At 35.3% G+C, this 72,089-nt stretch overlaps 1 protein-coding gene across 2 annotated transcripts; it reads left to right on the forward strand.

The window, feature by feature from the left end:
* The first annotated feature begins 7,107 nt into the window (after positions 1-7,107).
* Positions 7,108-40,578, forward strand: Map9 (microtubule associated protein 9). Of its 2 annotated transcripts, none has more exons than XM_046459127.2 (14): positions 7,108-7,256; positions 8,085-8,234; positions 9,086-9,170; positions 10,351-10,671; positions 15,128-15,351; positions 22,190-22,283; positions 24,219-24,451; positions 26,589-26,659; positions 28,213-28,369; positions 29,180-29,269; positions 30,749-30,910; positions 31,038-31,183; positions 31,811-31,943; positions 36,927-40,578. In XM_046459127.2, the coding sequence occupies exons 2-14, from the start codon at positions 8,160-8,162 to the stop codon at positions 37,047-37,049; spliced, it is 1,914 nt and encodes a 637-aa protein (XP_046315083.1). In that variant the 5' UTR covers positions 7,108-7,256; positions 8,085-8,159; the 3' UTR covers positions 37,050-40,578. The 2 variants fall into 2 exon arrangements, with proteins under 2 accessions (XP_046315083.1, XP_058439874.1); XM_058583891.1 differs by having other exon boundaries at positions 15,131-15,351.
* Positions 40,579-72,089: the final 31,511 nt, after the last annotated feature.

Consider the following 72,089-nt stretch of genomic DNA (forward strand, 5'->3'; position numbering starts at 1 on the left):
GAAGCATAGATAATGCCAGAACAAGTATCTACAGATACATGGACATATTTAAGTTTACCAAAGTCAGGAACATGAGTAACATCCATTTGCCATATAGTTAAAGGCCGTAAACCACGAGGATTTACGCCTATAGAGGGAGGATGATGTAAAATCACACAATTAGGACAATCCAACACAATCTGTCGAGCATCAGCACGGGAGATGGTAAAGCGTTTCTGAAGTGCTCGTGCATTAATATGAAACTTACTATGAAAGTTTCGAGCTTGATCTAAGGAGGAAATAGGGAACACCCAAGAAGGACGAGTAGCAAGATCTGCCTGGGCATTGCCCGCAGAAAGAGCACCCGGTAAACCTGTGTGGGCTCGAATATGCAAGGGGTAAAAACAGGCGGAACGATTCCAAATCAATGTTTGAAGATGGAGAAAAAGGGAAGACATTACTCCTGATGTGTGTATGGGACCCACTGCTTCCAACACCTTTAAAGCTTGAACTACATAAACAGAATCTGAGATTAAATTAAAAGGAAATGGACATTGTTCAAAAACTTTTATGACAATTTGCAGCTCCACCCATTGTGGATTACCAGGAGCAAACTGATGTTGGATAGGAGGTTGATCATTTATCACATAAGCTCCAATACCAGTCTTAGATCCATCTGTAAAGATATTTGCAGCTCCTGGAATAGGCGTGGAAGAAGTGATTTTAGGGAAAATGACAGGATGTTCCTTAATAAATGTAATAAGAGGATGTGATGGATAGTGATTATCTATCTCTCCTGGAAAAGAGCATCGTAATATAGCCCAATTATCCAAGTTAGCACATAAGACCAGAATTTGTTGACATGTATAAGGAACAATCACAGACGTTGGAGAGAAACCAAAAAATTGTACACTTTGTTGTATCCCTAACATAGCTAAGGAAGCAACTGCATCAGGATAATACTCAAGGGATTTTCCAGGGGACATACGTGGATGTATCCACAGTAAAGGACCATCTTGCCATAAAACTCCAGTAGGTTGTCGCACAGTGGCGAGCACACATATTTGGAGAGGTTTATCCTCTTGAAACCTACAAAGGCTAGCATGTTGTATAGCCTCTTCCACTTTAAGCAACACTGACCTGGCTTCCTCAGTAAGATGTCGAGGGGAAGTAAGATCTGAATCACCTTTAAGAATTTCATACAAAGGTTTTAATTCAACATTGGGAATATGTAGGTAGCTTCTAATCCAATTTATATCACCCAATAATTTTTGAAAATCATTTAGCGTTTGTAATTTATCAGTCCTCAGAGTTATCTTTTGGGGTGTGATAGTTTTACAAGAGATAGTAGCACCAAGATAATTAATGGAGTCCCCTATCTGTACCTTATCAGGTGAAATAAGCAAGCCTTTTAACTGTAGCAAATGTACTAAGTCAGTATAAGCAGCCTCCAACATACCTTGGGTCTTTGCTGCTAACAAAATATCATCCATATAATGTACACACCTTAATGATGGATATTTTTGTCTGAGTGGAGCAATAGTCGCACCGACAAACATTTGACACATAGTAGGACTATTTGCCATGCCCTGCGGCAGAACCACCCACCCAAACCTCTGATCAGGCTCCTCGTGATTACACGAAGGCAAGGTGAAAGCAAAACGTTCTGAATCTAGAGGATGTAATGGGATGGAAAAGAAACAATCCTTAATATCTATACATATCACTGGCCAATTTTTAGGGATAGTAGAAAGCAAAGGCAACCCTCTCTGAATAGATCCCATGAGTTGCATTTGAGCATTAATAGCCCGTAGATCGTGCAGCAACCGCCATTTTCCAGTCTTTTTTTAAATGACAAATATGGGTGTATTCCAAGGAGAAGTGGATGGCCTTATATGTCCTAACTTTAACTGTTCTTGAATTAAAACATGTGCTGCAGTCAGTTTCTCAGAGGAGAGTGGCCACTGAGGCACCCATACTGGCTCCCCTGATTTCCAGGTAATGGGAACCTGATCCTCAGCGGCCCCTAAGAAAAACCCAACCCATGTCTGTTAAGGTTTGGTATTGATTGTATGGGACGTCTACGGCCCTGTAAATTTTTACCTAATCCAAGACCTGGTCTATATCCCATGTCTTGCATTATCTTTTGGGCAACTGCTGAGTATTCATTACTAAGTTGAAACCCCATGTCCTTCATAAGATCATGTCCCCATAGGGAGATTGGAAGATCAAGTACATATGGTTGAAAAATGCCAGAATGTCCTTCAGAATCTTTCCATGATAGATGTCTACAGCTGACTTGTGGAGCTTGAGCATATCCTAAACCCCTCAGCGATTGATTCGAGAGTTGCACCGGCCACCCCTTTGACCAGTCCTTCATTGCTATTATGCTACGATCTGCTCCAGTATCCAGTAATCCTAAAATTGATTTGCCTTCTATAGTTAATTTCAATGTGGGACGGTCATCCATTTCTAAGGACAAAAATACACAATTTCCCCCCGTAGTTCCAATCTTATCGTTTAATCTCAAATGGGAGCCAGCAGGAAAACGGGTATGTAGACTGGGTAAAATTAACAATTGAGCAATCCGGTCTCCTGGGGAGATGGACACAATACCTTTTGGAGCTTCTACCATAACCTTTACTGTTCCTATTGTATCCGGATTAATAATTCCAGGGAAGACGTAAAGGCCTTGTAAAGTGGAAGAAGCACGCCCCACTAACAACCCTACAGTACCAGGTGGCAAAGGTCCTTTAAAGTCAGTTTCCACCAATTGGACTCCCATTTTAGGTGTTAATACGAGTCTGGAGGCGGAACAGAGGTCCAGTCCCGAGGCACCTGTAGTGGTTCTCCGCGGTCTTTGGGATGTCGTAGAGATGGCCATGTTTCGCTCTCCATGGTCCCATTCTCCATTGCCCCATATATTTGCGGGCCCTGAGGTCGAGGGCCCTTCCGGCCGTTTTTTGGCACCTGTCTATCTGATATTGGCTGTCCATGGATGTCCTTGACTGATCTGCATTCATTAGCCCAATGTTTACCCTTTTTGCAACGAGGACATAGTCCTGGCTGTCGAACAATTGAGGATGACCCTTTTTTGTCCTGTAACTGACATGTTCGGGGACAATCACGCTTAAAATGTCCCTCCTGGCCACATCTAAAGCACTTTCCTGTATGAGGGGGTGGCTTTCGGGTTAGCTGGAGAACGGCAGCAGCCAACCCTGCATTAGTAAGTGGCCCACCTATTTCCCTACAGACTTTCATCCATGCCTCTATTCCTTTATTCTTATATGGGGTTATAGCTGCTTTGCATTCCTTAGTACATTGTTCAAAAACAAGTTGTTTGATCAAAGGCATAGCTCTATCAGGGTCCCCGAATATTTTCCCCGCTGCATCTACCATCCGAGCCACAAAGTCAGAAAAAGGCTCTGTGGGGCCTTGGATGATCTTAAATTACCAGATACTTCCCCTCTGTTAGGCAAGGACTTCCAGGCTCAGATGCAGATGTTGTTGATTTGCTCATATACTTCCGGTGGGTACCCTGTTTGTTGATTGGCAAATCTGCCCTGTCCCAAAAGCATGTCCTTATCCCAGGCAGGGCGTCCTGCCGCATGGTTTTGGGCCGCCTGCTCTACTGCCCCCTCTAACATAAATGCTCTCCAATCCAGATACTTTCCTGGAGAAACACAGGCGCGCACTAGGCTCGCCCAATCAGACAGAGTCATACAAAAGCGAGAAAGGCCCTCCACCTGGGTAAGTGTAAATGCAGCATCCACACCATAGGTTCGGACTGATTCAGCCAATGTCTTGACAATTTTAAAGTCAAGGGGTTTATGATATCGCCCCCGATTGGCATATTGAAACACAGGGAATGCTAGACCCATGTCCGAATGAAACTTTCTCCAAGTTTGCGCACGAAACGTCCTATTGAGTCCTGGGTTAGGATAGGGTGGAGGGTCAGGAGGAACCTCCAAAGCATCCACCCCCTCTTCCTCATATCCCACATCTGTCTTTGGGTTCTTATGTTCTGTGTAGACAGCCTTTCGGGGATCACCTCGCCCTTTACTTTCACCTTTTCCCCTTTTCTCTCTAGCTTGCCATGATAGCAATTCCAATACTTCCTCATTGTCTGGACTACTGTCTTCCTCAAAGGCTTTCAATTCAGTCAAATCTGGATAAAGTCTAGTCTTTGGCTGGCTTGAACGTTTATTATCTCTATCACTTCCCCCACTCTTAATACTTTCAGCTCCCTCGGACCTCTCCTCATGCAATTGTTCAAGAACCTCCTGTCCTTTGGTTAGGGCATCCTGACATCTACTGTCAGATAAACAACCCCTTACTAACTTCCATAAGGGAATCACCCCACCTTCGAGGGTCCCTTGTTCGTGTGCAAAATCTAAATCCTTGCCTAGCTTTTCCCAACTGGGGGTCGTGAGACTGCCCGAGTAAGCAAACCACGGGGCCGCTAGATCTACTTGTTTTAAGAACATCTGCAAAGTACTCTGTTTAACTTTTAAACCTTTAGATCGTAAGTCCATCCAGGGCTAACAGAATAGGGCTAGAAGCAGAGGCGCCCATTGCGTTAATGCAGAAAGCGAAAGCAAAGAAATAAAGCGAAAGTCCAAAAAATCCCCGCTCTCTCTTTTTACAGAGGAGCGACCCGCTAATTTTCTGCGGATTCCCACTTACCTGGGAACTTACCGGTGCACCACCCTGACCGCTGAAAGTTCTGGATCCTGGGATTGAGAGGTATTCGGTTCCCCGTCCGGGCCACCAATTGTCACGACCCCCTCGCCAGCAAGGAAGACACGACACAGGATTCTTCTTTCAGGGGTTTATTCAGGCCTTAACTCTAGTTTTCTCTCAAACGCTCTCTTTCTCCACGCACCCACACACAGCCTAATAAAGCTTACTCAAGTCCAATCCAAAGCTGCCACGCAGGGTTTTCTCATAGGGTGTTGAGGGACAGCGCGCCAACTTTTCCTAATAAGGAGTTGTTTACCAAGATCTACAATAGAGACCGGCGCCATCTTCTAATGGCGGCAATGGTCTACAAACACGGCTCACCACAATAAAATACTGAGAGTTTTTTGTTTTGTAGTACTTTAATTATTTTCAAGTGAGCATCTGGGAACTTCTTTTGTAATGCTTTAAAAGTATTTTTAATTTAAAGTGCTATTCATTTATTCATGAATTCATTCATTTAACAATTATATATATTCAACTACATATAATATATATTAGTATATTATTACATATATTCCCAACTATGCTTTATATAAAATGATACTATTGATTCAAATATTATATAATGTTACCATTAACTTATACTGAAGATGATTGAAAATATTCACATAGCACTTAAGGTTATGCAGCTTTAAAATAAGAGAATAGTGGAAAGATATTGTGATTTGAATCCTGTGGAGTAATTAACCATTTCAGATTAACTGTTTTTCTTTACTGTAGCTTTCTATGGCATAACTTTACATCAACTATTAATTATTATCTTCTATTAATTACTAAGTTGAAAATAAAAATCCAGTTTGTTCCATAGAAAAATAGAATGTTTTCCCAAGGACTCTTTGTATTAATATTTTTTGAGTTTTATTCCTTAAACCATGTCGAAGTGAAAACTGTATTGGTGAAATGAATAAGAAAGAAATGAAAAAGCATATACTTGTACATAATTATAATTATTTCAATACAAGCAAATTAGTATATCACTTTTAAGGAAAGTGTAGATGCTGTCCTCTCAGTGTGGGCATAGGTACTATACGGGAATCACATTTGTTGGTTAATAATTTACATAGGTCAGAAAATTAGCAGTAACTAGTGAAAATGAAAAATCCTTCTTTTATGCAGATATTTACTCAGAAATATTTAAAAACATCAAACTTAAGCAAATGTTGATCAAACTGAGTTTCCCAAACAGTAACAAGTGGACCGACATAAACTGCACATTTCTTCAAAGGTAGATCACAAATATTATTAAAAGCATTATTTTTTTACTAAAGTTTTTACTTCTTTTTATGTGCATTTTTCAATGATTTTAAAGTCTATATGTTAATGTGATTTATTTATAAATCATTTTGAATAAGTAAAATGTTAATATATTGCAGAGATAAGGAAAAATGCCAAGTTTAACTACTAGTTGATGAATTCATTAGGCAATTTAAACAAAACTGAACTCTTTTAAAAATAAAAATATAGCATAAATAAAAATAAATTAAAAATAGCATGAAATTTATGCTATTTTAGAAATTTTAAATATGTATTTTGGGGTTTTATTTTGTTGTCTTTAGTTTAAAGTATAACCAATGCTAATTAGATAATGTTGACTTTCCCCTTAGTGACACCCTCTCCTCCAGCTTATAAGATCACTTTGTCAACTGATTAGATTTTAACCAGATTATACACTAAGTATACAAAGGGGAAGCTTTACATTAAAGCAGGAACTGAAATGGGCTCTCAGGTGTGTGCACAAGGGTTGACTTCTATCCAGGCCTTTTGTGGCTTAGTTGCATAAAGATCATATCTAATATCGACTGAATGCAATTCCAAGCACTCTTCCAAGTATTCCATCTGTATTATTCTCTCTAATACAGCAACCCTTCAAGATGGCTATTATTATTATCTCTTTTTCTTTTCTTCTTTCCTTTCTTTCTTTCTTTTTTAAGGAGAAACTGAAGCATACAGTCGCTTATATGCACAACATCCACTTGCGTAGGGAAAAGTCACCAGTATTAAAATTTGCAGGTGACTGTGGTGTGCAAACGTCACTACTCTGCTAGTCTGTCACATCCAGTCACACTCTACTCCTACACGTATTCACAGAACTTCATGTCCTAATTCTGGCAAAACTCTGTGTGTACGTTGCCTCAGGCACATCTGAGATTTAGACCCTCGCTCAGCGGCAAGAGCAAGGAAGGATCTCTGGAGCCGGGCGAATCCTGTCTCCTAGGCAACACAGTTGCGCGCAGAACCCTCTCCCAAGACCTAGACAGGCGATGTCACTTCCTTAGTCCAGCCGGTTGCCCCCAGTGACGTGTTAGGCGGAAGGGCGGTGTTGGGTACCCAAGAGACCCGGCGTTGTAGAAGTCACTTCCTCCCGGGGACGCCGTCGCCTAGCAACTGCCTCCCGCCTACGTCTTTGGCCCCGCCTCCTTGCTTAGTCCGGGTTTCTGAGCGCTGCCAGGCCCAGACTGAGGCTAGAACCTCCTGCTCCAGGCGAGTGCCTCCGTCCTCCTGGTCTCTGGGAGACCGCCACGCGATTGGCGGGGGTGGGTACAGAACGCGGGACATTGGGGTAGCGACGGATGGCGGCGGTGACAGCCTCGGGGTGTGCACAGGCCGGGCTCTTGCTGGGGGCCCTGGCTCGTGAGCGGCGGGCGGGGACCTGGAGGGCACCTGGCCCAGCCGGGAGTTTGTGTGGTACTGGGACGTGCGCTGATGCGGGTGATCCTGCGGCCCTGGTCTAGGCCTTCAGCTTGGAGCTTGAGCAACAGCGATGTTAATACAGCATCGCGGAAACCTCTTTTTGTTTTTCCTAGCCTTGTTAACACTTTCGTGAGGGACAAAAGTGGCTTGAAAAAAATATCGCTGGCTATTTGTGGTTAAGCATTATGATTATTTTCTTTGCATAGAGCTATAATGCAAGCAATTTGTGTATAGGCTAGTGTTTTTATAACGTATACAATCCTCTTGGTGGACTTAATAGAGCATGACTAGTTGAGAAATGCTTTGCTTTTTTGAATGGAAAAGAGGAAAAATAGGATGTTATGTATTAATTGGCAACTTTTATTTTTATTAACCAATAGCAGTCATTTATTTGTTCATCCTTAAAATGCAAAACTGTTTAAGATAACTTCCATTGGCATTTTTCTTTTCTTTCTTTTTTATTTTTTAGAAAGAGATTTGTGGTGAGAATTTATTTCTTTACAAGAACTCCACATTTGTAGGTGAAGATGTAGTCAATGTTCATGTGATACTTTTTAAATTTGACTTGGCTATTTTTTTCTTTCTTCTTGTTTAGTTTATTTTTTGTGTTAAATGTAGTAATAGAAAATTTTAAGCATGCAATAGTCTGATTTGGTTTTCATCTCTTTCAGCCACCATCAAAGGTTGAATGAATTGCTCCAATTATTTATTAGCTATTTGATAAAGGTAACAAGAAAAGATAAAGTATGTCTGACGAAGTTTTCAGCACAACTTTGGCATACACCAAGAGTCCAAAAGTTACCAAAAGAACTACTTTCCAGGTAAAATATTTCAAGACATTTTGTATTGATTTTTGTATTATGAATGTGGGACCTTGGTGGTTATAGGAATGGTCCTTTATAAAGCAGGAGTAAGTCTTCTGTTCTTTTTGAAGTTTTGCAGATCATCTATCATGTTTGAGCACCAGTATTACAAATCCTCCTTTGTGACTTTAAGGCCATCAAAATAACCTTAATTGTAGGTTCTTACTAAGTTAAAAGTTAAAATGCAACTTTAAATTGTTATTTTCACATAAAACCTTTTTTTTTTTTTTTTCTATTGTAGTACGAAGTTTTTTCTCCTGGGTCATTACAGTTTTTAACTTAACCTTTAAATTTTCAGTATGGGTTATATATGTTTCTGCAATATGCTTACAAAAAGTACAGTTTGGGGCTGGGGATATAGGTCAGTGGTAGAGTGTGTGCTTAGCATGCACATACTTTCTAAAAACAAAAACAAATAAACAAGAAAAACTCAACAAACCTCCCAAAACAAAACCAAAAAAAAAAGTACCACTTTCTTCCAAAATGGCAGTTTGTAACAAATCCTATATAAATCGAGTCCCCTCTTACCTATTACTATTTAGCTCAAATTATAATCTGCAATTAATTTGTTTGATATTGTGGTCTCCTCCAGTTTAACAGCAGGCACCATGAGGGTGTGCCCTTGGTGATGGTGATTTGCATTGAGTCTCCTCACTCAATTGGGTGCATGGTACAATGTAGGCTTGGAGTTAGTGTACGCTAAATAAATGCAACTTGTTTGAAAGAATTATTATTTGTTTACAAATTAATTCTAGATATTATATTCCATCCTATTTGAATTGGAATTGATTTTAATTATCTCATTTCAGGATGAGCTAATAAGAGCGATTACAGCTCGCTCGGCCAGACAGAGGAGTTCTGAATACTCAGATGACTTTGAGAGCGATGAGATTGGTATGTGAGAGGATGGAAAAGTAAAATATTATTCTGTTTCTTGCTTCATTACTTTTGACCTACTCCCCTCCTCCTAAAAAAAAAAAAAAAAAAAAAAAAAAAAAAAGACTTATGTTAAAATAATGCCATTGACTTCATTAGTTTTAGATTTCCAACTTTTAATGGGTTAGAGATCCAGTCTTAATTTTCAAGAAGTTTTTTGATTGTCCTTGATTGTTTGTGAATGTGTTTTTGAATATGTAAATTAACTGACACCAATAAAATGATGACTAGGGGTAAACTACATGGAAGAGGACAAGTTCTTCCTTAAAGTTAACACTGGGAGGCACAATAGCTAGTTGGTAACTGGGGTCCAGAAAGCTAAATTTTAGTGTACCTCAGAAGCACTTTTATAATGCTAGTTATAAGGTCTTATCAGGTCTTTGGACTATAATAAGGTGTCCTTTTAAAAACGACAGACAATATATTCACATTGTATATATCAATACCATTTTGATTTAATTTGCTGTATTTTAATTAGGTAAAAATATTAGTACTTTAGGCTCCATTCAAATATTAACTCTGTACCCCATATAGAATTCTGAACTTGAAATTCAGTGTTCTACTCTTTGATATATATTCAGTCAATAACTCAATGTTCTCTGTAAAAATAGTAAATCACTGCACTATTTTTAAGTTAGCATTCTTTATTATCTTTGTTTTAGTAAAATCTAATATTTTTGGTACGGATGCAATTGCATTTACAACATTTATGTGGAAAACAATCTAGTTAAACTCTTTTGCTTACAAATATTCTTGATTTTTTATGATGAAATGATTCACAAATGAAGATTTTACTCTCCAAAATGGAATCTGAATGTCCCAAGGCTGATTGTTATTTTTTGGAATCTTTGGATGGCATTTCCCAGAGTAAGTGCAGTACTTGGCACCCTGTGGGCACTCAATAAATACTTTAAATAAATTAATGAAATTGAAAATGTTATTACATAAATTCAAATTCAGGACAGACTAGATTAGCTGTTTTTAAGAGCTGCAAAATAAATTTGCACTTAAACATGGTTATAAATTTACTTCAAACCCTTTCTAGACTTTAAGGTAATCTTTCTTTTAAAAAAAATTAATATGACCTTAAGAGATTTAGAATATACTATTGAAAACATTTTTTCTTGTCTGTTTTCAGTTTCATTGGGTGATTTTTCTGATACCTCCATAGATGAAAATTCCATTAAGAAAAAAATGAATGATTTTCATGTATCAGATGATGAAGAAAATAATTCTCCAAAACTATCTTTTTTGAAAACCAAGAAATCAAACAGTGACATAACCAAAGATGGGCCAGAATTTTCTGTCAAAAACAACGAAGATGTGGCACCTGATGGTTATGAAGACATGGTGGTAAATTCCTCATCAGAATCTCAGCATAAAGATCAAGAAGTTGAAAAAGAGAGAATTAAACTAAAACCTAAACCCAGAATTTTTTCGCTCAAAAGCACATCTTCGGGTACGTTGTTAGATACTACAATTGTATTTCTTGAAAATTTATTTTAAGACAATAATTTCAAAATATCTTTATATGGTAGGTAGTATATAGTTAAAAAAATAAGTCATATTTAATTTACAGTTTTGTACAAATAAGACAACTGAACCACAGAGAAAACTCATAATTCTGATATCCAGTTGTATATTCTGTCTTCAATTTCTTCTGGTGCCTAATAAAAAGCCAAAGCACCTATAGTTATATATAGCTGCAGCTCCCAAAACACATATGCCCATAAGCTTAAATTTTGTTCTTAGGGATGGAAACACAATGGGATGCTTCCTTATTCACTCTATACTCTAAATATTAAAACTGTCATTTCCAGAGCTGAGTCGTCATAACTCAGTGATAGAGTACTTACCTAACATGTACATAGCCCTTGTTTCAATCTCCATCACCACAAAACAATCATTTCTAAACCAATATTTTGCCAGAACAGTTTTTTGGCATTGATATATTTTAAGTGTCACTGCTATTTGTTTATCAAAGTTTCCAGACACTCCTTAAGAAAATAGAATCTCCATTTGATCTTTCGATAGCATTGGAAAATTTACTAAAATTCAGTTTTCTGAAAGGAAATTCTTGGTGTGATCTGGGAATACAAGAGTTCTCCCAAGTATTCTACTGAACTCCAAGCACAGTGGATCAAAGGTGGAACAAAGCTGGAACCCGCCCCTTGAAGTCCTTTGGAAGATGCACAAAAATTTATGGATGCAAGGTTAAGAGTTTGATATCTTTCAGTCTTGTTCCTTTCATTTTATAAAGAAAATTTTAGTTGATGCTAGCCTTAGTAAAAATCTCATCAGTAAATACAGTACTGGTGAACATTTCATACTTTTCATGTTAGATATTACTGATAATATCAGACAAACTTTATTTCAGGCATGCATTAGGGAACTACTTCCTTTTGCCCAGCACACAGAATCCCACTAACTTTGAAAAGAAGGAAAGATGCAAAAAACAAAAACAAAACAAAAAAAACCCTTGAATAATGTCTAAGACACTGAAAAACAAGCCATCATAAATTAGTTATATCTGACTTCAGCAAATAGGTTAAGTCTCACTGTCCTCATAGGGAGGAGGAGAAAACCTGCTCTTCCTGTCCTACAAAATTGTTTTGAGAATCTAATGAATGACTCTCATAGACTGTAATACACTACAAAAGTGTAAACACAAAGCATAATGAAACCATTAACTTACTGACATATTTTCCCAGGGTAATGAGTGAAACTGACAATGGAGAAAGGGAACATACTTGACCTTGGTTATTTAAAAAATATGAGCATTTAGCATCAAAAACAAAATGTTCTGAAACACGTGGAAGAATAAAATTAGAAATGAATGGTAGATAACTAGCAAAATAAAAATTTACCTATCATGTTAAAAAGGTGCAGTGAGTTAAGATGAACAAAGACATATGTATTTTAGCCTCAAGGTGGCAGCATGACTGCAAATGCTCTACTTAGGCATCTGCAATATTATGTTCAGTATATGTAACACAAAAATAGTAGCTTAAGTAGAGAACTTAGATATTTGATTATAAATGTTAAAAAGCATTTGGAAATCTATAGACTTTTTTCTATCTTAGAAATTTCTAGTACTTCTGGAAGAGGAATTTTAGTATAAGATATATTAAAAAGTCATTATTTTCAGGTTTTTTATGTTCAAGAATAAATTTGAAAATTTATTTAGTGTTAAGAAAAGTGTGCTGTATAGAATTCTTTAAGGACCTAAATGAATATATGAATGATTCATTCATGAAAGAAGGACTGTGCTTTATGAGCTTAGCCTTATTCTTCTATAACTTCTTAGACTTGAAATGCTTACAACAGTATTGGAATAAATTAAACATTCTATTATTATTTAGCATCTATCTATAAGCAAATTATTTTACTTATTCATGCATATACAGTGAATATATTATGTCTCATCATACTAAAAGCATTGTGATGGTAAATAAGAATGCAACATTGAAAAGGCTTAGTACCAATCATCTAAGACTACAATTTAGTAGGAAGCATAGAACAAAAAAAATAATAATAATAATAAGTTAGTAATGGTGGTGGTAGGGCAAATCATGGATCCCTACTTTTCACTGACTATGGTGGAGATATGTGTTAATCCACCAATATCACACAGATGGATTCAGGGAGAAACTGTTCCAAAGAACACAGGAGTGATTCACAAACCAAAAGAAAAGAAAAAAAAGGCTAAGAAATGTTTACCACCATTGTTAATGTCACTGAGCACTTGTGATATGTCTGGCACTGTGTTACATACTATATATTCTCTTGCCAAGAACCTATAAGCACTTAGAAAATTTTAACTGATTTGAACAGTGGGAAATCTTCAATGTAGATAGAGGTCAAATAATTTATATGAGGATATATAATAAGTGTCAGAGCCACAACTCAAATAGGAGGTATTTAAACTTGTCAAACTTATAGAAACAGAGTAGATTGGTGGTTGGTTGCCAGGGTCTTGGAGGAGCAGGGAATGGGGAATTGCTATTCAACAGTTTCAGTTATACCAGATGAGTAAGTTCTAGAGATCTGTGTTCAACATTGTGCCTAAAGCTATAGCTAGTACTGTATTACATGCTTAAAAATGTTTAAGAGGGTAGATCTTATGATAACTGTTCTTACCACAATAAAATAAAATGTTGACCTAGTACCTTCTTTTAGGCATTGTCCAATATTCTACTTAATCTGAGGTTCAAAAGATAACAAGTGTTTTTAGGAGGAGAAACACGAAGTGGATGTTTTAGGCAGATGAATCAGCTTAGGAAAAGATTTGGTGACAGGAAAGTTGTGTAACCTGTGTGTTAGTTCACTATCCCAGGAACACAAAATAGAAAATGGGTGTGCCAGCAGACAGGGCAGCAAGGCACTCAGGGACACACCAGGAAAGCCTTTCATTTTATTCAAAGGTTATTGAGTTTTTATTCTATAGGATTAGATAATGGGGAGCCCTTGTAGAATTTTGTGAAGGGAGTGATGGGGTCTGACATTTTATAGATATCCCTGAGGCACTGTCTAGAAAGAGGAGATGAGGAGCTAACTTAGGGATGAAGAGCATAAAATAAAGGAGAGAGATATTTATCAAGTAGAATCAATGGCTGTAGTGATTCTTTGGTTGCAGGCAAAATGGAGAGAGGAATCTAGGAAGATTCTTTGACTTGAGGTTGAACATTTGACCAGAGTTTTAGATATAACTAAAATTGGCAAGGAAGCATTTATAGTGGTACCAGTTTGACAAGATTGTGGAATCCTCTAACAACATTCATAAGCCCTTTGGTAGGTAAAGAAGATGTATGTATTAATTAGCCTAGTTGTAAAGTTTTAGAAGAATACATTGGTAGACTAGTGAAGAAGTATGTGTAATAGGTAAAATTTAGGCAAAAAGTATATAAATGAAGAAAAATCAGTGTTTTGAGGGCTAGAAGCATACCAGCATACTGGTTCTTATTTTAAACTTCAACTTGGGAAAAGCAACTGAGAAATTTCATTCATTTATTTTTTTCATTTGTTTGTCTTTGTGGTGCTGGGGATAGAACCTGTGGCCTCCTGCATGCTCAGTTGTGTGCTCTATCACCAAGCTAAATCCCTTTGGACTCAAAGAATGGTAACTCACTAGTCATGTTTTTTCATTCATTCCTCCAGTGAGAGGGTAAGACTTCTATCCCTTGTGTGCCAGTGTCATCATTTTCATGCTTGTAACAGCACTTACCTTTGTCTTGTCCTTGTGTTTGTCTAAGAAGACCAACAATCCCAGCTACTCAGGAGGCAAAGGCAGAAGGATCCCAAGTTCAAGGTCAGGCTCAATAGCTTAGTAAGACCCAGCCTTAAAATCAAAATAAAAAATAAAGAACTGGAGATTTACTCAGTGGTAGAGTGTCCTTAGGTTCAATGCCCAGTTAAAACAAACAAACAAACAAAAAACCTTTGCTATAAATGATCTCCCTTCCCAACCTGTTAAGTCCTTGGACAGGGCCATTGTCATTTTTATGTTATGAGGATCAATAGTGTGTACATAGCTTGGCTTCAGGTACTTTAAGATTTGATGCATGAACCTCCTCATTTTATTGAGGCAAGGTTTTATGTTTTTTCAAATGTTTTGAATATTATGAGAGTTCATAAAGTTGAAGAGTTAACTTCTCATAAAACTAAAGTATACTGATTACTTTCAATATACTTTAAAGTATACTGATGGCAACATTGTTAAAAATTGGGGGCCATGAATTATTCCTTATCTGGATCTTATTGGAGCTTATGGAGAAGGGTGTGGTCTTCATCTGGACTTTCTAGGACATGGCACTGGAGGGAAGTTTGGTATCTCTGGGGCAGTGGTCAAAGCCAAAGTGTTTTTTGTTGTGTGTTTTTTTTTTCCCCCAATCATCTTAAAACATTTTATTTTTTAGCAGAAAATAGCAGCAGCCTTGAAACAGATGACCATTTTAAGCCTTTACCTCTGCCAAGGAGCTTGTTAAGAAAGAGTAGGCACGTGGAGGAGAAAGAAAGACTAGGAGAAGATAAAGAAACTGCTCTCAGTGAAGACTTCAATTCTGCACCTTCCCTTCCAAGTCTGGATGGCAGACAATTAGAAGCTGAGGAAAAAACATTCTCTGAAAACCTTGATCTTGAGGTTGGCACTACTGCTGAGCTGTTGAATTATTTCTTGAATTCAGGCATTTGCCTCTGATTACTAGAAAAATAGAAAGAGAATGAATTGTGTGCATGCATTTATGTGTATGTATGGGTCTTACATGTTTGCTTCTACAATTGATATGAAAATAATTTTAAGCTTTTTTTTAAATAGACTATATTTCACTGAGTCCAAAACTCCATCAATTATAAGACATACCATTATTTTAAATACCACTAAGAAGGAGCGAGATGCTTCCAATTAAGCCATAATTTGTTTTTTTAAGATTCTACCCATTTCAGAGAAAGTAATGTGTTAAAATAATTTTGATCTAATGAGTCTACATAATAGTGTATATAATACTGTATATCTCTAATAATAATACTGATATATATATATATATATATATGTATATGGATATATATATATGTATATATATATATATATGGATATATATATATATATATATATATATATATACATATACATATACATATTGAATTATACAATTTATGGCTAAGGACAATATTAGTGTCATTTTATGCATTTGGTTTTATTCATACAACAAAGTACTGAATGTTCATGACACTGCTTTATATTCTTTGGGATATGCCAAAGTGAAGTTCAGATATGACTCTTTGAGTTTCCAGGAGGAAGTCTGCTATGCAGCATTATTAAGGGAGAACATTTGTCCCTTCCTTTTATATTTCACTATAATAAGTGAACTTCTTCCTTACATTTTGAAGGAGAAAGTATGGGAAAAACATTCGTCCTCCATAATCTGTGTGTGGACAGATCAGGGAAAAAGAACTAGACATTACCTGATCAATCTTACCTCTTTTTCTTATCACTTACCTGCCATCTAAGTGTGTAAGGATGCACTCTCTGGGAGTGGTGCAAGAGGAATCAAGTCAGGATACTGATTCAAATTTTGCTCAGCATTTCTGTGCTGTTTCTTAATTTGTTCTAAAAAATCAAGAGAAGAAATCCAAATAAGTATTTTGTATTTAATTATCTGATCAATTGAAAATTGTATTCATTTCTTATGACCATATAACAAATGGCCACAAGCTGAAAGATTTAAAACAACATAAATTTACTCCCTTAGTTCTGAAAGCCAAAAGTCCTAAATCAAGACCCAAATCAGCAAGACCCTGTCCCTTCAAATGGCTTTAGGAAATCCTAAAATTTTCCAGAAATCCTTGGCATTTCCTAATTTACAGCTTTATCACTCTGATCATTGCCTGCATCACCACATGACCTCCCTGTTTCCTTTGTGCCTCTGTTTCTCCCTATTTTCCTAAAAAAGATACCATCAGACATTGGGGATCTAATTCAATGGCTCATCCTAACTACATGCAAGTACCTTATTTCCTCTTAAGGACTTCTGGATGACCTGTATTTTGGGGGCACATCATTTAAACAGATACATACCTAACTTTAAGTGATATTTTTAAACATTTTTATGTCTCTTTTTGATTAATAAAAAGATTGCTAAAATTATTAAAGTTACATTATACTGTGAGAAAAAAAAATTAGCAGAAAATATCCAACTATAATCCCATCACATAATAGCAATGAAGTTTACTATTCTTACCCCCTTTAAAGCTATTCTCCCACATTTTTGTCACTAATGTGTCATCTTAGTCTGCATCATGTTTTGTGTTGTGCTTTTTCTATGTCTCTTAGCATTAGGTTATGAAGCGTTTCCATGTTGCTGGGGATTTTAAGACCACATGCACCTTAATGTCTGTAACATAGCCATAATTTACAACTGTTATCTTATTGCTAGATACTTCTATATTTAACACTTTAAATGTTTCGTATTTTGCAATATGAAAGTCTTCCTGACTGTGCTGTAAGCCCACTATCTCAGGGATTTCCCATCTAATTTTTCTTTTTTTCCCCTATGTATAACAACTTCTGGCTCCTCATGATCTATTCCATCTACATTGAGTCATGCTCTAACTTCTTTATCTTTGTATAAACACTCAATTGAAACTGCACCCTTCCTTCTGCCTTACAGTCAGTAACAAAATACCTGAGATAATCAACTTAAAAGGAGGGAAGATTCAAGAGTTTGGGGAATTTAGTCCTTGGTTTCTTGGTGGGGTTGCTTTGGGCTTGTGGCAATGAAGCGCATCGTGGTGGAAGTGCATTGTAGAGATCTGTTCACCTCATGGCATCTGGGAAATAGAGAGAAAGTGGAAGGGCCAGGGTCCCAGTATCCCCTTTAAGCATACACCATGAATGATCCAGCTTTCTCCTGCGAGACTACCTCCAAACGCTTCCACCACCTCCCCATAGTACATGGGCTGTGAACCAGAATCTTAACATATGGGCCTTTGCGGAACGTTGAAGATCCCAGCTATAGCATAATCCCGCAGATGTCACAATCAGATATTCCAAGGGTGAGCTGTACAGGCTTCCTCACTACATCCTTACTTCCTACCTTTTCTCTGTGTGTTTGCGTGGGAATGATTGAGGATCATTTTTTAAAATGACCTAGCATCCTAGAATCAACTCTGTTGATCAATGCACAGTATTTTATTATGGGATTTAATTTGTTAACATTTTATTAAGGTTTTTACATAAATATTTATGAAGTCTGTTGATCTATATATTTTTTTCTTATAAGGTTATTATCAGACTTGTGTGTCAGATGAGTTAGGCAATAAATATTCACCCTTTATTTTCTAAATTTGGTAAGAATCCTTGAGGAAAAAGATTCACCAGTTAAATGATCTGGGCATAGAAATTTCTTTGCATTAAATTTTATTTTTTATAGATATATTGGTATTGAGATTTTTCATCAGTTTGATAATTTTTTAAAAAATAAATTTGTCTATTTCACCTGACATGTCAAATCTATAAACATGCTTTTTCTTGATAGTAGTCCCCTATCATTTTTAGGATCAGGGGTCATCATATCATTTCATCTTTTATTTCTGACATATTTAATTTATGATTTTTATCTTTCTTTTTCAATGTTGGTAGGCATTGTTTAGCTTTATGAAACTTTTCAAAGAACCAATTTTGGCTTTGTTAATTTTCTCTATAGTTTGTTTTCAGTTGGGCTAATTGTCAATTTTTATTTCTTCTCTTTATTTTCTTCAATTTGTTTAATTTGTTTAAGCACAGGCTGATTTGTTTAAGTTTGAAAGTTTTCTCCTTGATTTTTAAGTCTTGAGTCCTCTGTTGAAAACCACTGAAAGCTATACATTTTTTTTTCTATACTGCTGAACATCTTACTTTTTCAATGTCCTTTCTTTCCATCATGATTTTCTTTAACCTATTGGTTATTTTGTGATGAATCATCATTTTTCCCAAATATTTGGGTCTTCTCTAGATTTACTGTGGTCCAAAGAATATATCTTATATGATTTCAGATTGTTAAGAGTTGGTAATGGCCCAGCCTAAGTGTATCCTGTGTTAAGTTCCATTTGTATTAGCAAAGTACACTTGTTTTTCAGGTATAGGATATAATGTTTTAGAATTTCAGTTTGGTTAAGGTGGTTGGTAGTATCACTCAGATCTTCTCTATCCTTACTGATTACTTTAAGTGAATGTCTTATAATAACAGTTTGAGTCACATTTTTTTTTAAATCAAATCTGAGAATCTATGCATTTTAATTCTGATGTTGTGTCAATTTATGAGTGTTTTCTCCATTTACCATAAACACTGATGCAGTTGGATTTAAGACCAGTTTATTACTGTTTTTTTTTCTCTTTGCTTTGTTATATTATTCGTCTGTTACTCCCTTCTGCCATTTATTTGTGTTTTTATTTTCCATTTATTTATTTATATATTTATTTATTATACTGGGAATTGAACCCACCATGATATATTCCTGGCCCTTTTGTATTTTCGACAGGGCCTCACTAAATTGCTGGGGCTGGTCTTGAACTTCAGTTCCTGAGTCACTGGGATCACAGGAGCATATGGTCAGCTCTGTTGAACTTTAAACTGTCCCTGTTTGCACTATGGAGTTGATTCTGTATTTCACATTCCATACAGAAGCCTCGCAACAGTTCAGTTCCTTGTAGTGCCTCGTCCATTGTGCTGCTTTTGGCATGGATACTACGTCTACATGACACAATTCCCACAATGTCATGTTATAATTTTCACTAATGAGGCTTTTAAACTTTGTGTCTTAGATTTTCAAAGAATTAAAAGAAGAAAAGAATGAATATTTATAATTTTCTTTTATATAGTGATTCTGAGGCTCTTCTTCCTTCCTATATATCCAGATTATCACTTCATGTTATTTCCATTTAATGTTTTGTTTTTTTTTTTTTCTTGAAGGGCAGATTGGTCAGTGATAGGTTTTCTCAGCCTGTGCCTACCTTGAAAGTGCTTATTTTATCTTTATTTTTGAAGGATGAATTAGTTGAACATTTTGACTGATAGTTCCTTTCTTTGACCCCTACCTCTTTAGCAGTTTCTATTGTTCCTGGCCCTTCCTGTATCTGTTGAGAAATCAGCAGTCACTCATTTTATTATACTCCTATACAAAATATAGGAGTTTCTACCTGTTTTCAGTATTATTTTCTACCTGTTTTCAGTATTATTTTCTTTCAAGATTTATCTTTTTTTTTTTTTTTAATTACAACAGTTTGATTATAAATAAGCACGTAAGTCTGGTTTCTTTATATTTTCTGTGTGGAGTTAGTTGAGCTTTTAGGACCTACAAGCTAATACCTGCCATGATGGGAAGTTGTTTTTTGTTTTGTTTTTCCTTCTTTTTAAAATTTTGCTACATTATTTTCCTTTTCTTTCCTTTTGGGGCTACAATTGTATATGCATACGTTGAAATTTTTTGATGAATCTCCCTGATCTCAGAAGTTGTATGTGTCTTTAATCTTTTTTCTGTTTCTTTAATCTTTTTTTCCACTTGTTTACATTTCTCCAGGTTCACTGATCTATTCTTCCATCTCTGATCTGCTATTAAGTCTCTCCAGTTAATTTTTATTTCAGTTATTACAGAGTTTAACTCTAGAGTTTTCATTGGTATTTTTGTATTTTCTACATCTCTGTGATCCCCATCTGTTCAGTGTCATGCATACATTTTCCTTAAAGTGCTTGAACAATCTTATAATAACTACTTTAAAGTCTTTGATAATTTCAACAACCAGGTTATCTCAAGATTGGTTTCTTTTTACTACTGTTTTTTTCTTTGTCTTTTTTTCTTTTCTTTTTTTGCCTTCATGAGTCTATGTTGTTGTCTTTGTTTCTTCATCTGCTTAGTGACTTTTAATAAAATACAGGATATTATGAATGATGTGTTGTAGAGATTCTAGAGTGCGTTGTGTGCCTGTGAGCATATATTCTGGTAAGTAGATTTTGTGTCTAGATACAAGTTTTCACTTCTTGCTCCCTTGCAGTAGATATCAGTAGGAATTCCTGCTCAGTTCTTCCAGTTTCTAGCCTCTGTGGTTTCGTAAGATCTTCTGAGGTCTTCTTTATGCCATGTACAGATGAGCCAAAGGTTTTAGAAGAATTCTGCATATTCCAAGGCTACTTCTTCCTCAAATGTATTGACTCTTCTGGGCTCTCAAGCCAGTCTACTAAGTCTGTAGCCTTCTACCACTTGAACTCTACAGCTTGAGATATACCATAAATCCTAAAGCTACAAATGTGCAAATCTCTTCAAGTGTAACTTTGTCTTTCAAGGTAGACTCCAGTGACTCAGCCCTTCTGACATTTTCCCAAATGTTTCCTTCTCATTGCTTTTGATATATAATTTCCTATGTGTTCATAAAATATTGAAGGAAAGAATATTGCTATTTATGCAACAAAAATAAAATTCTTACATTATAATATCATCACCTTTAGGCTAGTTTATTCTGTAGAGAATTGGGGTTTTTTGGACACAATACAATGATTTCTTTTCAGATTTTGAGTAAAGTTCATGTGCTTGAAATTTATGTACATTTTTCACCTGTAATATTTGGAAGTAGCTGTCTACTTGGTTTTATAGGTTGCTTTCATTTGGACTACTAGTAATAATTGTTTGAAACTAAAATTTATCAGGCACGATGGCACACATCTGTAATCCTAGCAGCCTGGGAGACTGAGACAGGAGGATCATGAGTTCAAAGCCAGCCTCAGCAACTTAGCAAGGGCCTAAACAACAACAGCAAAAAGGCTCAGTGGTTGAGGCCCATGGGTTCAATCTCAAGTAACCCCCCCCAAAAACAAAAATGAAGAAGAAGAAACTAAAGATTTTTCTTCTGTCTTGATACTGTCCTTGAAAAAGAAAATTGGAGAAAGAGACATCAGGATCAAATCTTTACCTTAAAAATACATAATAGATTTGATTTTAGAAGAGCAGGAGTTTTAAAAATTGCTAAAAATAAATTTAGACATAACATTTTGATACAGAGCTAGAATGACTCTTTTAGTGACCCCTTTTACTGACCCAAACACCAAGGGAAGCATTTTTACCTCTAGTGGCTTATGATTTTTTATGTAATTTTTAAATTTATATATGACAATTCTTATTACATATGTAGAGCACAATTTTTCATATCTCTGGTTGTACACATAGTATATTCACACCAATTTGTGTCTTCATACATGTACTTTGGATAGTAATGATCATCACATTCTACCATCATTAATAACCTCATGCCCTCTCCCCCTCCAACCCCTCTGCCCTACCTAGAGTTCGTCTATTCCTCCCATGCTCCCGCTCCATGTCCCACTATGAAGGCTTAATGCTTTTTGAGGTTTCAGCAGCAAACTTCTAATAATTCAGATTCCAAAGTTATAGGATGGTTTTAATAATGCTATGATGTCCATAAATACTCGTTAAATGCATTTTTTATTAAACAGGATCCATTGTTATCAAGTTTATCATCATCAGCTCTTAAAGAAAGTCTTGGAAATTCTTTTTCACTGGCACCTGAGGGAAAAGCATCTATAGAAGGTAATTACATTCTAACTAATGTGTATTATTTATGAACTCTGTGTTGTTTAGGACACTGTAAGAAAAATAATACTTTTCACGGTTACAGGGAAAATATATATTTGTGTTTCCCTGGTTTTTCAATCCTGACTGCATAGTTGACTGTATGACTTTAAGTGCAGAAGTAATCACTCTGCCTCAGTTTCCCCAAATCTTGCCTGTCTCAAAAGACTATTGTGGGGCTGGGGTTGTGGCTCAGTGGTAGAGCGCCCCTCTAGCACAGGTGAGGTGCTGGGTTCAAGCCTCAGCACCACATTTAAAAAATAATAATAATTAATTAAAGATATTTAAAAAAAGACTATTGTGAAAATTAAATGATAGAGTACAATTTAGCCACTGGCACTGGCTACTTCTAGGCACAAATGGAACGATCACTTAAAGTGAATTATTATACTATGCACATTGCTGCAATGATCTATATAGTATACATAATGGCTAGGTGGACTTCCGAGGTTTAACCTTGGTTTGAATCTAGCACTTCTACATGAGCAAAGTAACAAGCCTCTCTGACTTTGTATAATGTTTTTTTAAAATGTGGATAATAATAATATCTACCTTATAGGGTGGTTGTGAAGTGTAAGTAATAATAATAATAATACATGTAAAACCTTGAACAGTACCATAGTAAGCACGTAGTAAATGTGAGGTGTAAGTTGTGAATGTGGTTTGTTTTCTTAGGGCTTAATGAGAGCTAAAAGTCACAGCTGTTTCTAGGACTGGGAGGCATAACTAACATTTATTAGGTGCTTACTATGTAGTATAATTTTTGTCATTTTACAGAGGAGAGAAACTGAGGTGCAGACATTGGGAAACATAGCCAAGGTCAGTGCTGGAGCCAGAGGTGGAATCTTTGGCTCCAAAGTTCTTGTTTGTTTCTCCAAAGAACCTAGTAATGAATTGAATCATATGCGCTTTTCATGTGAATATATGACTGTAATTATAATGGGATTTTAAAACCCATTTACCTCTAAATAAGTTCAAAGGGGAAAAAAGGCCATAATGAAAGCCCTAGAATTAAGACTTCTAATGATGAAAATACAGTTTGGGCCTGGTAGAAATGAAAGTTATTGATCCCTACAGAGAACACTGATTTCTTTCTGTCAAGCACCCTGAAATGTGGTAGAATCTGAATAAAAGACACAATTCTATAAAAGAACAACCAAGTCCCCTCCTGACATCCCCCTGAACCTGTCCCTGGGAGTACTGAGGGGATAAGAAATAGATCTGCCTTTGGTGCCCTTGGGTATGGGACGGCGCACTGCAGCACCGCATCCTGGTGGGCCTGAACCTAACTGGACTGGCTTTATTCGCTGCATAAAATTACATTCACTCTTGGTTCTCTCTGCATGTATACAGCTCATCTGTGATGCTAGTAACTGCAGTGGCATGCAGATATGTGCCTCCTGTTTTCACAGTTTGTTGTTCCAGCCAAGAGCACACAGGCTTTAGAACTGAACAGATGTTGCCATCTCAGTTACTTGGTTTATATATCAACTAGTTCTTTTGATGTGTGTTGTTTTGGGGTAGTGATTCCATTATAATTATGACTATGCTGTTTATGCAGAGTATTTAGTTTTGTTAAGTGTTTCATTAGATGAAGAGTAGCCATTTTTCTTTCGTAGAACACTTTGGGGGAAAATATCATTATGATCATTTTTTTCATATTTTATGTTGCAAGAAAAAAGAGTACATAGGACTGGGGATGTGGCTCAATGGTAGAGCACCTGCCTAGCATGCTTCAGGCCTGAGTTCAATCCCCTGCACCACAAAATTAAAAAATAAAAAAAAGGAAAAAAGAGGTTATATACAATCTTCATTTAAAGGAATGTATAGCATCTGCTTATCTACTTTTAATTGAGGAGAAGGTTTTAGTGCTGTTATTCCTTCTCAAAATAGATCAGAATGGAGAATTTCCTGAAAACCATAATTCCTTGAAATTAAATGAAAATGAAGAAAATTCAGATATGATAAACTGTGTCACTGCTGAACTTGAGAAACCCCAGGAAATTCAAGTGCCTGCTGACAGCCTTGAAGAAGAAAAGGAAAAGGCTGAACTGGTGACAGATGGTGACTCGACAATGGATCCCTTGCTATTTCAGTCTCATACCAACGCAACAGAATCTGCAAAGGTATTTCTACAAACTTATCTCTTTTGTACTACAGCTTGAAACTTGAAAAAGGGCTTGAAAGTGTTGTGTCTTCTGTGTTGTGTTCTATACTTCTGTATTACTTGTGGGAAACTCATCTTTTGATAGCAACATGATGTTGTCAAATGCTTCCCACTTAATTCAGTAGAACTTTATCTTCAAGAAAGATTTTCAGTTAGTATAATGAAACCCAGTGTTCCGTTAAAAATCACCAGTGGTATGCTCCTAATGTACTTTATAGTATCTCAGAAATACCTATAACTGTATATGTTTCTATAAGTCTTCCCATTATAAAAAATGTAGCTGTCTGGAACAATTTTTGAGATTTTTGAGATAGTGAAAGCTTTTATAAATATCATTTGAAAACATTTTAACTATTTTCCTGAAAATCAAGAAATGCTTAATAGATTATCATGAGGAACATTATTATTAAAATCTTGAGAAACAGATTTATGGCACACAGAATTATGAGGAACATTATTATTAAAGTTATCATGAGGAACATTATTATTAAAATCTTGAGAAACAGATTTATGGCACACAGAATTACTTGTTCCTACAATTAATTGTACCAAAGTACTACTTTTAAAATGAATAGTATAGCATTTTTACTCTTTATTTCTCCTGAGTTTAGTGTTTATCTCTTATTACTGCAGTTTGCTAGCAGCAATGCTTACGTTACCAGGGGAGGAAAGTAGTTCTGGCAGAACACTAGTGACTGAACAGGACTTTCATAATATATAGGGTTTTTAAAAATTAAATGTATGGGAAAGGATCTTAAGTCACGTTCCAAGTATATTATCCTTAGCTGCCTTCCCTAGAAAAAAACTACTGCGAGTTAGAAATGTATTCATATCCATGTTCTTATTTTACTGCTAGCACCCACCTACCCATCTGTGTAAATAGAAAATTTTTTTTTTCTTAAAAGAAAGGATAGTCTTAGCTGGGCACAGTGGCATACTTGTATAATCCCAGTGACTCAGTAGGCTGAGGCAGGAGGATTACTAGTTCAAACCCAGCCTCAGCAATTTAGTGAGTTCCTGAGCAACTCAGTGAGATCCTATCTCCCTCTCTCTAATAAAATATTAAAAAAAAAAAAAAAAAAAGAGCTGGAGACATGGCTTGGTGGTTAAGCACCCCTGGGTTCAATCCCTCATACCAAAAACCAAAAGAGATAGTCTTAGCCAGGTGCAATGGGGGTATACTTGTAAACTCAGCTACTAGAGAGGCTGAGTCTAGAGAACTGCAAGTTTGAGGCCAGCCTCAGTGATTTAGCAAGGTCTTAAGCAACTTAGTAAGAACCTATCTCAAAATAAAAAGGGCAATGGATGTGACCCAGTGGTAAAATACCTCTGGGTTGAATCCCTAGTATCAAAAACTAAAAAAAAAAAAAATTAAATAGTGTACATCTTATAGGTGGAGCCCTTGAAATGCCTAATAGAAGCAATTATAAATTAGAATAAGCAACTTACATGCTTATTAGAATAAGTAACAAGTAAGATTATAACATTTTTTTTGGCTAGACTCTTGGCTTTATTCTCAGTCTCTACTAAGTGAACTTTCTTAGGTTTGAGTCTAATCACCCCCTTGTTAAAGTATCTTTGTTGGATCCTCATCATGAGAATTAAACCCAAACTCCTCACCACCACCTAATGATTTCACGTGAGTCTTCTCTGACCACGTGTTCCTCCACTCCCCCCACCATTCCCCAGGCTTCAGTACCACTGACTTCTTGTGTTTTTCAAAAATCACTCTGGGGCTCTAAGCACTTCTCCTTTCATCCCACAGATCATCACGTGAGCCCTTTCCTCATCAGTTTCTGATCAGCCTTACAGCAGCCTCTCAGCCCCTTTCTAGTCACTGTGTAGTTGTCCCACTTTCACCTCCTTCGTGAGTCACATTTGTTTATGATTATGGCCAGTCACTCTTCTCTGAAAGTTAGTATCCCTGAAGGCCTTTCATTCACAGCTTTGTACCCAATACCTTCTGTGCTTGACACATGCTAGATGCATAAAAAATATTGCTTTACTAACAGTTTCATCTCTAATCCTAACTGTGATTGTTCTGGTGAATAATCCATCTATGGATTATTAAAATGATTAAATCTTCTATTTAACAGAAGGTGATCGAAGATAAAAATATGAAGAATAAAAAGTCCACAAACAACAGAGCATCCAGTGCAGGTGGCAGGTAATTAAGTCATCAACATACCTCATTCTTGGGTTTTCATTCCAGCAAGACTCATTTAAATTTAAATTTTATAAGGTAAATTTGATTTGGCATTGTGGATTTTCTCTTAATTTTTTTCACCTCTCAGATGACTGGAATAGATACTTCATTATTAATCCCTACAGTGGATTATATTCTTTTATAGCAAATAATAAAAATAATAAAATGTTTACATCTATTCCTGATTGTTTGAAAGCCTGGAATATACATAATACATTCATTCTCCAGTATCTTCCCTCAAAGGACATTTTTCTTCTTCCTTAATGTCATTGCATGGCTCTTAGAATAGAGCTTCTTCTGTTTTTGCTGAGATATTAGATATAAAGTGATAGTAAAGCTGAAGTCCAGCATTATTCTTCTCTATCAGTATCTTTGTCTAACACATAAAAAATTGTACCTAAAGTCTCTGGGTTTTATGGACTAACTGGGTTTTATGGACTACAGTGACAAGAATTGATACAGGTTCATATGTATTGCTGCTGATGACTATTGCTAACTTCTCTGTGCTAATCAAAACCTTCTGCATCTTTTATTCAGATTATGATTATAATTAGTCAAGTAGAGCAGGGCCAGCCAACTTAGGTACATGGCTAGTACGTACTTTTTTTAGACACTGTAGGCAGTTCAGTCCCTGTTGTTAACTGCTCAGTTCTGCCCCGTAGCAGGAAAGCAGGACTTGCCCATACATAAATGCAGGAACAGATCTGTGGTGCATTCAGCTTTATCTATCAAGCCACAGGTTGCCCAGGTTGTCTCCTAACCCCTGACAGAGGGTACTATATTTTCTAACTTTATATTTAGAATGGTTTATGTAACAGAAAGTATTATAAGAAAATGTTAAAAAGTGCTTAAAACCCACTTTGTTAATATTATTTTCTCTGTATAACTTGAGATATGACCCATTTTTTAAAATCTTTTAGTTGTAGATGGACACAATATCTTTATTTTATTTATTTATTTTTATGTGGTGCTGAGGATCCAACCCAGTGCCTCACAAGGGCAAGGCAAGAGCTCTACCACTGAGCCACAGCCCTAGCCCCCGTGTTTTTTTGTTTGTTTGTTTGTGTTTTTTGTTTTTTAAGAGAGAGAGTGAGAAAGAGAGAGAGAATTTTTTTAATACTTATTTTTTAGTTTCGGTGGACACAGCATTTTATTTTTATGTGGTGCTGAGGATCGAACCCAGCGACCCGTGCATGCCAGGCGAGCGCGCTACTGCTTGAGCCACATGCCCAGCACCCCCACCCCGTATTTTTTTGAAAGGTTTTAATTGTAAACACCTAAAAAGTACAGCTTAAAATGATATCACTTAAAGTTATAAAGTTTAAGTTAGATTGAATAGCACTCTTCGTACACTAAGAAAGAAACTACTTTTTAGCTATATCATTATGAAAGTAATTATAACGTATTAAATAAATTACAATAGTTTTGAAATATAGATGCATGTATTCTAATAGATCTCTCTTCTATCAATTGCAATTGAAATACTTTATCTTGGTTCATTTGAAATTTTTCAGATTAATGACCTCTGAGTTTTTAAAGAAATCCAGTTCTATAAGGAGAAGTCCATCAGCAACTACCTCTTCTCACTATCTGGGGACTTTGAAAGTCTTGGACCAAAAGCAGAGTTTAGAACCTGACAAAGCAGATCACATAAGGGCAGCTGTTTATCAGGTAAAAAGAATTAATAATTTCCATATCAAAGAATGAAAAGACTTTACCAGAAATTTTGATGCTTTGGTGGTGGTGGTGTTGTTCTTGTTTCGGTCTTATAATTTTTTATTTGTTTTGTGTGCTTGAGGTTGAACACAGGGCCTCACAAATGCTTATCATGCCCTCTACCACTGAGCTGCACTCCCAGCCCCAAAAAAGTATGGTTTGATACTTAATTTGGGGCGGAGGAAAGTTTCCTTTAAAATACTTAAGCAAACCAAAGCTAGTTTACTCAATTATTAGCTTCTGTGCTTTTTTTTTTTTTTTTTTAAGATGATTCTAAGAGGAGAAACCATAATAATTTATAGAAATATAACAAAAGCCAAAATATTATAAGATATATGTTTTATCCTTTCTCATCCTAAAATTTTATATTGTTTATGAACAAAAGTAGTTCCTAAAGTTTTCTCTTCAGAAACATTGTTAATTTACACAGAAAAAAGATTTTCTCAATTTTTTTCAGTTTCAGTAAGAGTCACTTTTTTTTTGTTATATAGAAGAGTATACTTTATGAAATGGTACAAGTAATTTTGGGGAAAAATTTTGATATATTTGGCCACTATATTAAATATTTGAAGACAATATTATTAGTAGTAATTTTCTTGAATATCCTCAAGTTTTATTAGGAAAAAGAAAAATGATACCAGTTTAAAATTTATGAACTTTATGTTTTGCTTTTTAAAGCTTTGTCAAGTATTTTGAATATAGTTAAGATTTCTAATTCATTTGGTATACTTTGAATAGCATAGAACCTTTTCTTTATTCTAACAGGAGTGGTTGGAAAAGAAAAATGTATATCTTCATGAAATGCACAGAATAAAAAGGATTGAAAGTGAAAACTTAAGAATCCAAAATGAACAGGTATTTGTGAAATAAAGAAGTTGAAAATGTTCTGGACTGTTATGTCAGTAAAGTATCTGTGAATGTTTAACATTTCTAAATCAAATGTTTTTTAAATGTTGAAATAAGTTGTATATAAAAGACTTGATTTCTGATTTTATTTCTCTGGTACTTTATATAATTTTAGTTGGTCATAAATAGAACTTTTTATATACAGACACATTTTTATTTTATTTATTATGCATAGGATAGATATGGCATAACTAATTTTGAACTTCTGTTTGTAACCATCTAATTCACTCTTAAAAATTGACATCAGTTAGCCAAGAATACAAAGGGTCTTCAGACATCTATCTTTAGTTTTCCTCTTTTCGCTCTTGAGTTTTAGGTGTGTCTTCAAGACTATACCTGAGTTCTATACCACGTTCCATCCCATGGACCCAAACTGGACTCTTGTTCCAGTCCCTCCTGAACTTTCAATCTCTTCCTCTCACTCTTGCCTAATAGGCCACAATGGTCAGCTCTTTCCTGTCTTCTAAAGTAAAAACTCTGAAAAACCCCTTCATTGTCTGCTCAGTACTAAAACTGATTGAGAGAGACGTTTTCAAATTGAACAGCACTATGACAAATCCGTCTGTATGAGCAGACCTCTGTCGCTATGCTGTGTACCTGTCCCCACACTGGTAGCATTACACGGCTGTGGGCAGTGCTGTAGCCCTTCACACTGTAGCTGCACAGTACTTTACTTCTCAGTTGAGTTTCCTCCATGATAAGGTTTTATGTCATTTAATGATAATATTCTAAGTCAATTATTGGATATTATGTGATAATATCCTTGATGTACATCACATGCATATTTTCCAGTCTGACATATTTTCAACATTTAGAATGTTAGTGGGGTAACAACTTTATGCCTTGATATCATTCAAACCAAAAATCTGTTCTTACTATATGACTTGGCCTATTTACCTTACCCTTATTGTATAAGCCTATAATTTTCCAGAATTTTTTGACTGAAAAAATATAATATAATTTTTATAATACCCCTTAACCTATTAGAGTTTATTTTGATAGCACTTATTTTGTGCATTTCCAGAAATAATAATTTTCCTGCTTCTGACTAATATTAAGTCAGTATCTGAGAAATGTTTTTAGAAAAAGGATGTTTTCAGTCCTTTTTTTTTTTATTTTTATTTTTTTTAATTTTGAGACAGGGTCTCATTAAGTTGCTGAGGCTGGTCTTATATCTTCAGTTCTCTCACCTCAACCTCCCAGGTTAACTGGGATTATAGGTGTGTGCCACCACTCCTGGCTTGGATATTTTTTGAAATAAATTGTCTAAACCATTCTAAATAAATTATCTGCTTTGGAACTTAATATCTTTATGTGATGATTCTGGGAATTAAAGTGAAATATACATATATTTGTATATAAATATACGTTAAAATTTGTGTGTCTACTCCTACATTACCTGTATACCTATTATTTTTTCCAAAATAGAAAAAAGCTGCCAAGAGAGAAGAAGCATTAGCATCATTTGAGGCCTGGAAGGCCATGAAAGAAAAGGAGGCCAAGAAAATAGCTGCCAAAAAGAGGCTTGAGGAGAAAAACAAGAAGAAAACTGAGGAAGAAAATGCTGTGAGGAAAGGAGAAGCCCTACAGGTATTCACAAGCTTTAAACATCTTACTTAGTTATTTTTAAATATATGAAACCAAAATCAACGCTTCACCATATTTTTGCTTATTTTATAATATTCACAGTAAGAAATTCATTCTGATCTTTTTTCAGGCTTTTGAAAAATGGAAAGAGAAAAAAATGGAATATCTTAAAGAGAAAACTAAAAAGGAGAAAGAATATGAAAGAGCAAAGAAACAGAAAGAAGAGGAAACTGTTGCTGAGAAAAAGAAAGATAATTTAACTGCTGTTGAAAAATGGTAATCCAAAATTAAAAAAAAAATCTTCTGATAGATTTAATAACAGTTGAGGCTTTTCTAAAATTTATTTACTTGATATTTTAGTGAGCTTTTTTTGCTTCAGTGACCAAAAAGACCTGACAAGAACAATTAATGGAGGAAAAGTTTATTTTGGGTCTCATGGTTTCAGGGTCTTAGTCCGTAGATGTCCGACTCCCTTCTTTGAAGCCCAAGGTGAGGCAGAACACCATGGGAGAAGAGTGTGGTAGAAGAAGCAGGAAGTGGCCGCCAAGAAACACCAAGAAAAAAAGAGCTCTCCTCACCAGGGACAAAATAGAAAACCCCAGAGGCACACCCACAATGACCCACCTCCTCTAGCCACACCCTATCTGCCTACAGTTACTAACAGTTAATCCCTGTCACAGGGGTTAATTCTCTGATTAAATTAAGGCTCCCCAACCCATCATTTCACCTCTAAACTTGTTTGCATTATCTCACACCTGAGCTTTTGGGGGACACCACCCATCTAAACCGGAGCTCTTGGTATGTACTAATGCCTCTCAATCTCATTCTTTGCCAGGGCTGTTTTAGGGAATCTTTATTATCTATTCTCCTTTAACTTCCGGTGTCTTATATCATCCTACATAGGAATGAAAAAAAGGAAGCTTTTTTCAAGCAAAAGGAAAAAGAGAAAATAAATGAGAAAAGGAAGGAAGAACTGAAAAGAGCTGAGAAAAAAGATAAAGATAAACAAGCTATCAATGAATATGAAAAATGGCTGGTAGGTATTTGCTAAACCACTGGTGTTTTTTAAATGCCCTTTTGTGCCTTTTCTCTTCCTAAATCCCTGTACCCCACACCTATTGACTGTTTCTCCTGGAACTGCCTTGTTGACTCCATTCTCTCCTTCTGTACATATCATATCTTCTTCTATTTATCATTTCTGTTAATGCTTTGACTGCTCCCTCAAGCTCCCAGGCTGAAACTCCAGTTACACTTTCCTCCATCACTGCATTCCCACATTCAGCCTTTTACTAGTCACCTCCATTCTTCCTTGCTGTAGTTCTTGCATCTGACACCAATATTATAAGTGCATCTAACATACCAAGTACTTTCAGGTTATTTTAGGTTAAAATTGATTATGACACATAATAACACTAATGGGTGAGGAAGTTATTCCATTTTTTATTCTTTTTGTTTATTTATTTTTATTTCTGATAATGTCAAGAAGAAAGTCTTATTTGTTTTTAAATGAAAGACAGTAAGTTTGAGGTTTAGAAGGAATAGTATCTAGCTGGATTTTAATATAGTTGGTTTCAACTTACTTTCTGTTATGAAAGTTGCTTTTTGTTGATATCAGACTAAATACAGTTTTTTTTATTTTAAAATGCAAAAGATTATTTTATTAATCAATTTTAATAGATAATGATTTTAATAGACAATGTATTCCCATGGATAGTACTTACTGAATGAAGGAAACACATTTTTACGAACAGTTACACATTCACCTGATTTGTCAGTAAAAAATTTAAAATTCTCCACATTCTATCTAGTAGAATTTCAATGATACTCTTTTTGTTTGTTTAGGGGTTTTTGCTACTGGGGTGCAGGGGGTGTACTAGGGAGTGAGTCCAGGGGCATTTGACCACTGAGCCACATCCAACAGCCCTTTTTTTGTATTTTATGTAGAGACTGGGCCTTATTAAGTAGCTGAGGCTGGCTTTGAACTCTGGAATCCTCCTTCCTCAGCTTCCCAAGCCACTGGGATTATAAGGGTGTGCCACCATACCTGGCTATTATACGCTTTTCAAATTCTCATCTGCTAGTTGAGAAATGTCACCATGGGTCTTTTTTATTTGTATTTCTCTCATTAAACTTGAACATGTTTTCATTTATAGAAGGGTCACTTTTATATTTTTCTTCTGTAAACCATCACTTCATGGACAGTCATATTTCTGTTGGATTTTTGGTCTTTTTCTTATTGATTTGTAGAAGCTTTTATATGTATTAGGGAAATTAGCTAATCATTTCTGATATAAAATGCAAATATTTTTCCCACTCTATTGTTGGCTTCCCAACTTTCCTTATAGTATTTTTAAGCCACAAAGAATTTAAGTTTATATTTAGGTCTCAGATTTATCAATTTTTTTTCCTTTGACTTCTGGATTTTAAGCATAGTTGAAAACATGTTTTCCGTAATTTGAGGTTAATCAAAATTCTCCCATATTTTCATCTGATGACTTTAATATCTTAATGTCCTAACATTTGTTCTACCTAGACTTTATTCTGATGCATGATGGGAAATATGATCCCAACTTTATTTATTCCAACTAATCTTTTACAGAGTACCCCAATTTTTGCCACTGATTAGAGTTGCTATCTATTATATGATCAATTCCCATATTTAGGGGTCTGTTTCTTGAGTTTCTGTTCCATATATGTATCTTACTAATAAGCTTCATATGTCTAAATATTTGTCTGGAATAAGCTCAAATATTTGGTTCTTCTCTCACAGTATTTCTGACTATTCTTGTTTATTTTTTCATGTAAACTTTTAAAATCAACAGTAGTTACAGAGACATGGATCAAAGTTAGCTTTTGATGATAGGATAAAAGACACTTAGGAATAAACTTAAGAAATATGCAAGACTGATATAAAGAAAACTTTAGTACTCTCCTGTAAGTACCCAAATGAAGACTTAAGAGAATGGAACAAAACTGCACTCCGATAGAAACACTTAACCTTGTCATGTTGTTATAAAATTATCGGCTCTCCCTGAAGTAATACAATGTGATCACATTTTTAAGGAGCCAACAGAATTTATCATTATGTGTTGACTTTTGTTCCACTTTATGATAATTCCATGCAGAGAAGTAATAATAAAGTGATTGAAATTGATTTGATATCTGAATGAGGAAGGCAGTGTTTCATGATGGCTTCCTTAGGTTAAATTCTTGTGCATTGTTCTCAAAGATGTTTAAAAGTCTTTTTATATTAAGAAGATGTATGCTAACTGCTAGTAGCACAGTAAGTAAATGTAAAAGTTTCGGTTTTTAGTTTTATCTCTGTATTTCCTAGAAAATGTACAATGATTAAGTGATGATTAGTCAACACTATTTTTGATGTTTGACTGTAGTATTTAGTCACTTGCTCCTTTTCATCCTATTCATTGATATTTAAAAAAAAATAATTGCCTATATCCTGTCTCAGCTTTTCAGCACCCTACTAATTAAGATCAAACTTTTCTCAAGTTTTTCTCCCCACCATTTCATGTTAAATGGAATAGACACCCCCCCCCCCAAAAAAAAAGGGCTCATTCAGTCATTTCTGTGAACACAGACTGGTCACTGCTTTACCCCCACCTAGGAGGATGATCTACCTCTCTCTAAAGTACTAAAATGGCTAAGGATGTTCGGACTCCATCTTTTTCTTTCTCAAGATTCTGAAAGGAAGTTTCCTCTTTGCTTTAATAGATTTAGCAAGCATGCAAACATTCTATGACATGATGCCAAGACATGGATGTTAAAGACTGAAAAGGACTACCTCATTCATACCTCTCTTCATATCTTTTGCTATGTGTGAATAATAGTATGTGCATGGATTTTGCATCACCTAATTGTTCTTGAGACATTTATCTACCCATGTATGTACTGATAAAAGATGCATTGATAACTTATCACAATGTCTCTCTTCCCAAGCTATAGATCTGCAGAGGCAGGGTTTTCCAAGGGTTTCTCTGATCTTGCTTCTCTTTGAGGAATACGAGGAAATCATCAGTAGGAGGAAACCACCAAACTTTGTAGTGTTAGCAGAGAAGTAAAGAAGTGGAGAGATAATGAGTGAAAAGACCAAGGTTATTAACATTAGATATAGGGAGATAAATGTTCAGTTTTCATACTAATCCCCAGAAACTCAGCTATTTCATTGAAGATAGTATGTGCAGTGAAATAACATGGTTCTATAATTCATCTGGTATAATAAAAAGGTAAAAATGTGAAAGATTACATTTCCAAAATAATATGAAACTGAACTCTTCCTCAGTCAAGCAATAAAATACAAACTTACCCTTCCACTCCTTTGTGAAGCAACATTCTTTCTACCCTCTGAAATATTCCCATTATGTGGCAGGATATGTAATCTTAAATAAAAAATCAGCTCTCAGCTTGGCATTTCAGCCCAGCTCTGGTCCTCCATTTTCTGCTTCTCTTCATATCTAAACTGTTAGAAAGTTTTGCACCACTTCCACAATGCTACTAACCCTTTTCAGCCTCATCCATTCCAGTCTTGTCTCTGTCTCCATCACTAAACCAAGATCATGCTTGGAAAGTCACAGGTTTTCCAGTGCTTCTAGCCAATCTAACGTTTGCTTTCCTGTCCCCATTTTCCAAAACTCTCAGCCTGCTGCAGGGCTGTTTCCTCTTCTTTCTCCTACCTCCAGCTCCAGCCTTCCCTCTCCAGGTCACTTGTTGCATTTTTTTTTTTTAACCTAAGTTCGAAACACTGACATGGCCTGCAAGGCTCCATAGGATGTTGTTGTTCATCTCCCTTTTTTATTTTCTTTGGCTCCCCTCTCCTTTATCTAACCAAGTTTGGTCTCACTTTAAAGTGACTTTCCCTAAATCCCCTTTCTTTTCAAAGTAAGTGCTCTCTTCTATTCTTTATCATAATACTTATTTTTATATTTCATAGAAATTCTTACAATTTGGAATTATGTGTTGTGTATTTACTTGTTCATTATCTGTACATTTTGAAGCTTATCGGGATCCATATCTGTGTGTTTGGATTTTATAATCATTTTATACTTGACCCACAGTAAGAGCTATCTATGTTCACAATTGATTGAATAAACAGAAATCTCGAGGCAGCATTGTGCCAATAGAATAATAGACCCATATGTCACCTCACAACCTGGCATATGTTAGAATGTGATATATTCAGCATCAAATTCAGAGTAATGATGAATTCAGTGGAATAAGGGAGAGAGAAAGATATGATGGGGGCCAGATTCAGAGAATTTCAGAAATATTGGTCATATTTCCTTTTCTTTAATTGTGTTTGAGTTTTGAAGACATTACCCTTTAAATTATTTTCTATGGTTGCATTATTTATTGATGCCCTTTTTTTTGTAAAGTTAAGGGCTAACAAAGGTGACACTGACATGGCCTGCAAAAATATTGATAAAATATTTGATGTAAAGATAATATTTATTTGAAAATACACAAAGTACTAAAAATGAAAGGCCCCAGTGCCCATACAGGTAGATGGGCCAAATAATCAGACAGAAAATTCACTCAACCACTAAAGAAATGTTTGAATATATACTTAAGTTCAATGATAAACAAATATGAAAGTTGAACTTTCATTTATTGGTAAAAAATATGGAGGGTCTCTTGCTATGCTGGCACATGCAAGTTTTGCATCCAGTAAATTTACTTCTGAGCATCTGTTCTCAGAAAGTAATCACCAACTTCTAACAATTACTGTTTTTCAGCAATTGAATTATAGGTGTGTTTTTCCTATTTTGCAGAAATTTTAATATCATCATGTTTAATATTTACAAAGATGGAGTGACATAAACACCTTTTGATAGTATACAGATACAGTAGCAATATTCCCTAGCTTCTGTTCCTTTATAACCAGTTAAGCCAGGAAATAATAGAGAAGAATCTTAAAATGGATTATTTTGTTCTTCAGCAAGCAACCTGATTTAAAATAATGTTCAAATATGTGTCTGAATACATAGTTTTCTGTTTTTCTCTTTAGGAAAAGAAAGAAAGACAGGAAAGAATTGAACGAAAGCAAAAGAAACGCCATTCATTTCTTGACCACGAGGCACTTCCTCCATGGAGCCCTCCCAGTAGAACTGTGTTCTCGAAAGTCTTTTGACAATCCTTGTTCTTATTTACCAACTTGCCAATTTTAGTCACGGGTTTAGAACATTCATTCAATTACTTATAGTTGGAAAAATCTATTTTAATTAAATGGCAGGCCTTTCTGTTAAAATGAAAAAGATACTTTGGACTTTAATCAGTAAAAGCATTTTTGAACTGTAGATAAACTGCCTCAAATGAAAAGCTAATAATCAGGTTGCTCTTACTATGAAAATGCATAAAGCTTTATATGTCCTGATAATTCTGAAAGTGGAATGCTCCTTGATCACTTTCATTAACCTCTGCACGCAATTTAAATATGTTAAGCCCAATAAAAACAAGGAAACCATCTAGGTACTCTAATCATAGAAATAATTGGATTCGTCGATGATCATGCATTTGGATTCAGGTTTTTTAATGAATGTATGGTGGGGAGTGTGCATATATTATTTCTTCTAAAACTGATGTTTAGTTAAAAGCAGTTGCCTGTACACTGTGCAAGTTAGAATTTTGGTCAATTGAGGCCATAGTTCAATAAAACTGTAATCGGTGAGGCATTTTATTTATTTAAGAATTTTACCTACTATTTAATATGTGCGTACTTTACTCCGGGCTTAAATGACAATCATAGGCACTTTATAATGAAAGCTTTCTCTCTAAATTCTATCTCACTTTATTTACTAGTTCACAGATACCAAAAGACAGCAATTTCATGGTAGTGATATACTTACACATTAGTTATGGAAATTCCACAGGAGTTCAAAGTCATTATCATATAATTTTCTACAATAAAGCCATAAAAGTTATGAAGGTGACACTTGTCCTTTTCACTAATCCAGATATAAAGTCTGTATTTAGAAAACAGCTAAATGAGAAAGTAACTTTGTAAAAAATATCCAAAGAACTTTTATTCATTTCTTTGTTCTCTGCACATCCTTGTATTAACTAGTCTCATACTTGACCTGGTCTCAGAGTTGAAATGCTGCTTTAATCAATAATTCAGTGCAGAGACAATGAATGAAAATAAATAGTTACTATTTATAGAGAACTTATATTATCTCTGCTGGATCTTTACAAATGTTATATCTCATCTTCAGAACACTTATTCAGAGTAGATATTATTAGCTTCATTTTTGCAGATAAAAATGCTAAGACTTTGAAAAACCAATAACTTGCCATACATCTTACATAAGACTTGAGTCCAGACCACACTGATTAAGTATCTTAGTATGCAGACGTACTTATGGGCTGCAGAGCCCTCGTACTGTTTTTCACATGCCCATGTTACCTCAGAAATTGTAGGATCTATCAAAACCTCCATATTCATCAACGCATTTTTAATTTTCAGAGCTTAAAATCTTGGATTGTTATCCAGAGATTGTCTTTCCCTGAAGAAAGAACTGCTAGCTATTAAGATGATGGACATAATTAAATCTATAAGATGAAGTAGGAATTCATAAGATTTAAGGAGTTACTTAAACCTTTTTTGTCTAATATTAGAGTGTTAGAAAACTCAGCAGGTTATGTAATGCAGACTTTGAGATTTCAAAAGGAATTGCAGGGGGTTTCATACACTGAGCACTAAACTTGCTGTAGCGTTTGTACAGGATGAGATGTCAAGGATCACTTTGAAGGATCATATGTAAGTAAACAATTTCATAGATAAACTAGAAGACTTTTTATACTACTAGAACTAGAATACTTCATGAAATTGAAGTAATAACCAGTAGTATGTATTATCAGCATGGGATTTAGGACTTCTCATTCAGCCATGTGGCCCCCTTAGTACCAAACTTAATTCCTACCAGAATAGATTGTTAAGTGTTTCTGGTATTGAACTAGACATTCAGAGCTAAAAAGATTTGCAACATCTAGGGAAATAACATCTGAGGTAGGATGAAATGAGAAATTGAGATGTTTGTATATTCCCAGCAAATCATTTCCCTCAAATATGTCTAGAGATTTTTGTTTTACTATAATAATATGTTATTTTCTGTTTACAGCAACTAGTACTGAAATCAACTAGATGAATGAAATCACCTCTTGCATAGCAGAAATAATGCTGAGTTTGGAGAATTAAGTAAAAATGTAGTACTAAACTATTATTTACTTTCTAAGATCTAAAGGGAACAATCAACCCTGATAATATTCCCTTGAATATAACTTTATTTAATGGTATAATTCTTTCCATATTTCCTTAGAAAATATTAAATCTTATGAATATTTACTTATTAAGTTTTCATTAATATATAAAGGAATATTTAATTGAAATTAAAGACACAAAGATTCTACAGGATTTCATATGATTTCATATTAAATGATCAGCCTATGTCATTGCATTGATCAGCCCGGTGAATTGGCCCATGCCTGTAATCCCAGCCACTCTGAAGGCTGAGACAGGAGTTGAAAGCCAGGGAATTCAAAGCCAGTCTCAGTAACTTAGCAAGGCCCTAAGCAACTTAGTGAGACCCTGTCTCTAAATAAAACATAAAAAGGGCTGGGATGTAACTCATTGGGTAAGTGTCCCTGGGTTCAATCCCCAGAACCCCCAAAGTAAGTAAATAAATAAATTGATCACTTGAAGAATGTTGATTTTTAAAAAAATAGGAAATTTTTGAACATTATTATTTTATATATATTTTATGAATATTGTTGTTATATTATTGAAAATAATAAGTTCTCAGAAATCATTTGTGAATAAGTTTAAATATATTAAATAAACCTTTACATTGAATTTAAGTTTCATAATGACCAAGAAAATGGTAACATAAATAATAATGCAATTTTAGATCAGAAAGAGCTTAAAAGTTTCTTAATGAAAGATAATGAGCTATTCATAGAATAATGATTTATCAGTAATTTATATTTACATCACACACTTTGAAAATGTGAGTCCATTTATTGTTTTAACTTGAAATAAAACCAATATTTTTCACTATTGCCCAAGTTGTACATAATGGTAATTAGGTGTCTATAAATTGTATATGCCTTCTGTAGAACCATCCTTCAAATAAGCTATTTAGGTACTGACACTGTTATTGAAAATGTGTAAAAATAATAAAGTTTCTTAAATCCTGAGTCATGGGCTAAAATACTAGAGAAAAGGGATTTCATAAAATAAGAGAAAGTGTATGTTATTTAAAATCACTGCCCAAAATAAACTAGTACAGGAAATATATATCCCTAATTTAACCCTTACTTTGATTTTAGTAGTGTTATATTAAAAGACATTTAAACCCACATGCTTCCATTTTACACAAAACAATTATCAATTTTTTTAATCCTAGCTAAACTGATAGAATATTAAAATGATGTCTAAATGCTTAATTGGAAGGCTTTTAAGTTTTTTTATTTTAAAATGCCCTATATTCCTGTTATTTTGGAATATGTATGTTATGTGTAACTGTATAATGTTGATTTCAATAGACAAAATTCTTGGTGTTGAATTTAGGATGTTTTTAGGGATTATTGGGGGAGATGTTTAATGTATGCTTTTTGGTGGAACATTTTCATGTAATAATTTATTAAAGTCAGTCATTCAGAAATTATTTTGTTGAGTGATATTTATTCGCTGTGTACCAAAATTTCATTTCCAATGTTAGGAAGTGTACTGTGAGTTTTATTTGTGGGCTAAAGATAAAAATATATTGTGTTAATATACCCTTCATTAGAAATGACTGAAAATTTGTATATTAAACTGTTCTAACTTAAAATTTAGATATAAAAGAGGTTTAAACTACACAAATTACAAAGATAACATAATTACTAAATAATTAGAAAATGCAAATAATCGAAGTCACCCTTGCTCCTATCTCCCCCAAATAATTATTCTTAACTAACTTCTTTTGCTCTTCTAGTTCTTATTTTCTAGTGTATTTTCCGAATTAATATGAGAATGAAAGAAGAGAGTGTATCTATTACTATTTCTCTATTTCTGTTTCTCCCTCTGTCTTGTTCTCCTTCTGTCTCTTCTGTGCTACATGTATCCGTGTGTGTGTGTGTGTGTGTAAACTATCTAAAGCAAAAACAATGAATATACATCCATATATTCAAACATACAAATACCTTTCATCTTTGAGATAAAAATAAGATCAAATTACATATTTAATAATCAGGTTTCTCCATTTAATAATATGTCATGTACATATTTCCATGCTAATATCACTTTTTAATCATTTTTTGGGCTGCAATTTTAATTTATTTAACCTATTCTTGAGTAATTTGTTTCCTCACAAGTATTTACTATAGGAAATGATATAATATAACAATACAATTATAGCCAATATCCTAACTAAAAATAGTGAACTTCTTTAAATCTGTGAAATTAAATAAGAATTCATAACATTTAAGGAGTTATTTAAACATATTATTTAGCTGTAGAATGTAACTCAGCAGGTTATGTAGCAAAGTTGTGGGATAGTCACTCAAGAGGTTTTATGTACAGGATCAGTCTTGGTGCAGTGAACGTGCAAGATAAAAATAATGTCCTGGGTCATTTCATAAAGTCCTTTGCTAACTCTGTAAGCAATTTAGCAAGATCCTGTCTCTAAATAAAAACATAAAATAAAAATAAAAATTTAAAAATGGGCTGAGGATGTGGCTCAGTAATAAATTGCCTCTGGGTTCAATCCCTGGTACCCCATCCCTGAAAATAAAAAAAAAAATGAAAACCAAAACAAATCACATCCTGATTCTTGGGAAACTTGCAGTAACCAAGTACAATAATAAAATCTATTGATTTTTCCATAGGTATGATGATATCAATCATAATCCAGAGGTTGATTCATATACAGTTAATATTTTGTATACATAGTCATGTTACTTTGAAAAATAAGTAACCTCATGGTGATTATAATCCCTTTTATGAAAGTTTTCAGTAACTCCTACTAATCCCACACATCCCAGAGTAACTTATTCACTCTCTTCCCTATACTATTTCCTTGCCCTGAATAACCATTATTGAAGGCCTCATCTTTGTAAGTGTATTTTCTCAGCTTAAATGAGGACTTAGTGAAAACAGAAACCATATTTCAAACATCTTAGCATTTCTACTTTATCTATGGGCTTTGGATAAATGTTCTTGGCTGGTAGAATAGCAAGCTAAAAATAGAATATTAACTAGTACGGGAGTTATTTGTAATGAATGCATATAATATGTATAAACAAGGACTCTGATAAAATTACAAAATTTTATAAGTATTAAAATAGCATTACAAACTATGACAACCCTTACAAATAGTTTGAAATTCTAGGTGATACATATTTTTTTTAGTTCTAACTAAATTTTAAAAAGAATACATGCTCTGTGTGTGTGTGCATCATTGCATTAAAATAAGTTCACATATATTCTGATATACACAATGAAACAAATTGAACCCTATCAAGAGAACTATTTTCCTCCTTTCTTTGTATCTTTCCTATGACTATATTAAATAACAATAATAACAACAACAACAAAAAAAAAAACCAGCAAGCCCAGGGCTTACTGGTTTATTCAGTCTAATGGGTAATGGAAGTATCTTTTGACTACAACTAGAATTCAGACAAACTCAAGTGCAGATGCTGAAGCCAGACTCTACAGTGATGCCTCGATCCTGATGAATGGATTGCATGGTTGCTGTGTGGCCACTTTTTATCGTATCATTAGGTCTAGAGCTCAGAGTTACACCTGTAAAGTTTCTGGTTGTGATCTCCAAAAATACAACCTGATGTCAACTGCTCTATATCAAAATCATTAGTTCATCAATCAATGAAGAGTCTACCATGTGCCACACTCTCTGTTGACCCTTAGGGATACCATAATAATAGACATTCTTAGTCCCTGCCCTTAAGGAATTTGTCTTGGGGTTGAGTGGAGACAAACAAAAGTCACATGAACAAATATACAAATAAAATGATTTCAGTTTCTGGTAAACCTATGCAGGAAATAAAGTAGTTTAATACGATCTAGCATCACCAGTCTTTAGAAGATTGCTTTTTTAGCAATAAGATTAGTGGAGGTCCCCCAGAAGAAATAAAATTGTGACCTGAAATAATGAGGAAGCAACATTTTGACTACTTGTCAGAAGAACTGTCCAAGAAGAAAAGCTCATTTGAGTGCAAGGACTTTGAAAAGGGAAAAACAACAATGGCTGGTAGTGAACAAGGAGCAGATAAGGAGGATATGAGGTCAGAGAAGTAGTAGGTTCTAAACTACACAGAATGTCAGAAGCCATTTTTAGACATTTGGATTTTATTCCATGCAATAAAAGGTTTTAAGGAACCTGGGGTGATCTGAAATACTCTGGATAGTTCTTTCAGGTAGCTGAATGAGGGATGCACAGTAGGGGGCTTCTTTACTAGTCCTGCTAAGGACTGATGGAAAAGTTGAAAATGACCAAAGGCAGGATTTGAGATACAGTTGGGAAGAGGAGCAAATGGACTTTTCTAATGAAATTATGAGTAGAACCTATGAAGGTAAGACAAAAATCAATGGTGACTTCAAGTATTCTCATAGCCCAAGTGAATGGATGAATGGTGATACTCTTGTTTTTCAGGTAGATTTGAAGGTAATGGATTTGGGACCAGGGATGCAGAGAGATGATAGTTTCGTAGGGAATGGTCCAAGAAGACTCAGTGCATGGAGTGGTTAGGGGAAGGAGATAGTGATTCTCCCAAACCCATGTTTGATGCTTCTTGCTTCTTAATTATTGCATACTGCACAAAGCCCAAGGCATAGTCACAGTCCTAGAAGGCTTAGGTCAAGCGCACTTCAACCTGGATCATAATCTATACCTGGAAGCAATCGAATTCCTGTGCTGACATTGAACCCAAGCACCACTTCCTCCCCTCTGTTGTATTATTCCTTTCTGCCTTCTCTCAGCATATCCCATATGTTCCACTTCAGTATATCATGACAATGGGTAACAAAAGAGTTGTCTTTCTACTTCCCAGAAGTCACTTGTCCTCTGTGCCACTTTTCTATTTCTTTTCTCAATAACTTTTGAATTCTATTTATCAACAAATATGTAGGAAGATCAACACAGACATAATATCCTATTCCAGAGTTAATAGCTTAAAGATTCAAGATGTACTGAGCTTACAAGACTTTGTATGCAGTAAAAAACATCTCCCTTTCTTGCCCCAGCCACCCAGATCCTTTCCCAGGAGGAAACCCTTATTGCCAGTTGCTATGATTTGGGTCTGAAAGGTGCCCCAAAGGCCCCCGTGCTAAAGGTTTTGTCCGGAGTTTGGTGCTATAGGGAGGTGGTGGAAACTTGAAGACATGGGGCCCAGTGGAGGAAGTCACTGAAGCTGTGTCCTTGAAGGGAATAGTGGAGCCTGATCTTTTCGATTTTGTTCTCAGCCATGAGATGAATGGTTTTGTGCCACCTGCTCCTCTGCCATGATGTGCAACATCACCACAGACTCAAAAGCAGTGGAGCCAACAACCATGTACTGAAATCTCCAAAACCATGAGCCAAAATAAATCTTTCTCCTTAGAACTTGATTATCTCAGGTATTTGTTATAGTGACAGAAAGCTGAATAAAACTCCAGGTTTTTGTCTTTCCAAATATATTCTCTGTATTAAAAAGAAGTCATTGTTCTTTTTAATCTTTCCAAATGATAATATCCTTCATGTACTGTTCTAAGTATTGTTTGTATCTTATAAAACTTTCCAAATTGATGCATTTAGAACTTTATCTGTGTTATATATAGCACTATACTGTTACATTATATGCATCTATGATACTTTATTTGTCCATTTCCCTTATTAAGGACAATTTATGTATTTCCAACTCTTCAGCATTGTCAAATAATAAATCATAAAGAGTCACATGAAGATGCTATTTTATTTATGAACAGGAGAAAACAGTAGCTTGATTTTATCTAAAACTTAGGAGGAAAAAAACAGGATTTATATAAGAGAAAGAAGGTAGAAAGAAAAAGAAGAAAACACTGACCGTGGCAACAGGACCTGTTCTGTCCTTGGGTAAATTGCTGATTAGTGAGCAGCTTTGATGTATTGTGATGTTTTTGGTGTATTCTGTTTTTGGATGGCTGGATAGGTCATCAGGAAAAGACAATTGCTGTTACTATTGAGTCTTTAAAAATTCCTGCACCATCAATCATAAAGTTTACCTGACAGGCTATTTCTGGAAAATTGCTTTCAGCATCTTTGTCCAGCACTTCCACTTTCATCAGGCCTCAACTGGACCATTTCCCCCCACCAGGATTTCTCCCAGATCACATTGCAGAGAATAATCTTGTGCCTGCCATTTTACGTATAAGAAATATAGAATCAATGCTCACAACTGGAATTGCTAGATCAAACAATATGTGCATTTTAACTTTGAGAAATTTTCCCAATTGTCTTTTGTAGAACCTAGGCCAGCAGTGTAGAAAGTTAGCACACCTTTGCCAACAAAATGCTACCAAGATTTCCCTCTAAATCACAATCAATTCTATTCTTTCAATACAACATTTCTTCGTTTGGAACACATGGAAGTATTTTCACTTCCACCAAAAAATATGACTGTTCCTATTTTTCTTAAAAAGTGAATTTGTCTCAATCATCAGATATAACAGACAGGATTAAAAGAAATATTTGGCTTTATTTCTGACTCTACCATAACAAAAATTATCTTAAGTGTTTTGATAAAGGCACTGACACATGACCCTTATACTGAGGAAGAAATGGAGTGGTGAGGATGATGAGGAACTGTTAATGCAGAGCACAGCTCTTCCTAAACAACAGCCTCTACATAATTTCTGTTTTTAATACTAATAATTAAAACAACAAAAAATGGGGAGAAAGTCCCTAAAAATCATCACTGGCAGGTCCAAATGAAAGAGATCTGCAAGGCCTCCTGGTTGTTTGCTTTCTTTGGAATACCTATATGCCCAAGGCACCTGCATGAGCTGAAGCACACTTTGAACCTGGATGCTAAAGGTATGTCCCTGTTGGAGTAGTCAGGGAAGCTGGGGGCAGAACCCCATTGGAGTCAGTCACCTCTGGCTCCCAGAATGGTGCCATAAAGGGAATTGGTCTTTCTGATATACCCCTTTGTACCTGCAGGTTACCTCAGCCGTAAGGATCCTCAATGACATAAAATCCACTGTGGTAGTCAACTGTCCAGGATGACATTTTTCACCAGTAAGCATCTGTGAGCTTCAGGAGACGTTAATTTCTTAGATGCCCAAGAACCACAGCTATGGGGGGAAGCCCAGGTAGGACCAGTAGAAGTTGAGTGATTCCTGGAGCCTAAGTGGAGTCTCCTGAAGGGTACAGTCCTGTCTTTAAGCATATACTGCCTTTAACATTTTGTGTGAGCTTTTTAGCATAGACTACTCTTTAGAGTGCTTTGCTAATAAGGAACACTCAAATGTGCATAGCGGGTCACAACTGAAGAGATGTGAGGGTCAAGGATGGGTTTGTTTTCCAGATGGAAAAATTTGCCAGGTCCAGTGGTGCACACCTGTAATCCCAATGGCTTAGGAGGCTGAGGCAGGAAGATCGTGTGTTTAAAGACAGCCTCAGCATCTTAGCAAGCCTGAGCGATAGGGATGCAGCTCAGTAGTTAAGCCCTACAGGGTTCAAGGCCCATTACCAAATGATAATAATAATAATAATAATAATAATAATAATAATAATAACAACAACAGAAGAAGAATTTGTAGTTTGTTCACAATTCTTTGACAAAAATAAAATAAAATAATGCCTTGTGTGCTTTTATTGAAAGAAAAAATATTAACATTTTAAAAATCAGCTAATTTAAATGAAAAGTATCACCACATTCTGACAATAATATTAGTCTTTTCCCCTGTTAGCAAGCAATATACAAAGGAAAAAAGTCTTAAATAATGAAGTGAAAATGTGATGTATGTGTATCATAGCATTATGTGATAGCTGCCAAGTTCTTCCAGATCTTTCTTGTACATTTCTGCCCTTGAAAAAATAAATATGTTGACCAGTCATAAAAGTTGGCAGTAATGAATATTTATTTGCATATTTACAGACACAAAATTCAAAGGTTTTGATAAGGCTCAAACTTCCCTAAGTAACAAATGTATTTATGTGGAAATGCACTTGCTAATTATAATTATTTATATTAACATGCAATCACAGAAAATGTATTATGTAAATATATCCACATATAACTATCCCTATGTTGCAAAGAAAATAAATAGAGCCTATAAATACTATGGTTATATATAGAGCACACTAAAATTGTCAAGAGTTGCTGAATGTCTCAGTTTAAACTACCCTCACATCAACAAAAGAAATAAAATGTCATCCTTCAAATAAATGACAATTATTATCATTCATGAGTCATGACAGCAAGTGAAATGTGTCATAAATATATATAAGCAGATTCCAGATGTTCCTGCTAGGCAAAAGTATGTTTTATTTATGAGTCATATAGTAGAATTGCTGAATTAGAAACTCTTGGTAAAATAAACCAGAAGTCAATGAATGCTCCATTGCAAATATACCTTCAAACTACATCAGAATATTACTACCTGATTAATCAAAAATCAAAAGTAAATTAAATTGAAATGTAAAAATTTTGTTAAATATACCAGTACATGGGAGATATTGAGATTTTAATCCAGACAATTTTAAAAGAACTCTCCTTTATCTTTATTTCTCTGTTACTTCACAAGTATCTTGTAGATACCATGTTTCCATCTCTTTCTCATTGCTAAAGAGTAAAGGACTTTAATACAGAACTGTGTTTTCAGGTCTCCATGTGCCTTCCTTGTGAAAGCATAAGTTATAAACATGTTACAATATGTAGCCTTTTCTTAGATATGATTATGTCTTTTAACTCCCAGTAATCAATAAACACATATTTCCTCCTGGTTTTTTCTGGGGTTTTATATCCTTACATATACAAATACCTGGAACCAAAATCAAACCAGTTAGATTTCATTATCATTGCTGTAAGTTGCTGTCAGATGCTGTCAATTATCTAGTCAATATCCATTCCTCAATTCCTCCTTAATAATGGAAATATGGTTATATCTAGATCACAGGATACTCAACTTTGTTAAATATAAGTTTTGAATTCTCCTGTGACCAAATGACACATTCCTGCCAGTGCACCATGAGTTGCATGCTGAAAGTTTTAAGTAGGCTTTTAGTTTCTTCATAAAAGGAGACCAATGCAATGAGCTTTTCTATTTTCTTCTGCCTTGACCATAGACCTAATGGTTGGAGCTGCTATAGCCATACTAAGATCATGAGAGAAAAGTAAGAATTATAGATCTATTGGCTATTGAAATAAGGTAACATCTGCTACTTCTGCACTGGCATTTTTATCAGAAAAATAAGCAACTAAGTCTTAAAGTTGCTCCCAACAGATTTTATATTATGCTTAACCAAGTAAAATTCGGAATAACACTCTCATTCTACTAATATATTCAGCGGAAACATGAAGCTGACATTCCATAATATACACCATATCTGGATTCATTAAGTAAAGCTAGTTAATACACTTGGCAAAGTCCCAAATTTCAGTGGCTTCAGTGCAATAGAAGCTTATTTTTCATGTACATAAATATCTGGGAAGCAAAATATCTGGGATGGTGATGACAGTGGTGACACTCAGTCACTGCAGAGACCTTGGTCCTGCCATTTTCAGCAAATAAGTCCTCTCCCTTAGCTGGAAACTGGGAAGCAGAACAGGGAGAGGAAGGCTTGGAAGAAGTTCATGCCAGACTAGAAGCAGAGAAGCACATCCCTTCCATGTGTTCCAATGGCAGAAGCTGAGTACCTGCTTCTCCTTTCTTAAAGAGAGGTGAGGAGGGAGATGCAAACCAGCTGTGAGACAGGAAACATGGGAATCATCTAGCAAATTCTCAGCAGTCTCCACCACAGTAATAAGTATAGATTTGATGTTTACCTCTCTTATTTTGTAAAATATTCATGTTATTTTTGAATGTATACATATATAAACACATGAATACATGCGTGTATAAATACATCAGATTTTGACCATTTGGGGGATATAGAAATATGGTTTACTTTATTCAAATCCCTATGCTAAATGTTTTTGTGAGCATTTTATCATTAGTACTTTCAAACATCCTAAGAAGTAAGCACTACTATTATTCATGTTTTACTGATGGCAAAATTGAGTTTTGGTAATTTGCCCAAGAAAACAAAGTCAATAAGTGTTGAAACTAAGAATCTTCCTATGTTCTGGGACATATCTTTATATTTAAAGAACACTTCTGAAAGTATGCTTATCAGTGATTGTGTTGTATCCATTAACAGACTGGACAACAGGTGTTGATGCCATCTATATAAATAGAATAAATGTCAACCTCCATTTCTTTCTATAACTGTCTCCTATCATTGACCTTTTAGAAATGCAGTGAAAATACCCTTATTTCTAAACATTTTGTACATAAGCAATTAAATGGCTATCTGAATTATTTCATAAGGAGTTGGGCAGTCCTTGAATATTATACCTGATCCCCTTTACCTTTCTGCTTTCTTCCTCTGCCTATATTTGCTGTGTATTCTCCTAATGATAGGCATTATTGCCCTTGGAGACAGCACTGTCCTTTGGTCCTGATGATAAAGGACTCTGCCAAATGTTCTCCTGATCCCACAAACTTGCAATTGATGCCAATCTGCTACCAGCATGCTGAGGCACTTTCTCCCTTTCTCCCAGCTGTCCAACTCAAAAAAAAAAAAAACCTGCTTTCCTGTTAATAACAGCAACACTGTTGCATTTACATAAATTGAACTCCAAAAAGGTTCTCTGCTTATAAAAAATCAATTATGCAAAATAAAAATATCCTGTCTATTCTTTTATGTAAACCCTTCATGATCTCACCTCTCCAAAGGCAAAGTTGAGCACAAGTTAAGTAACAGCCATGGGAAAGAATGCTGACCTTCCATATCAAGTTCAACTACATAGCACAGAAAGAAAAGTTTCATTTTACTAAAAATTGTTATGGAACTCTTCAATTAATTTATTCCCCAGATAGCCAGTGAATTTGGTTAATATTTTTATCTCAACTTTATTTGTCCTAAACAGAATGAAATAGATGCTGAGTAACTTGAAATTAAAGTTATTAAGTAGTCTTGTATTTAAACTCATAAAACATATTTTGACTCTTCTGTTTTAATTTTTTCAATAGAGATTATAACTCATGCATCTATTTTCAAAATTTACTGATGAACAAGGTGAACAGAAATTAGAAGAATAAATTTTAGTGTTTTTAAAAAATTCATTTGTAACTGATAACATGAAAACATATCACTGTGCATGTTAATTTGGTATCATGTGATGTTTTAATACATTTATTTATTCTGTAATGTTTAATCAGGGTAAACATGTATATCTCCTCCAATACTGATAATTTCTTTCTGGTGAAAATATTCAAAATCCTTTCTTCAAGCTTTTTGAAATATACAGCACGTAATTATTATCTGTATTCATCCTACTGCTTTAAAAATATTTTCTGTTGAGAGTTATTTTACATACAGTAAAATGCTCATATCTTAAGAATTTCATCCATTTGGTTTGAAAAGTACATACTCTGCTCTGGATACCCAGATAGAACATTTCCATTATCCTAGGGCCCCCTTGTGTTTCTTGCCAGTCAAGAGCCTTCCCAGCCTGTGATTTGATGTCTGTGATATCAATGTCAGTGTTGCCCATTTCGGAATGAAATATAAGTGGAAATACTTTGTATTATGCCTGTTTTTTTTTTTTTTTTTTTTTTTTTTTTTTGCTTTTTTCACTCAATATAACATTTCTGAGATTCGTCTATGTCACTACATGTATTACCAGTTTGGTCCTTTTTATTACTAGTGAAATACTACTGAGTATTGTATTGTATGAATATATAACATCTGTCTGTTTTCTGGGCTTGGTGATTATGAATAAAGCTTTTCTATAAACACTTTCATTCAAGTCTTCTTTGGACATTTTTTTTTCATTTCTATTGGCAAATACCTATGAATAGAATTGCTAGGTCACAGGGCCAATGTATGTCTCGCCAAACTGTCAGCAATATTCCCAAAGTGCTTGTGCTGTTTGCACCCCTTTTATATCCACTCAAAGTTATCAGCCTAAAGTGTCGTCTTGGAAATCTTTTAGCTGATGCTTTTCTAGCAAGAGAGTCCTTAACAAATCTTTTTTTTACATTCTTAAGCATTTATTACTTAAAGTAAATATGGATGAGCTTGGATAATGTCATAAATAAACCAAGTAGCTAACACAGTGACTATTAATTTGTCATTTCATAGATACCATTGCCTGCAGCTGTCATGAATAGAATACTGCAAGATGTTAATAATATTGTCTACACATAGGTCACAAAACAATCAAGATAAACACAGAAGATAATGTAACATCACTGAACATTTAGATTTTTGCCTGTTTTCCTAATGGAAGATAATTTCAAATTGGGGTTTTGGCACTAATGAGGACAGCTGCTATTTTAATGTGTAAGATCGTTTAATAATATACCCCAGTATCACTAACAAATTGGCCAAAGGGGATGATATTTGGTTTCACAACAAAATTTGAGCTGTTATACAGAGGATGCAGCGAATTTTGCAAATGTTCTTGCCAATATTGTTTATTAAGAAAATACAAGCAAGATCACTGGTGGGACATGTTGTATAGCCAGAATTTTCTCTTTAACATATCTTTCCAGGTCAATAAATTTGTTTCATAGCATTAAAATGTCTTAAATGAGGAATTATTTCACAAGTGTACAACTACATAGATGAGTACTCCATCCAAAAGAAAATGCAGTCATTTATGAATCTTGTTAATATTAATTCCAGTCAAATTGTATCATAAATTAAAAACATTATAAAAGAAAAGAAGCAGTCTTTTTTTTAATAAAATGAACTTGAAATTAATTAAAAAATAGGCTGAAGTATTAATCAAATGTAATGGTGAAAGAATTGAACTGTTAAAAGGTAAAAATAAAAAAACCCCACAAATTTGAGATACATATTGGCATTTTAATATTTCTATCCATCTTTAAATGTACTGGAAAAAATTTAAAAGAGTTAAGTGACCCCTTAAAACATGAAATGTTTTCCAGGCCAGTCTGAAATTGTAGCCATTGTGTTGAGTAAGGAGAAAAATGCTTAAATAGTTCAATTATGTAACTTCAATCCCCAGTAAATGAGTCGTAAATATGTGATCTGTTCAGTATTTTCAGTGTCATTTTTTGGTGGTGACATTTCTCTTTCATTTTCAGAAGACTAGTCACTACTTTATACCTATCTCTCTTTCACCTTCCAATTAACATGAGAACTACCATTATTTTAAACATTCATATTCTGCCCTATCTCCCTAATAAGCACAGTGGTAGCATTAATTCTATAATTGAATGAATACGTAGGTGAAGGATAATTCTTTTTGCCATCATGTCTCCATTCATTACTTGGTTTTCTCAAGTTTGTCCTGTGATATTTTCTTTAAAAGAATGTTGATGAAAGCCATGCATCTGAGTTCTTATATGATCAAAAGATATAGGACTATGTCCCTTTTACCTGAATTACATTTTTGCTAGGTATAAAATTATTGGAGTTTTTCTTTTCATTTTTTGAATTCTTGTCATATTTGTTATAGGTTGTTATAGGAACTATATTTATATATCTTTTTTCTCGATTTTATTTCCTTCTTCTCTTGCCCCATTAGAGGTAGTAGAAGGAGAGTGTGTATAACCTGTGGTGATTGTTTTTATTTATTACTAATTTTGAAATATCTAAGTCAATTCTGGAGTTTAGGAAAAATCTGTGCAAAGGGCCACATAGAAAAAGCTGCCATGGTATTAGTCTTATTCACAGTGAAAATTTTTATGTCACAGAATTATGTATATGTGTTTGAACTTTCTTAGGATGTTTTTCTCAGCACCCAAAAGTGGTTGACAGGAGGAAATTGCTCATAATGCAGTTTCTCTCTACTTTTTTTTTTTTTTTTGCCATTTCTATATCATTTCATGCATTCCAACATTTTTTCATTTTTTTCTCCCTTAAAACCACCTCTGACTCTCTAGAGAACCACTCATTTTTCAGGAATAATTCCATTATTAACATACACACTTTGATTCATATAATTCCTTAATCCAAAAGATTAAGATTACTGAGATTTTACCTCAGTACCAACATTTTTGTTGAAAAACAATGATATGTCACCAGCTGATTTGGGCTCTATAAAACCATGTACCCTAGTGGCATGGAGAAAGGATTCTTTTTTTGTTTGTTTTTTGTTTTTTTTCACCCCAAGGTGACCTTTACTTGGTGGCCATTCCTTATATATTTTTGTTTGGGCATAAAAAAAGATTGGCATTTTATCAAATATGAATTTTGTACTTTGGGGTTTTTTAAATTGGATATTTGATTATTCTGAGTTGATTTTCTCAAGAAGAAAATGACAGAGATGTCTTTCCAATGTCATTTTAAAGTTTGAAGTATGCAGATATACTTTTGAATTTACATATTTTTATTCCTTTGCTATCTCCTCAATAAATGTGTAAGCAGGATGAGAATGGATCCTAATGTGCTCCACCTGTAGAAATTTTAAAGATCCCAAGATGCCACCAGATGATCTAGTTAGTTAAAATTCTCTTGTCTTCATTGGACCCGCTTCTATCCTCAAATTCAGTATGAAAGAGAACAGAGAGGAGCCTCCTTATAATATACAGAAGAGGGTGCTCCAGGAAGACTGAGAACAGATACTTTGCTAAGAGAGAAAGTGGAAGGAAATGGACCTACATGAGGACTCAAGACCATATTTCTTAGCACAGGAGCTCAGAAAGAAGCCCCTGTTAGAACCACACAGAGGAGATTTATAGAGGCAGCTCTTTCTGCAAGGACTAACAACACATTTTATAGGACTGGAAATAGCTATGACGTAACTCTCAGACAGCAAGTCAGCAGAGCATAGCTGCGGAGCCCCTCTGCTCCACTCTAGGGACGCAGTTTATACCAATTATGATATGACCATGGATCTGGGCCATCCTAAGTCTATTGGAAGATCTGACACTTTCCAATAGGAAGCCTTTGCATTCATTTTATATAATTGCTATAACGATTTTTCACAATTTGACCACTTAAAGCAACATAAGTGTATTTTTTTATAGATCTGTGGGTCAGATGGCCTATGTGGGTGCCTCCGTACTAAAGTCACAGTGGTGGTGGTAGACTGTATTCTCTTTTGGAAACTCTAGGAAATGATCTGTTTTCTACTCAGTCAGGTTGTTGTTGACCAAATGTAACTTCTATTTGTTTTATTACCAAGCCCTGCATTTTTTTTTTTGCAGAATTTTCTTAAGTGCCATTGCTTCAACCTGGAGCCCACAACATTTTTGGATTCGCGTCTCAATTTTTCCACATTCAAGTCAGCAGTGGTACATGCATTTCTCTCAGTGTCTCATCTCTCCAACCCACACTACCACCTCCTATTTTCAGAGCCAGTGTGATTAGATTGTGGAAAACAATATAATCCAGTTAATTTTCCTATATTAAACTCGACTGATTAACAACCTTAATTACAAATAAACTGAATTCCCCTTTGGCATGTCCTAACCTAGGAACACATTCTCAGAATGATGGCCTGGACATCTTTGGAGGCAGTGTCCTTCCTTCACTTGCAAGCAAAGGCACAGAAACATGTAGAAGAACTGATTTGCATTGGAGAACAGAGTGGGCACAGGGCACAAGAAGGCTAAGAATAGGTTCTGAGTGGAGAGAGGATGCACAAAGATGCAGAGAACTGGGCAGCATCACATAAAGGCCTGTACAAATCAGGACCACTCCGACTCACCAGGCCCCCCAGCTTCACACCCTGCTGTTCACTTTCACTGAAAGCTTCATCCTATGTCACCCCCATTTGCCTACCAAACTCCTACTCATCCTTTATGAATCAGGTTGCAGTGTCTTCCAAACAATGCCAATCTTGTTTAGCTATTTACCTCTACACTTCCATCTCATCTTGAAATATCCCTAGACACCTACACCCAAAGCATAAGTTTAGCTTTTCTAATCTCTTGCTATTATATAAGGTTGAAGAAGGTGTAGAAGTTTGGTTTTTTTTCTTAATCACATTTCCTATTCTCATCACATCTCCAAGCTCCTAGAACTTGCCAAATACATATTTGTTGAATAAAGGACTTAATATATAAGGAATAAATCAGATGAGGACCCTGGTCTTTAGTGTTCTTTCAAATGAGTTTTCCTTGATTTCCTACCAGAAAAAGGAGACAGTAGAGTCTTTTGTCAAGGAGAGCCAAGCCTTGATGAAACACAGGAGTGATTTTATAGTCTCAACAAATCTGGATGAAGGTCTGAGCCAAATAATACTCTTATTGTAACCAGAGTTTGGATTTCCTCTAAAACCATAGGAATTGGAAAAACCGATTGCACACGTTCGCCATGACCTTTACAGACAAACATGACTCGGGGCCTCCAGGCTTGCACTTGAATCATGACCCTTCCAGGGTTGTCAAACCCTGAAATCAAGTCATGTAACCTTCATTAAGCACTGCCTTCCACACAGCGTTTTCTAAAAAGTGTTTATAAAGATTTCTCCAACATGTAAGTATTATTTTTTTACAATAATGAATAAGAGCTCCAGGTCATTGTTAACATTGGGAGGACCCAGGAGTAATGAGATTATCTGAATGGAGTGATCTCTCTCAAGCTATCTGTACATCTGCTTGGCGCCGATTACCGCAGTGTGTGACTGCTAGGACAGACACATTAGGCTAAATTAATTACCCGGTAGTTAGGAAAAGGCCAGACTTTTTCATTTGATCTGTGCTGAATCATGAGGGAAATAGTTCTTTCACTTTTCAGATGCACTGTGCCAAGAACTGGTAGGGTGAGGGGGTAATGAGTCTAGAAGAAGAGCTTTCACTATCTCCTAAAGACTCCGGCATCTGTGCCCTGTCAGAAATGAAGACTCCTTTCACTACCCGAAGCAGTCCTCTAGAATGACCCTGCTATCGTGTCCTTCAGCTTCTGCCCAAAGACACAGCCACAGAATGTCCACATAATGCAAAATCATATCAGGTTGTAATCCATTCACTTAGGAGAAATCAGAGCAAGTTTTTGATCCATAAGAATTAATATCTAGTTAGGTTTCACCAAGACTACTATGACTGAAATGATCATTCAGGAAGTATTTGTTGTCTTTTTTTTTTTTTCAATTCTTAGGGCACATTGTACCTTTTAAAAATCTAGTCAAATTATTTTAAGAATTGTAAATCTACAGAAATATTTAGAAAATTTTATTATCAGGGAGATTCTGGGGCCTGAGAGACTGACGATTAGCAGGACAAGACACGAGAATCTGTCATCTCTAAGTGATTCCTAAGTGATGCTGAAGTTTGACCAGAATTGTACTATGTGATCTCTTATGGCCTCTTCTCCCAGTGAGATTATATTATTCTATCATGCCAACCAGAATAGACACATATTTTTTTCTTTCAAATATATACTTCTAGGGTCAGGGTTGTGGCTCAGTGGTAGAGCACTTGCCTAGCAAGTGTGAGGCACTGGGTTCAATTCTCTGCACCGCATATAAATAAGTGAATAAAATAAAGTCCATCAACAATGAATAAAAATACTTTATATACCTCTAATGCCTATCTCTTGTGATAGAGAGTTTTACACTTTCCATCCAAACGATGCCATGATGAGAATCCTACTGTTATATGGAAGTGCTACACAGTGAAGAAGTCATAGGGGTTTTATCTCCTCCCATCTGAATAGATAAAAGACAAGGAGAAGAGGGCTCACAGCCTCAGTTGACTCATGGCAGCAGCAAGACTGAACACTCTCAGAAATGTACCAGCCACAGCCCCATCTCCATTATTGCATATTGGATGCACCTGTGTCCACACAGAAACTTGTGTTTCCACCCTAAAAACCTCACCCATCTACAGAAGATATAATCTAACTTTTCTTAGATATTCAGAATATATTCTAATTTGAAAAGATGGGTAATAAATGCAATAAGTTATGATTTAGTTTTCAAAGGGATGTGGCCTATTGTTCCTTAAGCCATGAATTAGAATCAGCTTCACAGTGCAGGTTGGATGTCACTTATCCAAAATGCCTGAGAAATAAAGTGTTTTCCTTCTCAGATTTTTGCAAATATTATAATATTTGCATATACAACATGAGATATCTTGGGATGAGATCCAAATCTAGATACAAAATTTATTAATTCATATACATCTCATACATGCAATTTAAAAGTAATTTTATGCAATATTTAAATAATTGTTTGCATAAAAAAGTTTTCTTGTATGGAATTTCCACTTGAAATATATGTCTGTGCTCAGAAAATTTTATATTTTGAAGCATTTTGGATTATCAGATTAGGGATGCTCAATTTGTACAAGCATACAAAAGAGAAGAGGGAAGAATTTTGAGTAAAGTGGAAGTAAAATTTATTTCTGTGTTCTATTATTTTACTTCTCCATATTAAATTATAATTATTTAATAAAAAAAACTCTTAAGCAAGCAAGGTAAATAGTTAATATTCAACAAATAATATGAATTTTGCCTATGTTACTCTGTTTTTTGAAGTATTCTTATCTCCATTAAAAAAAACAGTTTATAAAGCCACAAAGACATAAAACAAAACAGTTTATAAAGCCACAAAGAGAAATAATAGATAGTAAAATTGTTCTTCTTAATGTTGAAATAAAAATGAATAATTGATACCATTTAGCTTTTTCCTTAATGATATACTCTTGAAAAGAACATTTTAATTGAAAGCTGTAATAATTATTAAATCCCATGAGAAACTCTATATTAGAAAATAGTAGCATTTTTATATGGTTTTTTTTTCCCTGATACCATTACAGATGCCTATTTTGTCTATGAAAAAATATAACACACACTATTTATATGTTACTTCCCTATCCCCAGGAATAAAACTTGATTGGTGGTAACATGCAATAATGGAAACAAAAGTTGCAAAGAAAACAGACTTTGAAATTAGAATGACCTAGGTCTACAGCTCCACTCTCTTAATACTTTTGTGGTTGGGAACAAGGTCTGTTTTCTTTGCAACTTCTTCTTAGCTATAAAACATAGAGGCTTTTGTAACATTTTGTGAGAACACAAAAACCATCGGGATTATATAATGGCATAGAGTTGCCCTGCTGGAGATTAATCTTGCTTTTCAGCTAGTTGCTTTGCCTGATTTAGCTAGTGAGAGAGATGCTGAAAAAATCTCCTTGATTGCCCAAGGGGGAAAATTACTTTCCAAGGTGCTGAAGCAGCCTCTCTCTCTTTTGGAGATTTCATTAAAAAAATGCTATTATCCAGGAAAAAAAAGTATGTGGATTGTTTGCATTTAGGTTTATCAGGCAATTAAGTCATATTTGGAAAGGGTAAATACTGAGATGGTTGAAATTACTAAGGACAACCTCCTGAGGATAGTCAGATCTTTAGGTTGAAGATCTAGCAATGTGGAGTAGGAGGAAGATGGTCATAGGCTATACTTGCCTATTTACTGACACCTAAAATTGAAAATGTGCATTGGTAATAAAGGATGAAAAAGTTCCAAGATCAGAGGTAGGCCAGAAGATCTAGCCTGGCAACATATTTTCTAGTAAAGACTATGTCAATAATTATGTTTCTGTTATTAAAAGATTTTTTTTCCCTTTTACTTTCAACTAGTGCTCTTTAAATCAGGAACAAGAGAGTTAAGACCTCTGTTCTACATTTGAACTAGAACAAATCACATAAATCATGTAATACAGCGTTTTCCCCACCCCAGCACCTGTATTCTGCTTGGTTTGACATTTGCTATATGTTATTTTTTAAAGACTTTTGTTAGGTGTAGTTATACACAATACCTTTATTTATTTATTTTTATATGGTGCTCAGGATCAAACCCAGGGCCTCACACATGCTAGGCAAGCACTCCCCCACTGAGCCACAATCCCAGCCCTGCTATACATTTTTGTTTCTCTAAATGACCTTAATGTTCTCCTTACCCTAACTAAACCTTAGTCAGGTTTCTTCCTGTCTACAGATGCCTAATTTCACTTTTCTTAAAGCAATACTTTAGAAAAGTTGCAATTATAAATTTGTATTGCCCCTTTCGTAATCAAAAATAACCAACACGGTTTTGGCATCATTATGAAAATACAAATAACCAGGATGGAAGCAGACCTCAAACGGTTCAGCAAGCTTTCCTTTGCTCTGCAGCAGAGTCAATCAGTCAGGCACTGGAGGGGCTCATTTTCTAGGTAGGAAAATGGCCCCTGGTTATAGAGGGACTCTGAGTTTTATAGTTAACAATGAGGGTGGCTTAATTATTGGAGACCGAAGCAGGATGGGTCAGTTTGGGTAGTCAGGAAATAAAGACTGTAAAAAGCCCAAAACTCATTGTCACTAGGAAAAACTCAGAACTCAGTGTTCACTGCTTATCTTCTTTCTCTGGGATTCATTGTTTCCCAAAACTTCATTATTTGCTTTTCTCCTTCCAGGCCTCATTGGCAATGGGAAAGGGTAAAATTCCAGTGCCCAGCGTTTTACTATCTGCCTCTGCCCTTCAGGTCCCATTGTGGCTGGGAAGCAATGAATGTGTGCTTTTGGTGGAGATGATGGGGATGAGCTTGGGAAGGGATGACAGTTTGCTTTTTTTTTTTTTCCCTCCGGGCTCATTGTTACTGGGAAAGGATTTACTGGGAGAGAATTAATGGTGGCCTTCCTCCTCCATCTTTCTGTAGGTCAGACAGTTTTGGGGGGTTGTCATTTCCCTGTCCTGGGGGTTGTCATTTTCTTTATCCTTCACCTTTGAGATATAAATCTCCCAGCCTCTTGCCAGTTCAACAACCAAGGACCCAGAAGCCATTCCTTTGTAACATAATGAAAGATGGAAGGCCTATTCCCCAGTCTCTTTGGGAATCTACTTAAATAAGCACCATTAGCAACTACAAATGTCCTGCCTACATTTTCCCCCTATTTTTTCCCAGTATTTTTCCACATGATCATCCTAGAACTTAAAATCTTTGCAACCTTTTGTTTTAGGGAATTTGAGTTCAGTCTCTCTCCCATATTGTAATAGCTTTGAATAATGTCCATTTAATTTGTCTGGTACAATTTTTTATTGACACCCCAGAGGAATGTAACCTCTGTGACACCAGTGATCTGTTTTGTCATTGTTGCATCTCTAGGTACTAAATTACTATTTACTGGATCGAAATGATGTATAATAGCATCAATTGGAGTAAGTTTTACACCCTGTCTTCTATTAGCTATGTATCCTTGAACAAGTTGCTACTCCTCTAATTTTTTTTTCAAATTAAGCCATTTAATGATAATCAATAGATTAGCATTCAGTGACCAAAGTGTGAGATTACTTTTACATTACCAAATAGCCATGCTCTTTGAAGAAGTTAGCTTCTAGATCCTGGCCAGAATGGATGTGCGCTGTGGTGAAGAGTGCTACTATTCTAATTTGAATTTACCCTTGGTAAAATGGAGGGATATAAAAGTACTCTGATATCATAGATTTAATACAAGGATTACATTAGTGTCAATAATGCTTTAGAATATATAAAACTCTTGGTACTTAACTATTCTATTTTATATATTGCTATTATATTTTTATCTAGTTAGACTATTAGACTGTAATACATGGCCATTTAAAAATTCATCTTTTTTTCAAAAAGATTGCAAAATAGAGAAAGTCCAAGAAAAATTAAAACAGAGAAGTTGGTAAAAAAAATATATATATAAAAAGGTGAGATTTACTTGTAGGTTTTAAAACAAAGACCAAAAAAAAAAAATGAAGAGTGAATGATATAAAAGGGTAAGTGAAACTCTGTGGCAATATTATGCTCATTTATCAGGTGGACTGGGACAGTGCATCTCTTTGCCAACTGTTACCATGGATTGGACCTTGGACTCATTGAGAAGTATGGGCAAGATTTCCAGAAAGATGTCCTCCTCAGCAGTCTGAGTGGTCCAATAATGGCTTCTACATGTTGTCTGTTTGGGATCCATCACAAGAGTGAACAGCACCAACTCCATCCCACCACTCCATTCTCCTGACACTTGGTTCCTTTGCTGTCAAAAAAAAAAAAATACGGTCTCCATAAGAAAAAGGGAGAATCAAATGCTGAGTTTGATAGTAAAACATGGTGTTGCAGTCATGGGTAATGTTTAACAGTATTATGAAGAAGAATATTTTTATCAGTGAAGTATGAGCCAGTTTTAGTTCAGACTTACTCTGGAAATATTTCTCTAACCAAAAGTGAGGAAGGAAAAAATCTTTCTTTCTACTGTAATACCTGACAGAGGAACCTACAAGACACTGACCAGAGAGATTTGAGCATTTAAAAAGAAAGACAAGAATGGACAAGCCACTTTTTTTTTATAGGTCAGTTCTCCCTGAGGCAATGAGCAGGCCAAGAGGGCTTCTGAAGAAGAAAACCCATGGAAGATCAAATTATATGCATCTATGTGTGCAGGAGCAGCAGTTATTAGGTTTCTAGAACGACATGAAGGTATCGACCTACAATATGAACTATAGATAGAAATATTGAAAAATTTCTGCAACTGACATAGCTAACAATACAAAAATGTGATATTTTCAGACTCAGAATTTGTAAACCAGATGGTGAAACACTAATAAAATACAAACTTGGCGAGATGGAGATTTATAGCCAGATGTAGCTGAGGGTGGACCACTTGCTTCTAGCAGTTCTTTATGTGAGTGTGTTTGGGGATAAAGGAAGAAGGAAAGGAGATGGAGTGTTGAGGATTAAGGCCAGAAGTACTCTGTATAGTAATTTCAGCTTCTGTATATACTTTATTCTTAAGTCATTAGTCAATTGTATGTGGTTTCATTCAATTGTGTAGTTTCACTTATTTTTTAATTTACCATTTTATTTCCTTTACTCAAGAAAATGAACCTCCCCAGGGATTTGTATATGTTTATAGCCAGACTAAGTAGACGCCAGGTGCCCAATTCAGCCAAGATGATAATGCTCAGAGAATTAGCCTTTATAGTCATAATCTCCCCACCCACACCAGTTGGACAAAGCTTATTTCTCCCTTACCCTAGATTTCCAGACGCTCCTTAAATTTTATTATAAAAGAAAGTAAAAGTCATGGGATTGTGACTGTTCCCCAGGGTCACATCTTCCGTTCTGTATTCACTCCACTCAGAACAGGACTCTTTTGGGATCTCTTCTAAACCAAAGCATTTGTTTCCTATTACACATGGACACCTTCTACATATGTCCACATCCTCCTTTTGATCTGAAGGTGTGGTAGTAGGAGCAAATGTGACTCCATTTTGTTTTATGACTTCATCCTGTAAAACAACCATGCCAAGTAGAAGAGTCATGACTGGAGCAAGATGTTCTTTTCCTTTTACTATAGTAACCTTTAAGAGCACAGAACTACCTAATGGGGTATTGTTTCTGTAACTAGGGTAACGGGGCTCTGTTTCTGTAACTGGGGTGACTGGGCTAACTGTGATTGGTTAGGCTTCCCTCCACTTGACTACAGTGTCCCGCTTCTGTAACCTGGCTTGCTTGCATTGGCTAGACCCCCTGAACATCCCTTTTGCGGTTTTCAGGCTTATAAGGAGTGCCTTTGCAATTGTTCGGGGCTGATCAGGGGAACAGCTTTATGTTCTGGTCAGCCGCCACCAGTGTGCTTCAATAAAGGCTTGATTCGATTATACGTGAGTGGTCTGGAAGTCAGTTTATGAAACCCTGGGACGAAGCTTTAACTATAACAAAGGCCTGCACAAACTTTCATGCCTCGCAGTATCAAAGCTCAGTCTTCCCTCCTCACCCCTTGCACTAACAGAAGGTGACGGAGATTTATAATAAATCTGTTGGATTCACCAACTCTTCATGCAGATTAATCTCTGGAATATGCCACGTGATTTTAGAAATTAATTTTATTTTGTTAACATAAGAAAACATAAAATCTTGTAACATTCTAGACTATTTATTGGAGATATAGGATTCAGTTATCTATAAAGACCTCATTTTATAGTTTTGCCTCACATTCTTCCTTTTATGTACAATAACACTCCTGTCACCAGTTATATCATTTTTGCCTTTCAGTCATTGCTTCATTCCACAAATATTTTCGTAATGCCTCCTACATGCCTCGTGATTGTTCTACTTGCTCAAGCTGCTCATGCAGCTTACATTCTAGTGTTATTGAAAAGTAAAAACAAAAATAAAAATAAAAAGTAGCTCTGAGCTTAGCCACTAGGTTAGCAATCTCCAATATTCTTATTAGTTATGTTTAATATAGCCATTCTAAGAGTTTGTTGGATTAACTTAATAAAATAGTTTGGCTTATTTATACAGTGCCCAATGATACAGAAGTATTGATATACTGCAATAGCATATCTTGCTCATGCTCACACAACTATTTAATGGCACCTGTTCCTGTCAGCAGTAGTTTAATCCCACAAGGTGCTTTAGCAGTTGAGGTCCTTCCATTGTGTGTTTCCACTGTCCCCATGACGTCTCACTGTCTCCTCCATTCCACAGAAGGAGAAAAAGAGTATAGAAAAGATTGTCTTCTTTTCAGTCTTAACATGAAATTCACCCAAGTTTCTCTGTCCGTATTCTAAATTAATAACACATAGTCCTATGGCCCCAACTAAAGGTGAGGAATGTTCCCTGGTTAAGCAGCTGCTCCCAGGTGACAATTCTGCAATGTGGAAGGGGAAACATGTATTTTTGTGCATGGTGAACAGTTTTTACTATAATTGCTACTGTAAACATAACCTGTTTTTAAGATCCTTCATTTCCACATATGACAAGCACATAAGATATATTAATTCCAATACATAATAGGTTATTATTGCCATGAACAAATATTCCAATATGAAGCATTACTTGAAAATTTCTCACAACATGTATAAAATACTCAGTACAATGTTCTCAGAAAGATGTAGCAGTTATTTATTCTATTCCAAGAAATATCTATTGTAATGTTTAATTTCATGTGTTGACTTGGCCAGGCTATTGCTATAGACTGAATGTCTGTAGCCCTCCAATATTCCTATGATGAAATCTAATCCCCAAAGTGATATTATTAGCAGGTGAGTCCTTTGGGAGGTGATTAGGTCATGAGGTCATTCAATTCATTATTACCAAAGAAATCTAGAGAGTTTTCCCCAGAGAAATTCCTCCAGGTCCTTCTTCTGCAGACAGAAGACCACCATCACATCAGTGAACCAGGCTATCATAAGATATCTAATCTGCTGGACCCTCCAGAACTATGAAAAGCAACAGCAGCCCAAATGGACTTAAGACAACCATGGTGCCCAGCTGTTTGGCTAAACACCAGCCCGATTGTTGTTGTGTAGATATTTTATAGATTTAGTAACACTTAAATTGGTGGACTTTAAGTGAAGGAAATTCCTTAGTAATGTGGGAGTACATTACCAAATCAGGTGTAGGCCTTACCAGCAAACACTGAGGTTTCCAGAAGAAAGAGTTCTACATCAAGGCTGCAACATCAACTCTTACCTGAGTTTCCAATCTGCCAGCTTGCCCCACAGATTTCACATCCTCAGCCCCCATAATCCTGCATACAAATTCCCCCTCCCCCATGTGTGTTTTACTTTTCTGCTTTCTTGGAGAACCCTGACTGATGGACCCAGTATATGATTTCATTATGTATCATGTAAGATAGATGCTTGATTAGCAGCACAGAAATCTTTTTTTGGGGGGATGGGGTACTAGGGATTGAACTTGGGGACACTCGACCACTGAGCCATATCCCCGGCCCTTGCAGTACAATGACTCCTATAATGTCCTGAGAACCATTTGTTAAGAATATTGAGTTAACAAAACATAAGTAGATTTCAGTGCAAAAGAAAATACTGTTTTCTAAATAACTAGATAGAGTTGTAAAAATAAATAGAAATGTACACATGAGAATATATTCACATTTAACAAACATTTGCACTAAAATACACACCACACACTGCTGCTGTCACATCAAAAGAAACTTAGTAGTCAATGCTAAGTGAAGTTAGCCAATACCCCCAAAAAACAAATGCCGAACGTTTTCTCTGATATAAGGAGGCTGACTCATAGTGGGGTAGAGAGGGGGAACATGGGAGGAATAGGTGAATTCTACATAGGAAAAAGGGGAGGGAGAGAAAGGGAAGAGGCAGGGGATTAGCAAGGATGGTGGAATATGATGGACATCATTATCCAAAGTACATGCATGAAGACACGAATTGGGTGTCAACATACTTTATATACACACAGAGATATGAAAAATTGTGGTATATATGTGTAATAAGAATTGTAATGTATTCTGCTGTCGTGAATTTAAAAAAATAAAATCAATAAAAAATAAAACCCTTAAAAAATAAAGCAGTCAAAATACCTACATTTAAGTTCCAGCTCTGTGACTTTTGGGGAATAACCATAAGCAAGTTATTTAAAATCTTAAATTTCTCATCTAAATAGTTAGTATTATATTAAGACCTAACATAATGAAAGATATGCAAAGTTCAAAAAGCTTATCCATATGTAATTGAAGGATATGGGATAACAATCCCCAGGGAGAAAGGGTGGGTCTTGGGTGGAGAAGGCAAACCATGGGCTCTGGGCTCTGGACTGTCATCCCAGGATCAATGGGTTTCAAGCTTTTACAGCTGTTTTCCTGATTTAGACTTCAAACCTGCACAACTAGTTTTTTGACTGCCCAAGTCTCTAATGATTAAGTCATATTAAACATTCTGCTATGATTAACTCTCATTAAAACCTATATAAAACAGACACCTTGTGTAACCAGTGGTCATTTCTCCCCTGAAAACGTGCCATTCTGCTGCTGCTTAATAAAGACAGGTCTGTTCCTGTCTTTAACAAAAAAAAAAAAAAAATAAGTAGGTTTCAGTGCAAAAGAAAAGATTGTTTGAGGTTGAGATCTGCTTCCATTATTTTTGCTTAGAGTAAGTAGATCATCAATGCTTGTTTTTCTTACTATTGCCATTATTATTATTATTATTAGACATCAAATTTATTTTCTTTCCAAGTTATTTTCAGATTAATTGAAAGGATGAAGTGACCTGGGCTTCAGATTAGTGGATTAAAGTCCAAATTATCTAAATGTAACTTTATACAGGTAAGGTAAGAACAGCAGCTCTTTGTCACTGCAGCATAAAGAGTATCAGTAAAAATGCAAATAGGATAAAGGTAATAAATGCAAGTGCTGGGAAATAATATTTCAATAGTATGATTGCTGTTTTAATATTTCTTGGAAGAGAAAAGAGAGCTCTGATAATATGTCACAGAAGTGTCATTAAAACTAAGTGAATATTTCATTGTCTTTGGAGAGAGAATGAGAAGGACTCTTCTAAGTGATCTGCAATTCACATTATAGATGAAAGAAGATCTATGTCTTAAAACCTGCCTAACTTTTGCTCCTTTAAAACATATTTTAAAGTTCTATGAATTTTTAGGAAATTAATAAAACAGAATTTAAAAGCATCCAAAAAGAATTTCCATAAACTCCCTTTATAAGGGGTGATACAAGTCACCATCACCCCTCACCAGCTGCCCTGTGGGTTCCCTGGCCTTCTACCTGTGCACCCTTATAGTTTGCTCTCAACAGAAGCAGCCAGAAGGATTATTCTAAAACATAAGTCAGTACATGTCGTGAAACCCACCCAGACTAACCAGTGGTTTCCCATTTTGCTTAGATTAAGAATAAAACCACTTACATAATCTGAGTAACCAACCTGCCTTCTCTCTTCTGCCATTTCTGCGTGTCTTTCCCTCAACCTGCTCCAGCCACACTGTTCTCTTTGATATTCTTCAAACATAACAACCACCCTCTGTATTCCGGTCATTAGCAATTGTGTTTTAGACACCTTATTATGTAATGTTTTCCAAAATTTCTTAGAGATTAATTTACACCTATATGAAATAAGAATAGTTAATATTTACATATTTTAAAACACTTCGTGTTTCTATTATTAAGAATAAAAATGTCTTCAAAATATCACACTGAAGTAGAAGACAATTCCTAGTAAAAAACTTAGAAGTATTGTATTTGTATAGACTTTATTTAACAAAGTAAATCATCATTCTGATTCCTAATGTGAGTTCCTACATTTGAAGGACTTTTTTACCCATTAGTTGAATGAACATATTCTGGCTATCTTCCATGTGCCGGGTCCTGATACAAGCATATAAATCTTGCACCCTAGTGTGAATACAATGCTTGCCACACAAAGTCAAAACCTAGTAAAAGAATTATAGGGTATTCCATATAACTATCACTCAACTGGATGTTACAGATGAAGTCACACCTCCTGGATATCAAGAACTTTCCATCAGTGATCTCCTTAGACTTTTCAACCCCCTAAACAGGGAAAGAATTATTTATATTTCAAAGATTCTGAAGATAGAATTCAGGGGTGTTAGTTAGTTAATTAACTAATTAATTAATTAATGTATTTATTTATTGCTGGTCCTGGGGATTGAACCTAGAGGTGCTTAACTACTGAGCTATATTTTTACAGTTTCATTTTGAGACAGGGTCTTTGTTTAGGGCCTCCTTAAATTGCTGAGCCTGACTTTGAACTTTCGATCCTCCTGCCTTAGCCTCCCAAATTGAGCTTCTGGGATAATAGGAATGCACCACTGTGTCAAGTTAAATATTTTAATGTCTATAAGTGAAAAGCCAACAACTACAATCCATAAAATCACTCCTGTATAATGTTGAGACAATTCTCTGAGACTAATTTCTTATGGTTAGAATAGAGATGTGGGCCAAGATACATTCAAGGTCATTTCCTTTTCTATCATTGATGATTTGGACACAATTTTCCTCCTGTAGAATGAATGCAGGGACACTGATTCTTTCAGATCACTGAAGCAATGACCATGACTCATTTCTCTTTTCTCAGAAGATGTTATAAATAAAACTAAAACTTTTCATTCAATCTCCTAAGCACTTTTTATCTTTAAAATACATTGACAATTTTTTAAGTCCCAGTACAAATCATTTATTTCCTCATTCCTGGAAAAAAAAGTACAAATTATCAGACTTTTATTTACTATAAACTGTTAGATTTGCCAACTTCATGAACCCTTTCTTTCTTTGGTTCCCAGACTAAGGTTTGTGTCCATGGTGTGAATCCTAATAGGACTGGAGATCTGTGAAGGCAAATGTGTGTATTCATTGTCTGCCACCGACCAGGTGTTTCTGGGATCTGCTCTCATACTCTCATGGTTTGTCTGTTCCATCTTAAACAAGTTCTTTAGTCTCTCTCCAGTCTCAGTGTTTTTTCGTATCTACCAAGAAGGAAAGTTGACTCTGTTATTGTTTGGATCTGGAATATCCCCTCAAAACTCATATGCTGAAGGCTTGGTCCCCAATGCAGCAGTGTTCAGAGGTGGGGATTTGGGGAAAGGATTTGGTCCTAAAGCCATGAGGAGGCAGAAGTAGGAATATCACTTGAGTCCAGGAATTTGAGACTAGCCTAGCAACATAGCAAGACCCTGTCTTTAAAAAGAAAAGAAAAAAAAATAAAACTATAACTGATAATTAAATTATGATGTACTGTTGTTGAGCTACTTTAAAAGACAAACATTAAAAAAAGTTTTTAGGGAAAATAGTCCATCCATGAGATTAGTGTGATTAGCTTCCACTCTGAGCAGTAATTAACTGGAATTTTCCAGATCCTTCAGCAACTAGGTCAGTAGAGAACTTTCAAAGGAGCTCTTCGCACACAAATCAAGATCAGACACGCAGCAGCATGTTCACTGTCAAGCTTGTTCCACCCAGAAAAAGAGCCACCTCTCTAACCAAATGACAGGCGCTGGAAGAAAATATGGGCTTCCTCTCTAACAGGTACTGCACCCAGGACTGGTGGTAGTAGAAGGTAATCAGGATTCCGACCCTCCCAGCAACATGGCAACATTGCCATCTGACTCAAGCACCCAGTGATAGAAATGAATGAAAAAAGAAAGAAAGAAAGAAAATGGAGAAATGCTTCAAAGAGGATTCACCCAGGATTCTCGGTGGTTCTCTATGAGTTCTGGAAAACCTGACCCACCAATATCCTGTATGAATGCCACAGGGAACCCAGTCAAGATGGCCTGAACCTGGCACAAGTCAGGTGATGGTGGAATCTTCATGAATAATGCATGGTTTTATTTATAAGACTTGGGAAGTGTGTTAAGTAGTATCTAGTGATACACTTTTACCGGTCCTCCCTTCCATCTCTATTGCAGGTTCTTGCCTCCTGGGCTCTCCTCACAGCAGGACATATAACCCAGTGTAGGCTTCTGGGAAGAAGCCCTCCGTTTCTCCAATCTGAAACATTTTGTGGGGGGATGTGAAGCTTGATGCTGCCATACTATTCTTTGAATACTAATATTCAGAAGTACATGAATAATACCAACCTCACAAGGAATTGAGAAGAATTGATATATGTAAAGTACTTGGGAAAGTACCTGGAATATAATAAATTTTACTTAAGTCTTAGTCTAATTGGAATGAATGTAAAGTAAATACACTATGTGACTTCATGTATATAAAGTTTAAACTGACACTAGTTGGAACTTACAAATGGTAGCCACTACTAGTATAATTAACAAAAATGGGTATCTCAGAATTGTGACTTTAGGACATATATATTCAAATTTCATTTGCTATGTGCAGATATCATTAATTATTAATTAATACTATCTGATTAATTAAGTTTAGTTTATTTTAAATAGTTAAATTTTGAAATCAATAAACATTCATGAAGTATAGGTTCTATCTCAGATGAAATACCTAAAATGTAATTTTTATTGTTTCTAATCATCATTTATAATTGTGTTTCTTCAAAAATTAAGAGTTCTTCTTTTTTTTACAATTATTGTGTGTCATGTTTTATTTATTTATTTATTTATTTATTTATTTATTTATTGGTTGCTCAAAACATTACAATGCTCTTGACATATCATATTTCATGCATTTGATTCAAGTGGGTTATGAATTCTTATTTTTACCACGCATACAGATTGCAGGATCACATTGGTTATACATCCACGTTTTTTAAAAAAGACTTTAGGAAAAAAACAGTTTTAGGTTTGCAGAAAAATTGAGAGGAAGATATAGAGTTTTTCCATACAGCCCTGCCCCACAAATATGCAGTTTTACCCATTATCAACATCCTGTACCAGAAGGATTATTACAATCCTTTATTACAATCAATGAACCTACAATGATGCTTCATTGTCACCTACAGCCCATAGTTCTCATTCGGGTTCCGTCTTAGTGTTGTATATTCTATGAATTTGGATAAATATCTATATAATGGCATGTGCATACCATTATAGTATCATACAGAATATTCTTACTGCCTTCAAAACCCTCTATGTTTTGCTTTTTCATTCCTATTTTTTTTCCTGTCACCTTACCCCTGGCAATCACTTATTCTTATTTACTTATCTATTTATTCTGTTGTGCTGGGATGGATCCCAGAATCTTACACAAGCTAAGCAACTGTTCTACCACTGAGTTACACTCCCCAACCTTTGCTGATTTATCTCAATAATTTTGCCTTTTCTGTCATCTCTTGTGTTTGGAGTCATACTGGATTCTTAGATTGGCTTTATCCATTTAGTAATGTTTCTCCCATTTCTTTTCACAACTTGATAATTCACATCTTTTTTTTTTTTTTAAGTTTTAAGTGGACACAATATGTTTATTTTACATTTATGTGGTGCTGAGGTTTGAAACCAGGGCCTCGTGCATGCTCGGCGAGCGCTCTACTACTAAGCCACAACCCCAGCCCCTAATTCACATCTTTGTAACGAGGAGTAACAATACATTGTCTATCTAAATGTACCACAGTTTACTTATTCCTTCCCCACTGACGGACACCTTTGTTGCTTCTAATCTTTGACAATTATGAGTGAGGCTGCTATAAACAGCTATGTTGGTGATGCTGTATTTTTTAATGTAATTCACTCTCAAGGCACTGTTTATATTTCATCATCTTTAATTTTAACGTTATTAACATGAATGAATAAAATTACTATAATGGTTGGAATAGCAGATCAAAGTAGAGAGCACTGAGCTAGTAACCAGGAGACCAGGATAGGTTTTGTTTGTTTTGTTTTGTTTCTGTGTACTTCCACCCATTGAACTGTGTGGCCTCCACAGAGCATTGACATCTCTGGCCTTCCATTTATTCATTTTCAAATTGAAGAGACTGAGACATTGTTTCTAGGACATCTAGTTTGGGAATTAAACTAATTTTTCAAATAAATCTTCATAAAACCGCACAGTATTTTGTATTGCTAATAATTGACTGTAACACCTTTGTAACATGCTGATCCTTAAATGTTTCTACGGATCATCTTGTCCTTTTTGGTGTCAGAAACTTTATTGTCAGAGTTATTATTCTTAGCACAAGAGTCTCGGTTGGAATTGAGCACTTAAAGAAATTGCCTGTTCAGCCCAGAACAGCTCATATCTTTACTTGTTCCCAGAGGGACAGACTTGGGACTTGGCAAGGAGAGCACCTATAAAATGTCACTTTAGCTAAATATTTTACATGGTTTGTCCTTTCCATTAAAGTGAAATGATGGCATTAACATTTGTAGAAGATACAAGTTTATTGTAGGGATTACAAAATATCTAACAAAAACCAGTTTTGTAATTTTCTTTTCTATTACGTAACTGAATATCATAAAAATTGCTGATACTTTTATAGAATTATTGCAGTTTTTTTAAAAAAAAATCCATTATGCTCTAGTTCATTTTCTATAGTATGTGACAATTTATTTGCATTCACTGTGTAATAGTCCACACAAGTATGTACTTACACTATTCCTGTTTCAGAAAAACATACATAAACCCTTTTAACAAACTGTATTTTTAAAATATATACATGAACTGGGCAGAAACTTTCATGAATCTATTTCTGCTCTTTATACCAGCATTCATCATAAAAGTTTTGCCAATCCCACAGTGGATTTCCTGTCTTTACGTATTGCTAATCCAATACAATTTTTAAAAGATAGTGGACATCCCCATATTTTTTAGGTCTCTTT

This window comes from Marmota monax, unplaced genomic scaffold, assembly GCF_021218885.2.
Source record: "Marmota monax isolate L192 unplaced genomic scaffold, Marmota_monax_Labrador192_F-V1.1 WCK01_AAM20220418_F8-fsc00002, whole genome shotgun sequence".
In the NCBI taxonomy this organism is placed as follows: Eukaryota; Metazoa; Chordata; class Mammalia; order Rodentia; family Sciuridae; genus Marmota; species Marmota monax.

What these genes read in the sequence shown, in the direction of transcription:
- Map9 (XM_046459127.2), top strand. Translation starts at nt 8,160, where the DNA reads ATGTCTGACGAAGTTTTCAGCACAACTTTGGCATACACCAAGAGTCCA. An exon ending in CCAAAAGAACTACTTTCCAG is followed by an intron (nt 8,235 to 9,085) that starts GTAAAATATTTC and finishes ATCTCATTTCAG; the next exon opens with GATGAGCTAATAAGAGCGAT. An exon ending in GCTCAAAAGCACATCTTCGG is followed by an intron (nt 10,672 to 15,127) that starts GTACGTTGTTAG and finishes TTTATTTTTTAG; the next exon opens with CAGAAAATAGCAGCAGCCTT.